Consider the following 72,089-nt stretch of genomic DNA (forward strand, 5'->3'; position numbering starts at 1 on the left):
ACAGATTAAATATCTGAGGTGGTGGGTTTGCTAGTTGACTTAATGTAGAGAATCGTTTTGCAATGTATACATGTGTCAAATCATCACGCTCTAAATATCTTACAATTTTATCCATCATTTATATCTAAATAAGGCTGAAAACAATTTACAAAACATATTTATACAAAGAAGCAAGATAAAACATCTATACCTAGGAAAAACAGACTTAGAATTGACAGACATGATTTAAACAGAAAACATATCTTAAAATAGCTATAATTACCATGCACACAATTCTTGTGTATTTACAGAAAAGAACAACATAACAAAGAGAGCATTGGGGATGTAAAAAAGAAACAAATGAAAATTCTAGAGAGAAAAGCAGAATACTGGACATTGAAATTTTTGTAGATTAGTAAAGTAGATTCTGCAACAGAAAAAAAAAAATCAGTGAGATCGAAGACAATAATACTGTGTCACTAAATTTTATGGCACTAAAATTTAAAGTGTATAAACATATAAAATCACAAAGTGAATAAAAAGGCAAAAAATATAAAGAGAGACTCATTCCTCTGTGGGGCAATATCAACTGGAACAAAACACATGTGCAGTTCTAAAAGTAATTAAAGGGGGCATAAAGTGTTGTGAAAAAACTATTCTTATAATGACACATATGAGTTTCAACCATGTAATCCCACACTTGGGAATATATTCCCCTGAAGTATGACAAAGTAAGATTTTATATGATTACTGAAGAATTGTTCATTGCATTAAAAAAATCTGAGTTTGTGGAGGAACTATGATATTTCTATTTTAGAAAAGAATATAATCTGAAAACAAACTAATCCTTTGCCATAGTCAAATTTCCAAAGGTATTGCTATGTAGAAGAAACAACTCACAAACATTGTAACATGATTTCAATGTTTTAATATAATTTTTATAAAGGATGTATGTGTATCCATGTTTATAAGATTAAATATGGAGAAAAATATGAAAGGATAAATGTCGATTATTATATCCTAGGTGGTTTTGATTGGAGTAGTAAAGAAGAGAAATGGGGTGAGCCAAAAAAATACTAAAATGTAAACTGAATACTTTATTTTACATTAGTTTAACATTACATGTGTAGTATGTTCAGTAGCGCTAAAAATTAGAAAAAATGTCCAGTGATAAGATTTGACTAAATTTATGCACACACAAAGGGCAGAATTATGTGGAAATAAGTAAATGCACATGTACTAATATACATGTACACACACCATGTGTATTATGTAAAATGTGTATGTGCTTACATGCAAATATATCTGCATGTAGGTATAAATATGTATGTCTCTCCACATTGCAACTCTGGAGTAATTTTACTTAAAACACCAATAAAATTAAATGTTACATATTTAAAAAATTGTCAATTTTATTTAATCCTTGAATAATGGTTTTTAACTGCACTGGTCAGTTTATATAGGGATTTTTTTTTTTAAATAACTATATAAATGTATTTTTTCCTCCTTTGGATTTTCTTAACATTTTTTACAGATAACTATTTTTTATAATAGAGTATGTTACATATAACATAAAATGTGTTGATTATATACGTTATTGGTAGTATTTTCAGTCAACAGCAGGCTATTAGTAGTTAAGTTTTGGTGGAGTTAAAAGTTATGCATGGATTTTTGACTGTGGGGGCAGGAGTGTTGGCGCTCTGATCTCAGCATTGTTCAAACATCAACTGTAAAATAACTCAAAACAATAGCACTATAGTAGTGAAGATGAAATGGTGTAAATTAGCAAATATAGTAATGCTTTGCAGATATTTTTCATATTTAGCACAATGCAAGTTATTTCTTTAAAAAGAAATTTTAGAATTGAATTCAGTAGGTGAGAGAACACAATATTTTAAATCAATTTTGCCAAATTTATGCAATACTGTCTACAATATTAATATGAGGCTATCCATTCATCTCATCATTGTGAATACTGAGTGTTAACATCATAATTCAAAAAATTACTACTTTAGGGATAGCAAAGTAGATGTTTCATGGCCTTAGTCTATAATTTTTAAAATGGTGTGGAGTTGTTAAAATGGCTACATTTAATTCTTTTAGCTTTTTGTCTCCATTTAACATTTGTGGTTCTCCTGGTGATTTTATGATCTATGTGGTCTTTGCTATTAAGCTACATTCTGTAATAGTTGCTCCTGCTCTCCCTGCCCTATAACACTCATAGTAATTTAGTATTGGTTTGTTCTTTTAATTTTGGATAAAGATTTTCATACAGTAGGTGAAAATTATGTAATGTCAAATCTGTTGCTTTTTCTGATTGTGATTTTTTTCTGTTGTTCATCTTAAAATATCCTTTATCTTAAATAAATTTTGCATCTATATGACATTTATCCCTGGATGATTTACATCACCACTGAGAATTCCTGAAAGCCAATTGGATATCAGCTATTTTTTGTAGGCTGCATAATAATGTGCATGTACTAACATTTAGTTGTGTGTGATTCATGATTCATTATGCTTAATAAAGCACACATTTATTTAAACATAATATAGTTGCAGAAATTGTATGCAACTTTGTATTGATCCAATGACTGATACTAAAAGAAAAAATATCTAAAATGTACGCTTATATTTATTTTGGCATCAGAAACTTTATAGTAAGCTTGGAGAATTTGCTATAGTGGTCTGACATTTTTTACCTTGTGCTCTTGGGATTTGAGTTTTCCATATTTTTTCTATAATTTCTTAGGATGTTATTAGTATATGGTAAGACTGCAAATTTTTCTCTGTTGGGTTTTAAAGTTTTTTTTAATAAATTATGTACATGTTTCTTAAACATTATTTCTATAAGGTGAAACATTTATTTTGTTTCATTATGGCAATAGCATTGATTGATATAATACTTTATTTTTTGCACTTTTTTCTTATTCAATGCAAATTCAGCACCTTTTCAATTTAGGGCAAATTTTCTTTTAATAACATATTACAATTGTTACTCATTTATTTCCTTATAACTTTATATTTCAGCTAAGGGATGTTAAAGTAAATATAGGGAAGGAGAAATATTAGAGGCAACAATGTAACCTATCTACCACAAAGATAAATATAATTTACCAAACTGAAGAAGAACATTCAGACAGGATAAAAATTCTGTGTGATCTTGATTTAAAAGAATGTTACCTCTCATTGCATGCCTTTGTCATTCTATAGTTTTTCTTCTGTTGACATGTAGAACCTTAGGAATAACCCCTTTCAAATTCAGTTTTCGAGCTTAATCTTGACAATGGGCAGAAATTGCTCTTTAGGCCAGTTCCAATTTGAGGAGCCTATACTTTCTTCTCCTTGCCACAATCTTGCTTTTTTTTCTTTTTTATTTCTTGACTTCCAAAAAAGTTAGCTATGGACTGTGCCTATCAACAGAAAAAACTCACAAACCATTGAAAGATAGTGTTGAATAAACATCATTAGCTGCGGTGATGCTTAATTTTTTCAGTGCTAGTTGCGTTGTTCTCTCCTTAACTTCTGTTACTTCTCTTGTCTTCCCCTTGTTTTCTTTAGTTGTCCCTGTGTTACAGGGCAACCACAATATAAAATGGGTTGCCTGACTGTGGGTCCTCACCCACGCACTTAAACTGCAGGCACCCACAAAAGGTTAACAAAAGGTTTATTTACAAGGGAAAGGGAAATGAGGAAATGAACAACTCAGGGAGAAAAAGTGGAAGATAAATTCTTCAATGCATCCTACCTGTTCTGCTGACCTGGAATCCCATATGACCTGCCGAGACCAAACCTGCCTGGCCAAGAGCATGAGCCAAAAGAGGGAGACCCCCCCTCAAATGGCTGGTTATAAACACAAGCCAGAGAAAAATGGCTGCTTAACTCTGCCCGGAGGTCCTCAGGACCTCCCTTTGGGAATCATGGGATTTGTAATTCCCAGTGTCTTGATGGAGTGGGGGTGGCATCCACAAAGCTTGCTGGCCTCCATGGCTATCACCTGCAGCCTTGAATGCAGGCGGTGCTTGGGAACATGGGCTCGTGGTACGCATGCCTGATGGCGGACACCTGGAGCAGGGTGCGGGTGTGCATAAATGGGCGCACCTGAGCCGGGAGGCTGAGGCTTTAAGGGCAGCAGAGGATTGTGTGTGGCAGAGGACGGTGTGGCAGAGAGACCAAGAGAGAACGCCAGAGAGAGTAAAGATTTGCCAGGGGCTGGGAGGCCTGCCAGCCTCCTGGGCCCCTGTCCTCACTGCCTGCTCTGAGCCTGGTTGCCTCACTACAACTGGTGTAGAAAGATCATTAAATGCCTGAAAAAGCCACGGAGGGCTCCAGGACTGTTCTTTACCCATCTGCCCACATCCACTGAGTCACTGCTCTGTGCCTTGCTGGTACTACAACTCTTTTCAGAAGTTAGAGATATGCCAGTTCACTTATACAAAGTACCTGCATTAGTATGTATTTTTGCTAACTGAAAGAAATCTGAAAGGGGCTTTCACTTATACAACAAAAGGGAAAGGCAGCTTTAGCATTTGTTTTGCAACAAGCCATTATCAAGAGTCAGTGTGTATGCCCAGCAGCAGCCAGTGACCACCACACTCCTTCCCTAGAACTGCTTTATATGAACTGTTTTTATTGTTATCATTCCTTCCTCTAATTTATGGAATGTGTGTTTAATTTTGATGTGTTGTTTGGTATAATTTGGTAAATTATTGGGGTTCTGGAACACTCGAAAATTTTTCCACATAAATTAATGATAATTGCTACTTCATTTTGTTTGACCTAGAACTACTGAAGTCTGGTGAAGTTGCAACAACTGTTTTAATAGCTCCTGTGTTGCAGCTGGCATGTTATAGCAAAAGTGTTGCAACTCCAATATTACAGGAGATATTTGTTCAGTGCAGTTTGGTGAACACAGGCCCATGAAACACTCGAGTCCTGTGTGCAAAGTAGTCCTGTGGGGAAGATGATTATTAAGCATCATACTCAGGTCCACCTTATGCAAGTGAGTTTAAGTCAATGTAATTGTGATTGGTGGGAAGTCTGTCAAGCTGTGATTGATCCAATTTCAATTTTGGGTGGTCTTGGCTTGTTAGCATGGTTTCATTTTCTTCTCTGTGGTGGGTGATTCTGACCATGTCTACACATACCTTGGCACCTGTGTGGGCTTGGGGCCAAATCCTCAACAGTGTCTGGACTCTGGTTGCTTCCCACGCAGAGTGGCTCCATTTATATTTTTCATTTTTATATTATTTGTTAACTTTATGCCATTTTGGCCGATAGGTTTCATAGGAAAGCTCTACTTTGGAATAGCAGGGAAAACCTGCTTATCATCTTTTTTTTATAAACTACATGATACAAAGACAAATATTCCATAGTGATAATATTCATTAGAAATGTAATATGAACCACAAATATAAGACACATGTCTTTTTGATATTTTAATAATCATATTGAAAGAAAGGAGACAAAACTAATTTTAATAGTTACCAGTCCTGGTATCCATATGTTCTTTATCTTTGCTATGTGTCTGTTATCTTTCTTGTTTGTTTATTTATTTATACAAGCACTGGGTACAGTCAGAAGCGTGGGAGGGTGAGCGAATTCACCAGAGCCAGAGCAGGGAGCAGAGCAGGCAGAAGGACCGAAGTACACCGCTGAGGGGAGCAGCGGGCGGCAGGAGAGGTCTCGCCATGTGGGACCCTCACCGGCGGTGGGGGATGGAACCAGCGCTGTAGAGGCTGCAGGCAGTTTCGCAACCCAGCGCTCAACTGCTGCGCCACCGGGGAGGCCCTGTTATCTTATTTAACCATAATCCTTCATCCTTGCCCTGTTTATTTAATTTTTGTAGAAAATTTTCACCCTTGCTCTGTTCCTGAAGATGAAAGTACAAAAAATGGCAATGATGGAGGTAGAAATGAAGAAGTGTTAAGCCACTGCTTTTACCACAGTAAAAAGCCCTAACATGGGTGTGACAGATCCAGTCAAGGCCAAACGTGGAACAGGTTTATGAACAGCTTGTGGAAACCATCACCTATTTCTCTGAAATCTTGCTGATAAAGACTTTGAATCTGTTTCGCTCCTCTGAACTCCCTATGTAATTCCAGCTACTCCCCAGTAGAATGACTTTAGAGCCTGAGGGCTCCCTTCTCCATTCCTTGCTCTAGGAATAACCTTGTCTACTGCTTACATCTTCATTTCAGGTGTCTTTCTTTTGTTCAGGTGTTAGAAGGGTAAAATAACTCAACTGGAAAAGGATCTTGGTTGGGTCTGGCTAGTTGGTGCTAATAAGCCAAACCTGAGACATTAAGTGTCAGTGGAAGGAAATCATAGTTAATCATGTACTGGTTAACCTGAGGACATGGCAGATGATTGTCACAAAGTGCATCTCCCCAACAGGGGAGAAACAGGGACTTGCATGGGGGAGTATAAGGGCAGGAAGGACACTGAGCAGGTTTTCTGATCCCATGCAGACCGGGTAAAGGAGGAGTCAGAGTCCTCAGTGGTTTTTGCAGATCTTTTATTGGGATTTACCCGGTAGACAACAGGCAGGGGTGCTGGGGGGCCGGGAGGCTGGCAGTCCTCCCAGCCCCCAGCAAATCTTCACTCTATCTGGGCTCTCCGGTCTTCTCTCAGCTTCTGCTTCTCTTGCTTCTCTCTCGGCTTCTCTTTCGGCTTCTTCTGCTGCTGGCGTCCCCATGAAGCCGCCCTTAAAAGTCCAGTCTCTCAGCCCAGGTGTACCCACTTCAGGTGCCCGCCATCAGGCATGCATTCAGGATCGCAGGGTTCCCTCATCTATACTAATGGCGGGAGGGCAGAAAAGCCTGATACCTTTTACCTTACCCTACAGGGAGTGTCAAGGAAGAGGAGAGGCAGAATGTCAAACTCAGTAGAATTTTAGAGAAATAGGCAGGTTTTTCCAGGAGCTGTATTCACATCCCATAATCTTCCAATTTTGTTCTTGACTGGATCTGGGGTCTGTCATAGTGCTGGAAGGTGTGCTTTGTACTATGATATGAGATTGTGGCTTAAGCTATACCTTTTTTCTACCTCCATCTTGGTTCTAGCCAGTTCAATCTGGTTCTCTGGTTTTGTTAGCAAGAAAAGATAAACAGAAGAGCAAAGATAAACAAGGCAAAGACAAGGAACTTATGGTTACCAGACTGGTGATAAATTGACCTCTAACAGCAATATATTTTACTAAATCCAAAATAGGATTTTCAAAATTCAACCAATAGAACACTCATTAATGAGATTTTTTCTTTTTTTGATACAAATTTTTCAATATCCAATTTGCATTTTACACTTACTACAATTATATCTATATGGACTCACCACATTTCAAGTACTCAGTAACCACACATGGCTAGAGGTCACGATATTGGACAGTGAAAGTCTATAGTTTTTTATTAGGCTTTTTTGTTAGGTTTTATGTCTAGTTTCATTGTAAATTGAGTAAGTATAAGATTTTGTCTATGTTGCTTACTGTGATCCCCAATGAACCAAGCACAGGGTTTGACCTAAAATAATAGTCATTCAAGAAAATTTTATAAAAATATTATTTAGTATAATGTCATATTTCTCTTTGTAATGAAATATAGTTGCATCTTTTTTCTTATTTTTCCTTTATTATCACTATTTTTTAAAAGATTTATTTATTTATGCATACAAGAACTGGGGTACAGGCCAGAGGTGCAGGGGTGAGAAGATTCACCAGAGACAGAGTGGGGAACAGAACAGGCAGATCGACTGAAATACACTGCTGAGGAGAGCAGCAGGCGAGTCAGGAGAGGTCTGCAGCACCATGTGGGTAGCTTCCTGGCCAGAGATCAAACTTGTGCTGCAGTGGCTGTGGAGCGCTTCATAGGTTGCGTCTTAACCCCTTGCACCACCAGGGAGGCCCTATTATCACTATCAATCACCCCCCAAATTATTAAATTTTTAAATAATTTGCCATTTTCCCCTGCTTAATATTGAGGAAAAAATGATTCATTTCATTGAAAGGTAAAACTAATTTTCATAAAAAGGACCTGTGATTGAATACCATTTAATTGCAAAATATAATACATTCTAAGTTATGGGTATTATACTGGAAATTTTCAGTTGCATCAAACATCAATAGGATTTTCTCAATTCGCATGCTTAAGAAAATATTTTTCTTCATATTGATACTATTACGTTCCTATTTTTACCCTTAAATTTCAGGGGCATTGGGCCTCCCAGGTGGCGCAGCGTTTGAGCGCTGGGCGCTGGGCTGAAAAGCTGCCTACAGCCTCTGCAGCACAGGTTCGATCCCCGGCCGCCAGTGAGGGTCCCACATAGCGCAACAGACCTCTCCTGTCTCGCCCGCTGCTCCCCTCAGCAATGTGTTTCGTCAGTCTGCCTGTTCTGTTCCCTGCTCTGGCTCTGGTGAATTCGCTCACCCTCTCGTGCTTCTGACTGTACCCAGTGCTTGTATAAATAAATAAATAAATCCTCAAATAAATAAATAAATAAATAAATAAATAAATAAATAAAATGAATTTCAGAGGCATTATGTTTTTTTTCTAAATTCTATATTCCATAGTGATTTTAATATAATCTAGGAAGTAGAAAATGAGATAATAATGTGCCTTATAATTGAATTAGTAACATGCCAAATAATTGAGACATTTACTATATGTATTGTTGACAATTATTTTATTGGAATAATTGTCTTAAATTTAATGCTACGGTGCTATATTCATCCTGTAAGAGCAGTTCTCAATTTAATAAGGATGTGCTCATTGAACAGACCGTTCTTTTAAATTTTCTGATAATATGAGTCAGGGACACTAATTTAAAAGTTCTAGCTTTTTATAAACTTATGCCCTGATTTTACCAACACTGAGCTGTCCTTAAAAAGCTCATATCACCTATCTGGATTATGAAAAATTAAATGATGCAGACCCTAGTATCAAAGACATTTTTTAATCAAGTTCTAGCATTTTGATGGAGACATAACAATGCAAATTATTACATTGTATTAGAGTTCTGAGGTGTAATAATAATAAAAAAAGGGGGCATAAGGCTAATTGTGCCAGGTGATGCATTTCATTTGGAAGGACAAAGCTTAATACTACACAAAATGATTTAACTGTATTGGAACATCAAAAATTCCCATCTAGGGCCTCATGAATTCCTTTATTAAACCCCTGTGAATGTGCCTTCAATAGCATGTGATGTTGTCAAACTGCAAATAATTAAATATTTAAATAATATTGTGCATTTTTATTAAAGGAAGTATTTAAAGTAAAAGTAACTTTGTATCTGACAATCTTCAGTAATGAAGGAAGATGAAAGCAGTGCATATTTTATCTTTGAGATGTTGATAGTAATTGCTGAACTTCTATAATAATGAAATATTGGATCCTGCAAAATATAAATAATACATTTTAAGTGGGTCAACATTTTAATGTGTTAATTACTTTCACAGGAATATTCTCCTTCAAAACTTCCTTACATGTTGAACATATAAAGTATTATAAACATGTGATGTAAAATTTTTTGTCATATATTCTGCAGTAAATGGGTTTCAGGAAAACCTCCCTAAAGTTTAAGATAAATAAGAGTTGAAAGTGTTATTTGTTTACATCAAAAGCAGTGTTTCATTTGTTAAGTTAATTAAGAAATTTATTAAATGAATACAGGAGATTATTAAATGAACACAGGAATTAGTTAAACAAATACAGAAATTAAGATGTATCTGTGTACTAGAATAATGTGAAACCAATAGACTTGCCTTTAAAAGAATATTTAAAGTTACTAACATTTTTCTGATATAACAAATAAAATGTAGTTTTTATAAAACAATGTGTATGTGGGTGAATTTAATGTGTATATATAGTACATATATAATTTTTGTAGAAAATGAGATAGAAGAGAAAGCAACAAATTAGCACCATGAAAGAATTATAACCAAGAGATAAAAAGCATCACATGAGTGGTGGGATAATGTGTTCTTATTTTCCTTAGTGTGCTCTTTAATTTTTTCATTATGAATATGTATGATGATTATAATAAGACAGTGATAATTGCAAGAAAATTATTCTTTAATGATTGTAAAGAAAAAAATATATTTATGAATTATTTAATATATACCATATGGATTATTGCTTATTTCAACAGAAGAATATTTTTTCTATCAGACACAAACATTAACCAATTATTATATCTCCTAGTAGTAGTAAAATATTGTATATTATAAATCATATCTTCTTTTTTTAAACATCAGTCTCAGGCATCCTTTTTTTTTTTTAAGATTTATTCATTTATACAAGAACCGGGGTACAGGCCAGATGCGCGAGAGGGTGAGAGGATTTATCAGAGACAGAGCAGGGAACAGAACAGGCAGACTGACGAAATAACTGCTGAGGGGAACAGTGGGTGAGACAGGAGAGTTCTGCTACTCCACGTGGGTATCTCCAAGGCCAGCCGGGATCGAACCCACACTGCAGAGGCTGCAGACATCCTCACAGTGCGACACTCAACCACTTGCGCCACCAGGGAGGCTCTATATATCATATCTTATAAATGTTATAATTCCCAGATCAGCTGCTCATCTTACAGACTTCTATTTACTTCCAATAAAGTAATCCCATTCTTTCTTCTACTTCTAACTTCTTTCTATATAATCTTCTCTTGTTAGTCCCATAAATGAGTATAGGATTTAAGTAGATTTTGAGTGTTTGCAGGAGACACTCATTCCATTAGAAGTCAGGAGTTTTGCATGATCATTTCTGGAAGCTGAGTGTTTCCACCCCCATAACTGTTGTCTAAAGGGTATTAAGTCACCTAAAATTTGAAGATCCCTCTCCAGGAGTGACCATCATGCAGTGGTGGTGAATGCAGGATGCCAGAAGGATGATAACCCCTCTGCCTAGAGTCAGGGCTTCTTTTAAGAACCCCTCCCCCTCCCCCATCTCAGATAGTTTGCAGTTGTCTGAAGCCTCTGTTCCTATTGCATTCAATTCCTCCCTCCTCTCTTCCAAATCCTTCTTTAGGTTCACTTCAGATATCTTCCCTGAGAAAATAGCCCATATACTTTTAGTATACACATCTCTGTGTCATAGACTGTTTTTCAGGGATTATATCAAACTAATTATACAAAATAGTTTCCAAGGAATATCCAGCAGGATTGCACAAGAAAAGTTGTATAAGAAGGGGAGCCCATTTTCATGTCCAACCCCAAATGGGAAAAATCTCTTCCCCTTGACCTCAAATTTAATATGGGAAAGACTCAATGCAAGTAGGACATTTTAGGATCAAGAGAGCTGTAGACTAAGCAGACAGATAGAAACCATTGCTGTGGAAAACAAGTAAAATAGTCAGCATAATGCAGAATATCTCACAAGGAAGCAAAGTGTCTGGGAATCAATTTATGTAGATTCTACCTAAATGAGTGGTAATGGCTCATAAAATTATTGTCATGAAGTTAAAGATCAGAGAATTGGGATAATTTAATTGAATTCAAAGAAATGTTTATTAAATTATTATATTTTTCTAGCACTGTTCTAGGTATTAGAGATAAAGTAGTAAAGTTTTTTAATCTGACTTATTACTGATGATAAGCATGAAGGAAGAAAAGAAAGGTAAAGAAAAGGATGGGTTATGCTGGGTGAAGTTTGAGATTTTAATAGGATAAGAAAGAAGGAGTAGGTGGAAGGAAAGAAGGAACTCACCCAATGATTTGGAGGCATAAGCCATCTTGCTATATGGGGAAAAGAAAGATGAATTTTAGAAAAGATTATAATAGAGATTTTATGAGGAGTAACAGAGGTTATCATTTCTCCAGTTCTTTATTGAGGAGAAATTCAGAGCTCCTTACTGTTCATTATTCACCCTCTTCTCAGTGTGGAAACCCCTCACTTGCTGCCTTGCATTGTGTCTAGCACTCTACCAGTTCTGTCTTACATTCCCGTGTTCTTCAAGCCTGATAAGATGAATTCTTTAAAAAAATTATCCTAAAAAAGAGAAAGTTGTGCTATGTCCTATAATAGAGAAGAACATGGAGGACACTGTTATGTGAAATTAACCAGACACAGAAAGAAAATGTTAGGTGGTGTGACTTATTTGTGGAATCTAACAATGTCAAAAGTAGAGAAATAGAGTGAAAATGGTGGTTGGCCAGGGCTGGTCAATGGGAAAAGGGGAATTATTTGGTCAGAGGGCACAAACTTTTACTTATAATATGAATAAGTTGTAACAATCCAATGGCCTATCTGTTAGCTGTAGCTCACGATCTACTGTATGCAAGAAATTTGCTAAAAAAGTAGACTGTAAAAGTTCTCATCACACACACACATTTACATTCACATAATAACTATGAAGGTGCTATTGTCAGCTCTGAAATTTGCCTTTCTTTTAATTGGCTGATGCCCACACACCTTCAGGCCCCATAGTTGATAAATGTGTTCATAGAGTCCAAGATTCCCTAAAATCCCATTTAATTAAATTACTCTATTAGGCAGGGGATCTGCAGGCTTCAGACAGCAAACATGAGTCTATATAACACAGCTTAACATAAGTTTTGGAAGTGCTGCAGAAAATAGGACTATCTAGATACTTGCAGCAAGTGGAATCTTGAGTAAAAGAGGGGAAACATGGTACGATGAAAGCCTAAATCCAAGATGACAGAATGAGAGCTGGTAACATGGATGTGCCAGTGCTAGGGATCCAAGGTTCCATGTGAAACTGTGGCAAAGTGTTGTTTGAAATAAGAGGAACACTGAAGAAGAGATGCAGTTACTGTCACTAGTGTGGTCAGAAATAGAGAAAGAGGCAAGAAATACTTTAGCTTCTCTCTTCCTGTCCTCCCTTTTACTCACCAGTATCTCTCTTGCAGGACCAGAACTGGAGCCTGGTGACAGGGAATTCACTGCCTGTGAGCATCAGCACAACTGCAGTACAGGGGGTGAAGGGAAGGGAGGGGACTTATATAAAACACTGAATGTAATTTTTGACAGAGGGGTGTTTTGGGAAGAGAAAGACTGTTTATGTTATTTACTTTAAGAATGTGGCCATGTTCCTAATTCATAGACTGTACCTATAAATATTTATTTAAAGGATCAATGATGTCTCTGTCCTCATATACATATTCATATTTTATTACACACACACATATATATATACACATACTTTATTTCCAGAATTTGAGCTATTCTCGACATAGCTTTTCTTTGTATTTCCTTTAAGATGTTTGTTCAGGGCCTCCCCGGTGGCACAGCGGTTGAGCGCTGGGTTGCGAAGCTGCCCTCAGCCTCTGCAGCGCCAGTTCGATCCGGCCACTGGAGGAGGGTCCCACATGGCGCGCAGACCTCTCCTGCCGCCCGCTGCTCCCCTCAGCAGTGTACTTCGGTCCTTCTGTCTACTCTGCTCCCCGCTCTGGCTCTGGTGAATTCTCTCACCCTCCCGCGCTTCTGACTACCCAGTGCTTGTATAAACAAACAAACAAACAAACAAATAAATAAATAAAACATGCCTCTTAAAAAAAAAAAGATGTTTGTTCAAAGCATGTTATATTGTACTAAATTCCACTGAACCCATTTTAGAGTTTCCTGTGTTATTTCAGAAACATATTTATCTATTGACATTCAAAATTCAGGTATCTAAATTGAATGAAAGCAGATAAGTACTGTTCTTCATATATGCCTTCCTAATTCAGGTTGGTTCTGCCTTTGCTTCTTACATCTCCACTATTTATTTGCCTTTCTAATGTATCCTTCACTATCTTACTACAGTTTTCATCTATTTCTCTGGGTGATTTTTGCTTCCATAGTGAATGCCATTCTTGACACTTTCTTTCATAAGACTCATGTTGGCTTGTGGCCCAGGAGACAGCAAGTTATACTTGGTTTTCTAATATACTTCAAAAGCTCTGAATTGCATTCTGACATCAAAGAGCCATAGAATGATAGAATGACAGTCTTAGATTGTACTTTCAGAAATCATCTGGTTTAATCCCTTTCCTTCTAAAAGGTTAATAACTGTAGTCTAGGTAGTACCTATTTTTTTCCCTTTTCATTTTACTCAAGCTGACATGGATGGCATTTCTACCGTCTTGCAAATTACCCTATTCCAATATTTAAATACTCACAGGGAACTATTTCTTTTTCTCCTTCTCTTAGGCATTTTTTCCTAGTATTTCCTCTTGTTCAAACATTGTGAAAAGTGTGAGGAACAGCTTATTGGTCCTGCTGTCACACAACAGTACTAAACTGTATATTAAAGATTATCATTACTGTATGAGAGGTTTTCATGGGTAAAGCAAGTAAAAAGTTGATAGTTTACAAACACAATTGCCCAAGTAAATATTTTTCATAAATACACTTAGCTTTATTTCCTCAAATTTCACTTAGTTTACAGGGCACAGTTTACCTTTATGCCAGCATCCTTAAAATTTCTGTGAATTTATCTTGTGATCTATTTCCTTAAGACAATTAAGGATCCAGGCAGAAGGAAGTTTGCTTTCTGTACACATATTCACTTTGATCCTCACTCTTTTATCACATATCAAGCTATTTTCTCATTTTGGATTGGAAAAATGACTTCATACCATGTAATTTCTCCTTTAGAATATGGCTTAGTGTAGAAAGTTTACGTGCTAAATCATCTAGATCTGAGAGGGATATGACATGGGTTAAGATTCTGCTCTCCAAGAGGCCAATAGGCCCCCAATTTCTGGTCCTGAGACCTCCAAGTCTTCTTGAATGTTTGCTGAGTGACTGCAATTTCTTCCTCCATAGTACTGCTCTGCCTCAAAAAAAGCACTGTCTCTTCCAATTTGCAGTCACCAAACTTACAACCAGAAATGGTTTAATGTTGACTAAAACACTGTTCTGTTAGCTACTCTGACTTTCAGATGGAGACTACTTACCACCAAGGTTTAAGATAATATCTCCACGTATATATTTTTATTTTCTTTGTTTTGTCTTTCGATAAAGTTATGCCTGGTTTAATAATCCTTTTGAAATCTAGCTAGTTCATCTTTACATATCATTATATCATTGTTTTCATTGCATTTAATCATAGTACCACAAAATGGGGGGTACAAAAATGTAGTTTTTCTTTCTATATAACTGAAATAATATTTATAAAACTATTAAGTCTTTATTTTCCCTAGCAAGAGGAAACTTAATTGAGTAATTTCCAATCAAACACTTATAGTTTAGATATTAAAGCCAATCTAGAGAGCAAGGTTTTCTTATTAACTTTTTCTTTGTGTTTTATCATGCAAAAACTGTTGTTTTGTTATGTTCCTTTATTTTCCAGCTATGAATAAATTTATTTAGCATGAATGCTGTGGACTTGGGGAAGCATTGCTTATTTCACATAATTTTCATTGTCCTCATTCCAAAGCTACTCTTTTCCCCCATTTTTGACTTTTTCCTCTCTTCAGCAATCCTAACCCCAATTTTCAAGGCTCAAACTAAGTCAGTCAAGTTTTATAGTCTGTGCTCTTAATATAACATTATACTGTTGGACACATTTCAGTGTACCTTTAAAACACATTGATGCCGGGCCTCCCCGGTGGTGCAGCGGTTGAGCGCTGGGTTGCGAAGCTGCCCCGCAGCCTCTGCAGCGCCGGTTCGATCCCTGGCTGCTCCCCGGCCACTGGAGGAGGGTCCTACATGGCGTGCAGACCTCTCCTGCCGCCCGCTGCTCCCCTCAGCAGTGTACTTCGGTCCTTCTGCCTGCTCTGCTTCCCGCTCTGGCTCTGGTGAATTCTCTCGCCCTCCCGCGCTTCTGACTGTACCCAGTGCTTGTATAAATAAATAAATAAATGTTTAAAAAAAAAAAAATAAAACACATTGATGCCCAAACTACTGTTTTTGTTTGTTTTTTAATGAAGAAAATCTAGCCAATGAAAAGTATTTTCTCTTCTGACAATAGAATGATTTTTATAAGTAAGTAGATCACTGAATTATCATGACAGATCATTTTTTCAGATTTTTTAATTTTAAAATGATTCTGAATTGTTTATATTATTTTTGACATCTGAGGTGCCAACATGATTTACAGTGTTACATAATCTTACCAATGCCTCTGATAAAGTTTTGAATTTTAGTGAAAGCTTGCATACCACTTTTATTTAGCCAATAAATATTTGAGAAAGATTGTACAAAAATTATACCACAGAAGATACAAACTAATTTTTTCCTAGCTCATTTGAGTTATTTTCTTCAATTAGATTGGTATCAGCAGCTTGTCCATGATACACAAGACCTTGTCGAGATTCTGCCTGATTTTGACCAGTGGATTTCCTCATAAACATTGCCTAAGAGAAGTGTGAGTGTATGTGTGTGTGTGTGTGTGTTTGTGTGTGTGTGTGTGTGTGTGTCCATCCCAACCCCCAATAGAATGAATAGCTTCTGCTTTTCCCTCTTAGTACTATCACATCATTGATGGAATCCCTCAGAATTATTTCAAATATATTTGCCAGTCTGACTGGGAAAGACTGTCTTCAGAGTCCACAAGAAAACAAGGACCTGAGTCTTATCATGACAATGGATTAAATACAGTCAACAAGCTAAAAGAGCAAGGATAAATTATCTCCTGTAACTTCCAGAATAGTACAGTTTCATGCTGACACCTTGAATTTAAACTGGTGAGAACTTTACCAGACTTCTGAAATACAAAAATTTAGGATGATATATTTGTCTTTTAAAGTTTGAACTATCTTAACATATTTGAAGAAGTATCATTATATCATATACTTATTTTTTCAAGCTAGTTATTGATATATTCTCCATAAAGATCTGTGCTCAATATAAAACATGGAGTCTTCCTTCAATGACATTGTCTAACTGGTAATATTAATGATTTAATAATTTACCTAGTCAACACATATCTCCTTTATTTGACTTCCCAAATGCAGATAATTTAATCACTACACATTAATCTCTTTAATTTAATGTGCACTTTCTCAAATTTAAGTAACTATAGATCTTTGTGAATATCAAAACCAAAAACCAAAATAAATACAACCCCTGATTTTTAATTTAACTTCTTTAAAAATAAAAATGCCCTTTAGACATGTACAATCTTAAACTAAATTAAAAAAATTATAATTATAACTTGACCAATAAAGAAAAACTTTAAGCTTAAAGAGAAATAAGACATAAGTAATAAACTTTAGATTCAAATGTTCTTTTCATAGCATGAATTTTTATAAAAGGAAATATGTAACTGTTAAAAGACCATACAGACTTATATATGCTTTAGGAAGAAGTAATAGCTAATATTTCTAACAAATATGTGGAGTATATACATTTTTTAAATGAATAAATATCTAAGTGAACATTTATATACTTACAAAACTAGTGATCAGTATGTTTTGATGGTACTTAGTTTTTATGATTTTATTTCTTTCTGCATTATTGGAACAATTTGCAATAAAATTACATACCTTTATAACAGAACAAAGAGAGTGGAAATCTACATACAATACGTGACAGAGTCAGGTACACTAATGCAGATGGGAGTCAAGTGTGTATACTGACTAGTTGAGTCATTTGGTGACTCTTAATGTGACAAGCATATCTGATATTTTCTAGAGGCACAAAGTCTTAGCTCATAAGAGACAGATAAATTAGAGTTCATTGGTAAAATCTACATGAAAATTTATTCACAGGAAATAGAGCAAGTAAAGATCATGGTGTGATCTCAATGACTAAAGTCAATGAGCTGTAGAGGTTTAATGATTCTACCATCACTGAAGGGATAGCCCTATCTCCTGCCAGGGCCGTTGACCAGACAGCTAATTCTACCCCATGACTATAACGACAAATTGTCCCAAGTGCTTTTAGATTCAAAACCACATTTCTTCTTCTTTCTCCATACAGACTACAATGACATTATTAAATCTTGGTTATTTAATAACTCACCCCAAGCCTGCAATGTACCTAATTACTGCCTACTTTCTCTACTTTCAATTTATAAACTATTTTTTAGGGGTGTGTGTGTGTGTGTGTGTGTGTGTGTGTGTGTGTGTGACAGTTATGGGTAGATAATGTCTTTTTTATTAACAAGTGACTCTATTAGTGACTTATTTTCTTGACTGGTGGATGTCCTTTATTGGAAATATTTTTATATCAAGTAAATATTAATGTTTAATTTATTTATTTTTAATTTGGCTTTTATCTTCCTTACAGAGTATTGAATTAATCAAAATTTTTAGTCATGAAATATTATTGTCATAAATATAGTAAATGTTACATTTTTATTATTTAATTATTTTCCTTTCCTTTCTTCTTCCACAATACTATTCTCTTCTATAATTCATGTGGGGAATCTTACAAATGCATTTAAAATATATCTTCAGATAACAATGTACTTGAAAATATATATTAATTTGCTTTACAATTTTATTTACATGAATCAATTTATGCTATTTTTTATATTTTAGTCTTTTATGTTTTTTACATATGATGGTAAATCACTACATAAATGCATATTTTATTATTAAGTCCCTTCGTGATGGAGGTTCAGTTTTCTCCAACTTTTGCCTCTCAGGCAAGCTAAGAACATATCTTCATGAACACATGAAGATAGTATTTTGGAGCTAGGCCTTGAAACACTTACTCAGTTTCATAGAAGGGAAATTCAGAAATCTCTCCAAAACAGTTATATTAACTTACACTATTAATAGCAATGAGCAAATGTTTCAGTTTTTCTACATTTTACTAGCACATGGTATCTGATATTGTAATTTCATCCAAGTGTACATGTAATTTGAAAATATCTTCATACACTTGTTAAATTTATGCTTTCTTTGGTTAAAGAGAAATGCTTCATTTTTTGTATAAAAATACATATTTTTTTATTTTATGGCTAGTGCTTTTAAGTAATCTTTAAGATTAAAGAAGTCTTTCAACCTCAAGATTACAAAGAAATTTGCTGATTTTTCTCAGAAAACATTTTAATTTTATATTTTATCTTATTAACAGCACTCAATTAATACATATATAAACTGTGAGACAAGACAGATCAGATCTCTAACTCTATACAACATAGTAGATTGTCTGTTCTATTGTAGTTTTCTCTTTATCAAAATGCCTGCATTTTTTATTTTAAGATTTATTTATTTATTTATTTATTTATTTATACAACAACTGGGTACAGTCAGAAGCGCAGGAGGGTGAGAGAATTCACCAAAGCCAGAGCGGAGAGTGGAGAGCAGAACAGGCAGAGTGACAAAGTACATGGCTGAGGGGAGCAGCGGGCGGCAGGAGAGGTCTGCGCGCCAAGTGGGACCCTCACCCGGTGGCCGGGGATCGAACTGGCACTGCAGAGGCTGCGGGCAGCTTCGCAACCAAGCGCTCAACCGCTGCGCCACCGGGGAGGCCCAAAATGCCTGCATTTTAAATTATGAACTCAGTATTTAAGAGACTAATAAACAATTTTGTAGTTTGTTTTGGGTAGAAGAAAATATCCACCATATATATCATAGCGTTGTTTGATATAAAACTAAAAGTAAATAGTAATTTGTTAAATTGTTATAAAAATGAAAAAATAATTGTATACTAATAAATTATATATAAAATCTGACACGTTAATGTGCATACCAGGAATTGTACATCTGAAAGAGTATAGTAGAATTCCTTCTTAGTAAATGATATCAATATATTATACTCTTATAGAAACATTTAAAGAAAAATAATTGATAGTTTTTATATTACTGTGCATAGAGTTCATTGTGAAAATAATATTTGTTCTTTTACAAACTAATAAAAATTTTTTTGGTCTGATGATTGGATAAGTTGGGTGATGAAATTAAGAGGTAAACTTGAGAGAGGCTGTGGATAGTGATAGGTAACAATTTAAAAGTGACATTTTCTTATTGCTCTGGCTAGGACTTCCAGTATTATATTGAAAAGGAGTGGTGAGAGTGGACATCCTTGTCTTGTTCCAGGTCTTAATGGAATTGCTTTCAGCTTTTCACCATTGAGAATGATACTGGCTGTTGGCTTGTCATAGATGGCCTTTATGATGTTGAGGTATGTTCCTTGTATCCCAAGAATTTCAAGGGCTTTTATCATGAATGGGTGTTGCACTTTGTCGAAAGCTTTCTCAGCATCTATTGATATTATCATATGGTTTTTATATTTCTTTTTGTTGATGTGTTGGATAACATTGATTGATTTTCGGATAAGACATCCAAGGAATCCAAATAGGAAAAGAAGAAATCAAACTATCACTATTTGCAGATGATATGATAATATACATAGAGAACCCCAAAAACTCCACAGAAAAACTGATTCAACTAATCAATCAGTTCAGTAAAGTGGCAGGATACAAAATCAACACGCAAAAGTCAGTAGCCTTCCTATACACAAACAATAAATCTGAAGAAGAAGAAATCAAAAAAACCATCCCTTTTATTATTGAAACAAAAAAAATCAAATATTTGGGAATAAATCTAACAAAAGAGGTAAAGGACCTACACAAAGAAAACTATAAAACACTGTTAAAAGAAATAGAAGAAGACACAAAGAAATGGAAAGACATCCCCTGCTCATGGATTGGAAGAATAAACATTATTAAAATGGCCATCCTACCAAAAGCAATATACAGATTCAATGCTATTCCAATCAAAATTTCAATGTCATTTTTCAAAGAAATAGAACAATTATTGATGAAATTCATATGGAATCACAAAAAACCCCGAATAGCCAAAGCTCTCCTGAAAAAAAAGAAGGGAATGGAGGCATCACACTCCCAGACTTCAAACTATACTACAAAGCCATAATAATCAAAACTGCATGGTATTGGAACAAGAACAGACATACAGACCAATGGAATCGAATAGAAAATCCAGAAATAAACCCACAGATTTATGGTCAACTAATCTTTGACAAAGGAGCAAAGACTATGCATTGGAGCAAAGAAAGTTTGTTCAATAAATGGTGCTGGGAAAACTGGGTGGCTACATGCAAAAGAATGAAGCTTGACCACTACCTCATACCATACACAAAAATCAACTCAAAATGGATTAAAGAACTAGACATACGACCTGAAACCATAAAATATATAGAAGGAAATATGGGTGAAACACTACGTGATTTGCACATCAAAGACATCTTTACAGACACATCACCCAAAGCAGTGATAGTGAAGGCAAAGATAAACAGCTGGGACTACATCAAATTAAAGAGCTTCTGCACAGCAAAAGAGACAATAACAAAAACAAAGAGAAACCCCACCAACTGGGAGAACATTTTTGCACCCAACACTAATGATAAAGGACTGATCACAAAAATCTGCAAAGAGCTGATGAGACTCAGCAACAACAAAGAAAATAATCCAGTCAAAAAATGGGCAGAAGAGCTAAAAAGAAACTTCTCTGAAGAGGAAATGCAAATGGCCAACAGGCATATGAAAAAATGTTCAACATCACTTGTAATCAGGGAAATGCAAATCAAAACTACCATGAGATACCATCTCACACCAGTGAGAACGGCACATATTAAAAAAACTAGCAACAACAAATGTTGGCGAGGGTGTGGAGAAAAAGGAACTCTTCTGCACTGTTGGTGGGAGTGCAAACTGGTCCAACCACTATGGAGAGCTGTGTGGAGATTTCTGGACCTACTAAACATAGAGCTTCCATATGATCCAGCAATTCCACTCCTAGGTATTTACCCAAAGGACACAGAAACATCAATTCCAAAGAACACCTGCACCCCTATGTTTATAGCAGCACTATTTACAATAGCTAAGCTTTGGAAACAGCCCAAATGCCCAAAAATAGATGACTGGATCAAGAAGATGTGGTACATATATACCATGGAATATTACTCAGCATTCAAAAAAGATAAACACATGCAATTTGCAGCAACATGGATGGCGTTGGAAGGGATCATGCTCAGCGAAATAAGCCAAAAAGAAAAAGCAAAATACCGGATGGTCTCACTCATAGCAGGAATCTAGAAAACTTAAATAAGGGACCAGGAAAATGAATATAAGAAAGTGAAAATCAAAATCAACAAAAAACTATGAACCAGAGACACTTTTTGGGGGTGGGGGGCGGGAGGGGAGGGATTGGGGTCAGAATGGGGCGTTTGCAATTGTATGGGGGAATATAAAAATAAAATTTATTATTTAAAAAAAAAATAAAAAATAAAAATAAAAATTTTAATTTTGAAAATAAAAAAAAAAATAAATAAAAGTTTTGATATAAATAAATAAATAAAAATAAAAAGTGACATTTTCTACTCTACAAATTGAAACCAAAGATTAATATGACTAAAAATTACAACAAAATTTGAGCATCAGAAGTTTCAGTATATATTTAGCCCATTATTGGACACTATTTCCTATTTCCCACACCCAAAATAGTATTATAATTTTTAAATCTCACTCATTTGGATGTGTAATATCTGTTTAGTTTGTTCAAATACATATATATATATATAGAGAGAGAGAGAGAGAGAGAAAGAGAGACATTTTAGAAAAATATTTATATATTTAGAGAAAGAAAATCATTTCTAAAAATTGTTTTGTCTTTTGGATATTCATCTAATTCAAATTTTATTTTATTTTATTTTTGCCTTGTGCAGAAATAAATAAACAAGGTGGGATTCTGGAATGACAGGTGATAACTAACAAGCCTGAATAAGGTCATGGTAACTCAAATAACATTACAATTATTTCTGATTGCATATGCGATTGCTTGTCTGTAGTGTGCATTTGCTTTTAAGCACTGTCTATAAAATGTGGGGAATCAATGGAAGAAGTTTGCTAAAGGTTCTCCAATTAGATCCTGTCTGTCTGAGGGCAGGTAAATGCTGGGCTCAACAGTGTGTGTGCAATATAGCTTGATAAGCATTCCAGAATTCAGAAGGATGTGAGCTTATTGATTATTCATTACTGAGAAGAGATACCTAGTCTTCTCTTACTTTTCCAAGCTTTTTGTGATATAATTTCTTTGCTTATTACTAATACAGATTATATACAGCAGTAGATAATTCTTCCTAGCCTTTCCTAACCAACAGCAGTTTTTGAGTTCCAGTGACAGAGATAAAAGGAGAGTTCAAAAGATAATATTCAGAGTTACTGTGAATTGAGAAAGAAATTAGTTTTTTTGGCCAGTTTGGATTTGCTATTTTGTACCACTTAGTGCAAAATGTTTGCTGTGGGCATTTAAACAAACGTCTGGAAAAATCATTAGAGAAAGATAGTTCAGGGATTCTGGATGAACAGAAGTAGTTTCCTGAGTAGCAAAACTGATTCTCAGGGAAAATGTACACAAACAAATAATAATTAATTATTCAAGAACAACTTTTCAATTTCTGTTGTTTGGCGATTAGTTTTAACTTTTAATATATCTAAACATATCAATTCCATGAAATAGTTTTGTTTTTAACAAAAAATAATAAATGCACAAATATGTGTGTATTCACTTATAGCATTATTGGCTTATAAATCAGTGGACATTGAAGCCACCAAATTACTTTTAATAATAGCATTCTTAGGTGACTAAATGGTCATCAAGTTTCTGCAAGATTCAGTATAAATTCTGTAAAGAATAGGTAACATTAATTTCACTACTGAATCAAAATTCATTTTTTTTTCTGGCTGAGTAGGACATATCATCTAAAAGCATTTAACACAGGGCCTCCCCGGTGGTGCAGCGGTAGAGCGCTGGGTTGCAAAGCTGCCCGCGGCCTCTACGGCGCCGGTTCAATCCCCGGCTGCTCCCCGGCCACTGGAGGAGGGTCCCACATGGCGCGCAGACCTCTCCTGCCGCCCGCTGCTCCCCTCAGCAGTGTACTTCGGTCCTTCTGCCTGCTCTGCTCCCCGCTCTGGCTCTGGTGAATTCTCTCACCCTCCCGTGCTTCTGACTGTACCCAGTGCATGTATAAACAAAACAAACAAATAAATAAATAAATAAAACATGCCTCTATTAAAAAAAAAAAAAAAAAAAGCATTTAACACACCCCAGAAACTCTATGATAATAGAGGAATTAGCATTATTTCAAAATCACTTTTAGAGTTTTAATGAAAGCAAACATTATCTTCTCAATCAAAATACTTAACTTGAAACTTTGTCAATATTTAACCACACTTAGGGCCTTAGAAAGCAAGTTCTACAATTTCACATTGAAATAGAAATACTTAAATGATAAAGATAAAAATTACTTAGATGTTTTCTGCATTCCAATAATTTCTAACACTTTCAGCTTTAGATATAATTGATAAGTCATTTTAACACCTCTTTGGGTAAAAACAATATGTTTAAATACAAAGGTAAGAAGATACTTCATATTTCCATGAAATTGCAGTGAATTTTACCACTCTACTTACATTTAAAAGATCTTAATAGTCACTCTCCACATTTCTAAAGAAAGCATGTAACTTGACAATTAAGTCGTTTTGTCCGAATCATCAACCAATCAAAATTTTAGAATGTGCTACACGTGCTGTTTTAAATTATTAGGATAATTCATCAACTTAATCCCAGGATTTTCTAAATCTACCCTTCATACTATATTATAAAGAAACAGCTTTATTGATACATAGTACATACTCTTAACAAACAAATGTCAAACTGAAAAAAAAATAAAAGTTCTTTTCTTATTGATTTAATATTTAATATAATTCACATTCCAATGCAATTTTACAAAATAAATTTTAATGATAGATGGATCATTGTATGTAGCTTTATTTTTGTTAATTCAAAATTTAGATGATTGCAAATATACTATCATTTTATCATTAAATTTTTTAATTATATTTTTACTTGAAATTTTATTTCATTGAATTACCTTTATTCCATATTTTCACCTTATACCTTTAAGAAGAAGACTATTTACATTGTATTTTACCTATAGTATGCTTGTAAAGAAAACTATGTATTAATTTATAAGCTTCCTGCACACCACTTCCAAATACCATTACCAAGAGTACTCTGTCAAGAGATTATTGCAGCATAGAGATTTTAAATTATTTTTCTAAAATATTCCAGTTCATCTGTCTTAAAGAAAAAGGTAGAAAATAACCACATATATCCTGCATTTGTTATGTACCATTCAGTAGTTTTTATTACAGATCAAGTCACTGGCATTGAAGAACATTAACTGATTTTGTAAAGATCCCACAAATGATTAGTATTCACACTAAAAATCTTTATATAGTTGTCAATTTTTTTCATGGAGACATGCCTTTGGGAAATAAGGAGAGTGTAGTATTTTAAAGAGTATTGTGAGCTTACTAGGATGTATGCATCAATTCTGATATATTAACATATTAAATGTGGATTGTGATCCAGAAACTTTTGGGAACAGGGGTTGGGTGTGCCCTTTAGCTTTTATTTTGTTTTTATTTTCTATTTTATTGATTTGTAACTTATTGCCTACAGTAAAAAAAAGCTATTAAAATTATTGAAAGAAATATTTATCATACATATCCTATCATTAGGTTGATACAGCTCTGAAGATAAATATTGTAGTTGAAATATTAAAAAGAAGCAGTACAAAAGAACTTATCCAAAACACACATGGCAAAGATAAAAATATTTGATTTGGAAATAGTCACTTTCAGATCTCCTGTGCTATGTCACTGACATCTAATTGCTCAGGGCTGACTGCCTCATTTGTGAACAGCCCAGCACAAATGTATTGCTGCTGTTCATTATACTTTTCTGTGAATTAATTTTTATTTGGATGGGCCTTCACTCCATTAAACTTGCAAGGAAAATGTTGGATTTTTTTTAACTGTTGGATTTTTACACTGGACTTTTCTTTCATGCACTTGGAGATTAATGTAGATATAAAAGGCAAACCCTTATGATGCTGTCTAGCCTATGTCTAAAGAGACATATTTTCATTAAATGAAAGTTAAAATTTGTATTTATAATGTATAATAACATTAGCCTATTGGATAACTGAACATAGGTGGACTATTTGGAATGAATAGTTATTAACTCAAAGAGATCTCTTAACAAATGTGTAAAATATAAATATGATTCATGATAAGAAGGGCTGGTTGACCTTTGTGGATTCATTAAAAATCTTACATTCCAAAGTTAATGGACAGATTCTAAGAAAGTTAAATCATTTTTATTTCTCCATTCCCCCATATAAAAAGCTTAGAAGGGCCTCCCTGGTGACTCAGGGGGTTAAGATGCAGCACAGTGAAGCTATGCACAGCCACTGCAGCATGAGTTGCCAGGGAGCTAACCCACATGGCGCAGCAAACCTATTCTGTCTTTCCCACTGCTCCCCTCAGCAGTGTATTTCAGTAGATCTATGTTTTCGCTGCCCACTCTGTCTCTGGTGAAACCTCTCCCCCCACCATCTCTGGCCTGCACCCCGGTTCATTTTTTTAAGATTTATTTATGCATACAATAGCTGGGGTGCAGGCCAGAGATGCGGTAGGTGAGAGTATCACCAGAGACAGAGTGGTGAGCAGAATAGGCAGATTGACTGAAATACACTGCTGAGGGGAGCAGCGGGCGAGTCTTGAGAGGTCTGCTGCACCATGTGGGTCACCTCCCTAGCCTGGCTGGGGCTGCAGTGGCTGCCGACAGCTTCACAATGTTTGTGCCACTAGGGTGGCCCAAAACAATTATCTTTTCTTTCTTACCAAAATGAAGACCTTTTTGCTTGCTTATTGTTATTGAATAAAAGTCATGACAATAGATATTGCTGCTTTTTCAGAATCTTAGATGGAAAATATTTATTATTTTACCTATAATTATAATGTTAGATTGCTTGATCAGGACAAAGTCATTTACCTTCTATTTCTAATTTGGTGATATTTGAATTTTCTTTTTATGACTTGGTGTTGAATTGTTTTGAAATTATTTCTCTGCATCTATTAAAACACTTTAATCCATACAAATTATTTCTGTGTCTATTAAGATAATTTTGTGAGAATTTAAAATCATTTGTTTTATTTTATGTCATTTATATATTAATTTGCATTAATTTCAGATGCCATATGAATCTTTAATTTCTCAGATGTGTCCCTTCATTCTGATTTGTTATATTGATTATACTTTGCTGAACTCAGATGAAATTTTATTAATGATTTCTTTATCATTGTTTTTAAAGGATAGTGTCATATTGTCTTTAGGTGGAATGCATTTATCTGGTGGTGATAAGTTAGGTAATTCTAACCTGAGAAAATCTATATCTGTATTTGAGCAATATGATTATAATGTGCCTTGATGTAGTTTCCTTAAATTTGGAGAATGTTGAGCATCTTGGATCTGTGGGTTTATAGTTTCCATTGAAATTTGAAAAATTTCAGCTACTCTTTCAAAATTTTGAAAATCCCCACTTCCCCCAGAGGCCTTGCACACAAGTTGTGCTTAGTCCTCTGTTAAATACACCAGCAGATTCTTTGCATCTCTCCAGAATTTTTTCTCTTTGCAGTGCTCCACTTTACAGTTCTCTTCCTGCAAACTCACTACACTTTAACTTCCCCAGATTCTCCGCTTCATTTCCAGAATGCCCAGAAAAAAACCCTTCTTTCTGTGTCATGGTCTTGAAACTCTCCAAGGCAGAATTCTTGTATAGGCTACATAAAAAGCCCCCATCTCACACTTATCATTCTCTTCCACAGTCTAACCTATCTTACAAACTGTTGTTTCATATATTTTGTCAATGTTGTGGCTGTCAGCATGTACAATGCATGTCTGGGTAATGACGTCTGTATCTAACACATGATGTTGTTTACTCTTTGCCCCTATGTTTTTCTACTTTTCTTTTTCCTGTTTGCCACCCTTTTTAGAGGAATAATTTCATATCTTATTTTATCATCAATTTTGGCTTATTATTTTTTTTCCTTTATATCTTTTTTCTGTTGTTATTTAGTGATGTGTTTAGCAATGTACTATTTGCCACCTCTAGTCATTTGTGTCATGGAGTTCATTGAATTTACTTCTTTATATAGCTAAACCCCACAGGTTATTTTTAAAACTATTTACTGACAGTTTATATTCAACATATCACACATCTGTGTTTAGCCACATATTTAGCCACATTCCTTTGGCCTCTGTATTCTTCTGTAGACCCAGATTTTTATCTGCCTTTACTCTCCTTTGGCTCGATGAATTTCTTTTAATATTTTCAAATTAATGTCCGCAGACCAAGAAAATTCTTAGCTTTTTCATTGTTTGAAAATATATACCTTTTTTTTCATTTGAGGTAACATTGGTTCAATACACCATATATGACTTAGGGGAACCGGTTTACACTTTCTCAGATGTATGTCACCACATCACCACCACCAAAGCACCCATAATCCTTTACTCTAGACCACTGGGCCCCTTCCCCCCTTGTGTATCAACTGCCATTCTCCCTCATGCTCCAGTGGCCTCAATCTTAAAATGATCTGTCATTGCTCATAGAATCTAAAATTGTAATTATATTTCCTCAGTTTTACAAATGCTTTCTGCACGCACAGTTAATATGTTGGAGGGAAATTCTTATTTTTCTGTCTTTGTGATTCATCTTTTCTCAAGTTATTTAAGACATTCTCTTATCACAAATTTTCAACAAGTTATGAAATGTTGTTTTTGCTCCATGATGTGATATTTTATGGGTATTTGTCTTCAGTTTCTTGCGATTGTGAATCTGTGACTTTAGAATTTTCCCAGGATTCTGAAAAATTTGATCATTACTTCTTCAAATATTTTCTAATCCCCTTTATCTTCTTGGTACTTCTGACACATGTCTGTTAGCCGACTTAATATTTTTTTACAGATCAGTGAGGTTTTATATTTATTCTGTCAGCATTTTGTTGGTTTTTTTTTTTTTTTTTTAAGATTTATTTATTCGTGCATACAGGAACCGGGGTATAGGCCAGATGTGTGGGAGGGTGAGAGGATTCACCGGACACAGAGTGGGGAGCAGAACAGGCTGACTGACTGAAACACACTGCTGAGGGGAGCAGCGGGCCAGACAGGAGAGGTCTGCTTCACCATGTGGGACTCTCGCTGGCCAGCCAGCATCAAATCCACACTGCAGAAGCTGGGAACAGTTTCACAGTGCTGTGCTCAACCACCTGTGCCACCAGGGAGACCCATGTCAACATGTTGATCTCTTTGTGTTAGATCTGTAAAATCACTGATCTTGTGAATTTTTTCCAATGAATATTAATGCTCATATATATTTCAATCTCTGGAAGTTCCAATTGGCTATTTTATGTGTTTCATTTATATTCGTGTTAAGTTAATCTCTTACACAAAATTGTTAATTGCGTTGAATATATTTACAATAGATTTAAAATTTATTTTTATCAGAGATTCAAAAAAAAATATTTTTATCGACTGGATAACATTTACATTTAGTGTTTCTCTCCTGGTTTGAAGTCATATTTTGCTTTTTATCTCTTTTTAAAAACTATGTACTGACAACTTGGTCATTTTGTTTTCCCCAGATTTTTGTGTACTGATTTTGTTATCTTTTTTCTTTTCTTTAAAAGATGTGCAATATTTTTTTATGGAAAGCAATTAACTTCCAGTTCATTCACTTTCACCTGCTCGTGATTAGTCACAAGTGAAAACTATTTCCACTTTAACAGGGCAATTTTAGAGGCATTTTTTTGGTAGGCAATTTTTTTTGAGGTTTTTCAAATATTTAATTCTATTCATTATATATATTACATAATGGGAAATTTGTCAATGACTACTTTATAAAGGAAATTATCAAGATGTGCTACATACCATAATTTAAGCAGGTTGAGCTATGAATCAGATTGAGGCATTTGAAGCCCATCTCATGGAAACAAAAAGTAGAATGCAGGAATTCACAGTGATTTTTTGTCCAATATAAAGTTTTGATACATATCATGAGAGCAGACTGAGCTATGTGTTCTCTTATGCAGATTAATTTGTCTTTCCTTGTATTTAATAGCAACTTGAATTACTTACTCTATCTTTATAATAAGTCTCAGTATCTGGTAGACAAGTCCTTTACATTTTACCTCTTTTTCAGGCTTGTCTTGGCTATTTTGGTGTCTGCTTCTCCATACACATTTAATGATCAGTTTATTAAATTTCTCAGAAAATTCTATTGGAATTTTGATCAGAATTATATTGAATTTATAGCTCTTTTTGGCAAGGATTGATATATTTTTGGTATTGAATCTTATCACTAAATCTGTGCCTCTCCCACTTGATTCAACCTTATAAACTTTTTAAAAAATATTTTTACTGTTTTCCTTCATAAATATCTTACAAATATATTTCACTTAACATATTTCTAGGTACACCATATTTTTCCTTGCTATCACAATAAGTATTTTAAAATTACATTTCTAATTATTTGATGTCTGATTATAGTGACATCTTTTTTCATGCCATAGCATATACATTGTTGTTAATATCCACGGAGATCATCTTTGTTTACCTATATGTTTTTCAACTTCTTTTCCCTCCATTTCTTTTTTACACTTTGGTACTTCTATCTGGAGTCATTTCTAATGCACATTTTTTTTTAAAAGATTTGTTTTATTTATTCATTTATACAAGCACTGGGTATAGTCAGAAGCGCGGGAGGGTGAGCGAATTCACCAGAGCCAGAGTGGGGAGCAGAACAGGCAGACCGGCGAAGTACACTGCTGAGGGGAGCAGCGGGCAGCAGGAGAGGTCTGTCGCTCCATGCGGGACCCTCCTCCGGTGGCCGGGGAGCAGCCGGGTATCAAACAGTCGCTGCAGAGGCCGCGGGCAGCTTCGCAACCCAGCGCTCAACCACTGCGCCACTGGGGAGGCCCTCTAATGCACAGTCTTTTCAAGCTTCTATATTGAAAATCCGTGAGAAGTAAATTCTCTGTTTTTTTCTGAAAATACTATTCTTTCTCCATTGTTCTTGAAAGTTTTTCTGGGAAAAATATTTTTTCAACTATCATTCCACTGATGCTGGCAATAATTTGTTGTTTTTTGTAAGTCACTTTTTTCCCCTACTGGATGATTTTAAGTCCTTTCTCCATACTTAGTATTCTTCAATTTCATCTCAGGTTATTTTATGTAGGTAAGACCTTCACGTTTCTGTGAATTCACATCTCCTATTACCTCTGAGAACTCATAAGCACTATTTCATTGAATTGACTCCCAATAGTCTCTCTACTTTCATTTGCCATGACTCTTAAATGTATGTTAAATGTTCTTTTATTATCCACATCCCCTTACTTCCTATATTCACAATAATTTCTTCAGATCTTTCTTTGTGTCTATATAATTGTCTGCTTAACCCATGCACCAAGTTAATTTCAAATACTAGATTTTAGAATTTTATATCATTAAAAATGTTTTTATATTTTCCTGGTCATATTTAATGCTTTTTATTTCTTGAAAGATTTTGAAAATTATATTTTATTTCTTTAAACACAAAGTAAGAAATTGTAACTTAAAAATTTGTATTTATTGATTTTTTTGCTGACTTTTAATCTTGATGACTTATTTTCTTTTTTTTTTTGGTATATGTATTTTGGATTTTGTTTGTTTGTTTTCACATTTTATTTAAATTTTATTTTTTATATTCCCCATACAATTACAACCCCCTTATTTTGACCCCAAGCCCTCCTTTCCCCACCCCCAACCCACCATAGAGTGTCTCTGGTTCATAGTTGTTTGTCGATTTTGATATTTTCTTTCTTACAGTTATTCTTTTTCCTGGTCCCTTATTTAAGTTTTCTAGATTCCTGCTATGAGTGAGACCATCCGGTATTTTTCTTTTACTTTCTGGCTTATTTCACTTAGCATGATCCCTTCCAGCTTCATCCATGTTGCTGCAAATTGCATATGTTTATCTTTTTTGAATGCTGAGTAATATTCCATGGTGTATATGTACCACATCTTCTTGATCCAGTCATCTATTTTTGGGCATTTGGGTTGTTTCCAAAGCTTAGCTATTGTAAACAGTGCTGCTATAAACATAGGGGTGCAGGTGCTCTTTGGAATGGATGTTTCTGTGTCCTTTGGGTAAATACCTAGGAGTGGAATTGCTGGATCATATGGAAGCTCTATGTTTAGTAGGTCCAGAAATCTCCACACAGCTCTCCATAGTGGTTGGACCAGTTTGCACTCCCACCAACAGTGCAGGAGAGTTCCATTTTCTCCACAACCTCGCCAACATTTCTTGTTGCTAGTTTTTTCAATATGTGTTGCTAGGCAATTTTAACATTATTAAAGTCTCTGCACAATTACTCTCTGTCTCTCTTTTTTTTAAACTGTGGTTATTTATTTATTATTTATTTTAAACTTTCAGTAATATTTTTTTTAATTGAGGTAATATTGGGGAGTTTGAGGAAGACTCTTTGCTCTGATTTCTTGGAATGTAAATGTTTCCAAAGTCTGATGTACTCCATCAATTTCAAATTATTTTTCCACTTTTTTCCCTGACTTTCTAAAGTGTCTTCAATATATTTACATATAATTTTTAATATTAATTTTTATTCATAAGCAAATTCCTGAAATACTTTATATGTTAATTATTCTATCTCTTGTTCTCTGCCCCATAATTTCTAGCTACATATGCCTCTTCAAACCCATTTTTTCCTCTCAATATTCATTTGCTTTGCTTGGATTATTCCTTGCCTATAAGCAGAAACTTGGGGTGGTAAAAGAACTTCCATGTATTGTTTCTCTATTTGATACAATGTCTGTAAACATTGTTTAGTGTTTTTTATCCATTTTGTTGTTGCTTACAATGGGGAAATTAGACACAGTGTATCTGTCATAAACAGACTGTTCTATTTGTGACTTTGCAGGGCTTGAAAATTACCAAAATATGGGGCAAATGATTATACTTTTATATTATTATATATATAATTATATATAAATTTATATATCTTATTTAATAAATGATTACACTTTTAAATACTTTTATATACTTTTAGGTGTCCCAGAAATTATCACTCTTAGCTTTATTTTAATTCACATGCAAAAAAATTAATCCTACTCTCCATTTTCCAGTTTCTAAGTTAAATAATGCTTGAACATTTTAGAATTATGTATATTATCAAAAGTTATTTGAGTTCCCAGAAAACATGTTGGAAAAATGACACTTGGAAGCATGTATTTGTCATAGTTCTGGTTGGAAGAACAGCGAGATATATAATGTAGGAATTATTTATGAAAGTAGTAAGTCTTAGGACATTGTAAATCAGCAAAATGAACAAACAAGTTTCGTAGCATAGTTTTACAATATACATTATCTATCTATATTTATATTTATGTAATCTTTATAATTTGTGCACATATATACATATATTAACTACCTTACTAAAAGTAGGCACTAAACTTCCATCGATTGAACAATGACTTCAAAATGAATGTGAGCATTGTGAGGTAATAAGGATGCAGTAACACAAGACACCTTTTTTAAAAAACTATTCAGATACTGTGATATGCTATTCATAGGCATTATTGAATTATGTAAATAAACCTTCAAATTAAGTGGTATTAACCACTTTTTTCAACTGGAGAAATGGCATATTTGGTTGGATGCCTTGCCTAAGATACAAAGATTTGAATATAGGAGTCCTGGGCTATGATTTGAATGACTACACCATTTTGTCTCCATATGCCAAAGATATGACACAGATTGAGATTTCATTTTTTCAGTTTTTGGACTACCCATATATTTTCCAGATTGCTTCACAGACCATCATTTGTGAACATCATTGAGGTCAGGGTATTTCCAACTCATATTTCATTCAAATAAAGGAAGCTGTAACATAAGTACTGCTTCACTTAGAAGTTTTGTGCCACTTTTATACTTTAGTATGGTTCTATTCACCAGATTTTTATCAGAGTCCTTGATCTATTTTGAGCCCATGCTTTCAAATGTGGCCAACTCAGTCATATAACACTCAGTTCATGCTCAGTTTATTCTATTGTATCAATTTCTGTCCCCTCTTATTAAAATCATTTCAATTTTCTTTTGTCTGCTAAAGAAGTCTTCTAGCAGTAGTTTGAAAATTAATAAATTTTGAAAGTCATCATCATGTTCTTAATTTTTCATCTTCTCTCACTAAGTAACTACAAGTTCAGATCCTGAGGCAGTATGCTGCTGAGGATCATTATTTCAAATTTCAGCAATGTTTTCCTATCATGAAATAACTAGGTTCATTTAAAAAGTATTTCTCAGAAAAAGTACTGATTTGGGGCTTTAAGAGCCATTATTTTTGGATTTTTATAGGATTTAGATCAAAGATATTTAGTTATCATTTTTGATATGATCGATATTAATGAAATCTATGGTGATGAAAATTGACCTTTCATTTTAACATTTCAATGTAATTTAGTGGATAAATTTCTTTTGAGGTTGCACATAGAATCTTTTTTTGGAACATCATAATACTTCCTATGTTCACTAAAATGGCAGCTGATGGATTTTAAAAAAGAGATAAATTTTTTTTTGCTGCAATGATGATCCATGATTGCTGTGCTATAGCATAATTCCACATTATTCTATCTAATTGTAACAATTAAAACATCTCTGGGTTTGGACTGGATTTCATGATATTTATATTCCATTCTAACCTCTTTTGATATGGTGCTATGATTTAATATGTTGTTTTATTGCCAATAAGTTTTACTGTGTACAATATGAGGGTGACATTGCTTATGAAGCCATCCCTGATTCCTCATGGAAAACTAGTTTGTTTTCTTGGTAATGATTCAAACTAATTTATAGGAGTAGATAAAGGAGTCATTTCCTATACCTTCATATTTATGTTTTGTTTTTGCTTAGTGTATCACTTAAAAAGTTCTTTTCTCGATACATACTAGTTAAAAAAAAAAACACTTCAAAACAAAACAATTTGTAACTAAGTTGGGAAATTCAGATAAAAATCAATTGTATCATGTTAACCAATTTATATTGACTTTGTAGAGTTTTTTTTAAAAATTCTGGTGTAATTAATAAAGAGCAAATTTGATGTCTAATTTTTTCGAACAATGGCAACAACAATAGTATTGTTAAAAACTTGAAAAAAATTCTAAATATCATGAGCTGTATTGTCTTGTATATACATATAATGAATTTAATGCTCAGCAGACGACTGCTATTCTGTTTATCACTTTGCAGTGAAAATAGAAAACTGAATACTACAGAAGTTATGTTATTTGTCAAAATTCACACAGATCAAAGAAAGAAAGCAAATACTTCATCTTGGAATACTACCCAGTTTAAAAAGATTAAATTTTACCATTTGTAATAAAAATAATGAAACTTGAGGAAATTAAATAAATGAATAAATAAATAAATAAATAAATAAGATGGAAAAAGGCAAATAACATGTTATCTCTCAGGTGAAAGATAAAGCAACAAAGGGAATGAGTAAACAAAACAAAACCCTTATATTCTAACAGATAGTGGTTACCAGAGTTGAAAGGAGTAAGAAGTGGGTAAAACACGTGAAAGTGATCAATTGTTGAAGGTGTATGGTGACACACTTATGGTGGAGATCATAATTTAGCGTATACAGATGTCTAATTATAATGCTGTACACCTGTGAAGTTGTATAATGGTTATGTGTAAGTCAATGTTCTTCAAAAACAAAAAAAAAATCACCAAAACCAATCAAGAGAGCTTTAACTCCACTGGGCTACAATTCAATGACAACAGCTAAGTATTAGAAAATAAATGGTGAGAATTTCATAGTTATTTAAACGCCATAGTTGAATAAAATCAATAAAATAAATAAAATTTGATACATTTATATATCACAATATAATTATCATTTTAACTGGCTTAATCTCCATCATGTCACATAATTATTATTATTTCCACCCATTGTTTTAACTAAATTTTTAATTACATTTTTGCTTAGCTTGCAGTTGCCTTTTGGTTAAGTTTCATTTATGCAAATGATTTAAAAAATAATCAAATTAACACATTTTTTAAATCCAGATTTTAAAACAAACAACTACTTTTAAAAACTTCTAATGGAAGGAGGAGTTGGAAAAATAGCTTCAAAGGAGGTGTCCTGCTCTACTCTCAGGAAGGTAATCTAAAGTAGTCCAGAGGGCCTTCCAAGTGGCACAGTGGGTTGAGCACAGTGCTGTGAAGCTGTCTGTAGCCTCTGCAGCGCCGGTTCGATTCCCTGCCGACCAGGGAGATACCCACATGGCACTGCAGACCTCTCCTGTCTTACACGCTGCTCCCTTCAGCAGTGTTTTCAGTCTGTCTGCCTGTTTTGCTCCCTGCTCTGTCTTTGGTGAATTCTCTCACCCTCCCCCGCCTCTGACCTGTACCCCAGTCCTTGTATAAATAAATTAATCTTTAAATAAACAAATAAAGTAGTCCAGAGGGACCCTGGACCCAGAAGATCATTGACTTGGGCAAAACCAGAGGACCTCTTGGATATCTGAGACCAGTGCTGACCGTGACAAAAGAGACACAGAGGAAATTCAGCTCTACACAATGGAAGATGAGTAGCAACAGCATTTAAAGAATGTGACAGGGGTGTAACCAGCAGAGCAAACTTAGATTCCCTTGATTGGATGGTGGACCGGAGGTTGGGAGAGCTGACTAGTGTGGAGGCTCACCTCTAACTGAGAGGGATAAATGCAGGGGTTCTGTGGTTAGCCAGGCAGGCAGGATCCCCACTGAAAAGGATAGAGTGCACCACCACTCTGTCAGGACTCCAACTGGTCCTGTGAGCTGCACAGGAAAACACTGCGCAGAGACTATTGAGATTTGGTTCTTGAAGCTGCTATCAGCAATAACAGAGCAACCATCATCACACACTACATCATCACACAGTGACTGAACCCCTTCTGGCCACTTCCCCATTCCTGACTTAGCAGCTGCAGATCAGTTCTCCCCAACATACATTGTCAAAAAAACACACTGAAATGTCAAGCAAGGAAAAGCTAAACAAATCAAACCCCCACAGTGCCATCTGCTGGAAAATTGAGATTTCTGCACCATTAGGAGACTACATCGAGGGGAAAAAAAAGCAAAAATTGAAAAATTCTATGCATGGTGTTGTAAATCCTCAAGGGAATATTTCACCTCAGAGAGAGAACATATCTCCAGACTTCAGTCACAAAGACATGGAAGATCATTAATTCCTATCAGTTACAGAGTAATAATGGTCATGATAAGGAAATTCAAAGTAATGGAAGAAAACCCAAAAAAAGATGATAAAAAATAGACAAGAAAACCCAGAAAAGCAAGTGACAGTCCTAAGAAATAAAATCAATAAGTATAAATGTAGAAATTAAAGTTTCAAATGTCAAAATAATAGAGATGCATCATGTAAAAGATCAATAGAAAGGATAAAATATTTGGGAGAAAGCTATGAAAGTAGAATAGACCAAATGGAAGACTGAATCAGTGATACTGAAGATAGTTATGCACAAAGAATTCAGGTGGAAGAAGAAAGAGAAATATGATGGGGAAAATGAAGAGGCACTTTGAATTATCTGACTCCATGTGGAAAGGCAATATGAGTAGAAGACAAGAATGTCCAGTTTCACCATTAATATTCAACAGAGTATTGGAATTCTTAGCTAGAATAATTAGGTGAGAGAAAGATATAAAATAAGTCCTTATAAAAGAAGTAAACCTATCATTATTTGCAAATGGCATGAGCATATACACAGAACACCCTAAAGAATCCACTAAGGGGCCTCCCCAGTGGCGCAGCAGTTGAGCACTGGGTTGCGAAGCTGCCCGCAGCCTCTGCAGCGCCAGTTCGATCCCTGGCTGCTCCCCAGCCACCGGAGGAGGGTCCCACATGGCGAGCAGACCTCTCCTGCCACCTGCTGCTTCCCTTAGCAGTGTACTTCAGTCTGCCTGCTCTGCTCCCTGCTCTGGCTCTGGTGAATTCTCTCACCCTCCCATGCTTCTGACTGTACCCAGTGCTTGTATAAATAAATAAATAAATAAATAAATAAATAAATAAATAAATAAATAAATAAATCTTTAAAAAAAAAAATCCACTAAGATACTAATTGAGCCAATTAAGCAGTTCAACAAAGTGACATATTACAAAATCAACATACAAAAATCAGTTGCATTCTTATATGTAATCAGTGATTTAGAAGAGGAAGAAATTTAGAAAACTGCCCCATTCACAATCAGTCAAAAATAATCAAATACCTAGCAGTAGACTTAAAAAGGTGATGTGAAAGACCTATGCAAAGTGAACTATGAGACATTTAAAAAGAAATAGAAGAAAACAAAAGAAATGGAGAGATTCCTTTCTCATAGACTAGAAGAATTAACATTGTTAAATTTGGCACTATGCCAAAGCAGAACAGATTTAATGCAATCCCATAAAAGTTTCCTTGAATCCTTTCAAACATTAGAAATCAAGAAACAGTAAATATATAGACCTTTCTTTGCTGGAGACTGTGTGAACCCAGCAGAAGGCTCACCGAGGAGACAGAGGTAAGCTGGGAGGCTTGCCCATGCCGGGCGCCTTCTAGCCTGCAGTCCCAGCCCAGAGGGGAGCAGCACCCACCTCTGGGGCAGACCGGGCGTGCAGGGGAGCACGTTCCCACATTGCCATTTTGCACCAGGGACCTTTCTTTGCTGGAGACTGTGTGAACCCAGCAGAAGGCTCACCAAGGAGACAGAGGTAAGCTGGGAAGCTTGCCCATGCCAGGCGCCTTCTAGCCTGCAGTTCCAGCCCAGAGGAGAGCAGCACCCACTGTGGGGCAGACTGGGCGTGCAGGGGAGCGCGTCCCCTGCACCGGCATTTTGCAGCAGGGACCTTTCTTGCTGGAGACTGTGTGAACCCAGCAGAAGGCTCACCGAGGAGACAGAGGTAAGCTGGGAGGCTTGCCCATGCCAGGCACCTTCTAGCCTGCAGTCCCAGCCCAGAGGGGAGCAGCACCCACCGCTGGGGCAGACCGGGCGTGCAGGGGAGCGCGTCCCCTGCACCGGCATTTGCAGCAGGGACCTTTCTTGCTGGAGACTGTGTGAACCCAGCAGAAGGCTCACCAAGGAGACAGAGGTAAGCTGGGAGGCTTGCCCATGCCGGGCGCCTTCTAGCCTGCAGTTCCAGCCCAGAGGGTAGCAGCACCCACCACTGGGGCAGACCGGGTGTGCAGGGGAGCACGTTCCCCGCATCGCCATTTTGCAACAGGGACCTTTCTTTGCTGGAGACTTGTGAACCCAGCAGAAGTTCCCCAGAGGAGCCAGTGGTGAGCTGGGAAGGTCGCCCAAGATGCCGGCCAGTACCAGCAACACAGTGTCACAAGGAATACGGCAAATTAGAAAACAGGCAGTAGGGAGTAGAAAAACCACATGCAACCCAGCAACTCCTCAGCAAAAAAGCACACCGCAAAAAGAAAACCATCTACCAGATTGCAACGACAGTAACTTGGAAGAACTTCTGAGCCTTCCAGATAGAGAATTTAAAATTGCTGTGATTAAAAAACTGACAGAAGTCATAAAGGAAAACAATGATAAGGGGAAAATAATTAATGACCAGAAGAATGAAATTGAGTCCCTAAAGAGGGAAGTAAAAGAAATGCAGGAGATCAAAGAATTAATGGAGACGCTAAAGAACTCTGGGAAAAGCAATGAAAGCAGAATAGATGAAATGGAAGAACGAATAAGTACTCTTGAAGACACAGAAATAAAAAGAACTAAAACAGAAAAGGAAGGAGAAGTACGAAGGAAAAAGACCGAAGAAAGACTTCGGGAACTATCTGACTCCATGAGGAAAGGAAATATAAGAGTTATAGGAATACCAGAAGGAGAGGAGAGAGATGTAGGAACAGAGAAAATATTCATGGATATAATTGAAGAGAACTTCCCAAACGCGAAGAAGGAGCTGAAAATTGATATACAAGAAGCAAGAAGAACACCAAACTTCCATGACGAAAGGAAAAATACAGCAAGACACATAATAGTAAAGCTCCCAAGAATCCAAGACAAGGAAAAAATAATGAAACTAACAAGAGGGAAGAAACAGATAACATTCAAAGGGAAACCAATCAGACTGACATCAGACTTCTCTGAAGAAACACTACGGGCAAGGAGAGAGTGGAGGGACATAGTCAACAGACTCCAAGAAAACAGATGCCAACCAAGAATACTCTATCCCGCAAAGCTCTCCTTCCTCTTTGAAGAAAGAATAAGGACCTTCCCAGACAAACAGAAACTCCGGAATTTTATTACGACTAAACCCCCACTCCAAAAAATACTACAAGGAGTCCTAAAGCCAGAACCTCAGAGGGACAAATAACAACAAAAGACGGCCAAAAAAAGTTATTAAAAGAATAAATAAATAAAATCAAAGGAAAGACAAACACAATGGCAAATACAGATGCTAACATATCAATACTAACTCTAAATGTAAATGGACTAAACTCTTCAATAAAAAGACACAGAGTTGCAGGCTGGATTAAGAAACAAAACCCAACCTTTTGCTGTCTCCAGGAAACACATTTAGCTGCAAAAGATAAAAATAGACTCAAAGTTAAAGGATGGAAAACAATTCTACAAGCAAATGGACCAAAAAAGAAGGCAGGAACAGCTATACTCATATCAGATAAAACAGATTTCAAACTTAAAAAGATAAAAAGAGACCCCAGTGGTCATTACATTATGATCAAGGGGACAATACTTCAAGAAGAAATAACACTCATTAACATATATTCACCAAACGAAGGAGCGCCAAAATATATCAGACAACTATTGGCATCTCTGAAAACAGACATCAGAGAAAACACATACGTAGTGGGAGACTTCAACACACCACTATCAACAATGGATAGATCAACAAGACAAAAAATAAGTAAAGACACTAAAGCTCTAAATAAGGATGTAGAGTGCTTGGGCTTAACAGACATATATAGAACACTAAACCCAAAAAAATCTGAGTATACATTTTTCTCAAGCTCACACGGATCATTCTCTAGGATCGATCATATACTGGGGCACAAGACAAACATCAACAGATACACCAAGATTGAAATTATACCAACCATCTTTTCTGACCATGAAGGCATCAAACTAGAAATAAACCATAAAAAGAAGGCAAGTTACTCTCCTACCTCGTGGAGATTGAAACCCACACTACTGGAAGTCCACTGGACTAACGAGGAGATCAAAGAAGAAATTAAAAAATTCTTAGAATTGAATGACAAGGAGGACACCAATTTCCTAAATGTATGGGATGCAGCAAAAGCAGTAATAAGAGGAAAATATATAGCAATAGATGCTCACATCAAGAAACAAGAAAGAACTCAAAGAAACAACCTAATCTCGAAGCTCAAAGATCTAGAAAAAGAACAACAAAAAAACCCCAAAACCAGTAGAAGAAAAGAAATAATAAAAACCAAAGCAGAAATAAATGAAATTGAAACTAAAAAAACAATCCAAAAGATCAATGAAACCAAGAGCTGGTTCTTCGAAAAAATAAATAAAATAGATAAACCCCTAGCCAGGCTCACAAGGGCAAAAAGGGAGAAAGCACAAATAAATAGGATAATAAAAGAAAGAGGAGAAATCACAACGGACACAGCAGAAATCAAAAGAATAATTAATAACTACTATGAACAGTTATATGGAAACAAGTTCAACAATCTAGAGGAGATGGACAAATTCCTACAACTCTACAATCACCCAAAGCTAGATAAAGAAGAAATAGAACACCTAAACAGACCAATTACAAGCAGCGAAATTGAAATGGTAATCAAAAATCTCCCCAAAAACAAAAGCCCAGGACCTGATGGATTTACAAATTAATTCTACCAAACATTCAGAGACAAATTGGTGCCTATCCTTCACAAACTCTTCCAAAAATTTGAGAAGGAAGGTATAATACCTAACACGTTCTATGAAGCCAACATTACACTAATACCAAAACCGAACAAGGACAACACAAAAAAAGAAAACTATAGGCCAATCTCCCTAATGAACACTGATGCAAAAATCCTCAATAAAATTTTAGCTATCAGAATCCAACAGTGTATCGATAATGTAATTAACCACGACCAAGTAGGATTCATTCCAGGGACACAAGGATGGTTCAACATCCAAAAATCAATCAATGTTATCCAACACATCAACAAAAAGAAATATAAAAACCATATGATAATATCAATAGATGCTGAGAAAGCTTTCGACAAAGTGTAACACCCATTCATGATAAAAGCCCTTGAAATTCTTGGGATACAAGGAACATACCTCAACATCATAAAGGCCATATACGACAAGCCAACAGCCAGTATCATTCTCAATGGTGAAAAGCTGAAAGCATTTCCATTAAGATCTGGAACAAGACAAGGATGTCCATTCTCACCACTGCTTTTCAATATAATACTGGAAGTCCTAGCCAGAGCAATAAGACAAGAGAAAGACATCCAAGGAATCCAAATAGGAAAAGAAGAAGTCAAACTATCACTATTTGCAGATGATATGATAATATACATAGAGAACCCCAAAAACTCCATAGAAAAACTAATTGAACTCATCAATCAGTTCAGCAAAGTGGCAGGATACAAAATCAACATGCAAAAGTCAGAAGCCTTCCTATACACTAACAATAAATCTGAAGAAGAAGAAATGAAAAAAACATCCCCTTTATTATCGAAACAAAAAAAATCAAATACTTGGGAATGAATCTAACAAAAGAGGTAGAGGATCTTTACAAAGAAAACTATAAAACACTGTTAAAAGAAATAGAAGAAAATACAAAGAAATGGAAAGACATCCCCTGCTCATGGATTGGAAGAACAAACATTATTAAAATGGCCATCCTACCAAAAGCAATATACCAATTCAATGCTATTCCAATAAAAATTTCAATGTTATTCTTCAAAGAAATAGAATATTGATGAAATTCATATGGAATCACCAAAAACCCCGAATAGCCAAAGCTTTCCTGAAAAAAAAAAGAAGGGAATGGAGGCATCACACTCCCAGATTTCAGGCTATACTACAAAGCCATAATCATCAAAACTGCATGGTATTGGAACAAGAACAGACACACAGACCAATGGAATCGAATAGAAAATCCAGAAATAAACCCACAGATTTATGGTCAACTAATATTTGACAAAGGAGCAAAGAATATGCATTGGAGCAAAGAAAGTCTGTTCAATAAATGGTGCTGGGAAAACTGGGTCGCTACATGCAAAAGAATGAAGCTTGACTACTACCTCACACCATACACAAAAACCAACTCAAAATGGATTAATGGATTAAAGAACTAGACATAAAACTTGAAACCATAAAATACATAGAAGGAAATATAGGCGAAACACTACGTGATTTGCACATCAAAGACATCTTTACAGACACATCACCCAAAGCAGTGATAGCGAAGGCGAAGATAAACAGCTGGGACTACATCAAATTAAAGAGCTTCTGCACAGCAAAAGAGACAATAACAAAAACAAAGAGAAACCCCACCAACTGGGAGAACATTTTTGCACCCAACACTAATGATAAAGGACTGATCACAAAAATCTGCAAAGAGCTGATGAGACTCAACAACAACAAAGAAAATAATCCAGTCAAAAAATGGGCAGAAGAGCTAAAAAGAAACTTCTCTGAAGAGGAAATGCAAATGGCCAACAGGCATATGAAAAAATGTTCAACATCACTTGTAATCAGGGAAATGCAAATCAAAACTACCATGAGATACCATCTTACACCAGTGAGAATGGCACATATTAAAAAAACTAGCAACAACAAATGTTGGCGAGGGTGTGGAGAAAAAGGAACTCTTCTGCACTGTTGGTGGGAGTGCAAACTGGTCCAACCACTATGGAGAGCTGTGTGGAGATTTCTGGACCTACTAAACATAGAGCTTCCATATGATCCAGCAATTCCACTCCTAGGTATTTACCCAAAGGACACAGAAACATCCATTCCAAAGAACACCTGCACCCCTATGTTTATAGCAGCACTATTTACAATAGCTAAGCTTTGGAAACAGCCCAAATGCCCAAAAATAGATGACTGGATCAAGAAGATGTGGTACATATACACCATGGAATATTACTCAGCATTCAAAAAAGATAAACACATGCAATTTGCAGCAACATGGATGGCGCTGGAAGGGATCATGCTCAGCGAAATAAGCCAGAAAGAAAAAGAAAAATACCGGATGGTCTCACTCATAGCAGGAATCTAGAAAACTTAAATAAGTGACCAGGAAAATGAATAACTATAAGAAAGTGAAAATCAAAATCAACAAATCTCTATGAACCAGAGACACTTTTGGGGGGTGGGTGGAGGGAGGGGAGGGATTGGGGTCAAAATGGGGGGGTTGAAATTGTATGGGGAATATAAAAATAAAATTTATTATAAAAAAAAAGAAATAGTAAATATTAACCTTAAAAACTGGTGTTTTTCTTTCTTAATGGAGCAAACTTTAGTGGCAGGAAACTGCTTACTGCTAACTACGTGTTGCTATTTTTCTACCCTCTATATTCATTCTTTTACAAATTAAAATCTTGTTCCAACTACTTGAACCAAGTTAATAGTAGGTACACTGTGATGGAAACATTAACTTTGACATTATAAACTACAGGTATAAACTACTTAGAAACATGTTTTTCTTAGCGGAGCAAACACTGTGTATTTCTAATATTCATAATTATATACAGAGCTTTCTAACTTTTTCTATAATAACACCAATTAATATTTTGTTTCTGCTGCAGAAATTGCAACAAACTTGGTTAATTTAAACAGAAAAGAAATTTGTTGTAGGCGTATAGGATTGTTCACAGAATAAAAGAAGTATAGCTGAATAAGTAAGATCAAGATAGTGACTCTGGGAAGCTTGAAAACTAGGTCTAGTGGGTAAATTCTTCATAGGGTTTTCAGAGGGCTAAGTCATGTTCAAAATTTTCAGTTGTTAAAAATACAATTTCCAGGAACCGTGTTTGATTCTTGTATTTGGATCATTTGCCCATTACTTGACCATGAAAAGCAATGTTGTATTTTGCTTGTTATTCCCCATGAGGATGTATGTACAGGGTTCCTCAAAGAGAATCCTAGCTGCTGTATTCTGGATATTGAATGGAAAAAACAGCAAATATCTACTAGAGTAGACTAGAATCACTTATCATTGTGAATCATCACAATCATACAAGTAAATAATTTCCAATTCAAAAGAATATGATTTAGTTTAGTTTTAAATATTTTTTTTTTTTTTTTTGGTAAGAAGATATTTTTGTATTTTTGGTCCTTAAAATCCCAATGATAGTCATTATCAGCCATTTAGATTTAGCTAGATATAATCCAAAATTCATTACTCACCTGTTTTTTCTTGCTTCACTTCCTCTATGACAAGGTATTTTCTCTAAATCATTTAACTTTCACTATAGCACATTTTCAAGTATTTTCCTAAGATTGGTTTGTGGGTGACAGTCTAAATCTTTGAACTCTAAGAGTAGTACAGTAGTTTGAGGATAGAATTGGGTTGCAGTACTATTTTCTTAGTAGTTTGCACCTAGTATAATCTTAGGGCTTCCAGTGTTGTAGATGAAGAATCTAATTTCAACTGGTTTCTTCTTTATAATTTTTTTATAATTTTATTCTGAGTAGATCATGAAATTTTCTACATGCAAATTCACTTTTACTTATACTTGTACCCATCAAAATGATCTGCTAAATGGTAAAGATTATACATGATCAAGTTGTCAAAAAAATGAAACATCTCGGGCCATCCTGGTGGCACAGGGGTTAAAGACACAGAGTTATCAAGCTATCACGAGACACTGCAGCGGTAGATCTGCCTGTTCTGCTCCCCACTCTCTCTGGTGAATTCTCTCACCTCCTTCACCTCTGGATTATACCCCAGTTCTTCTATGTATAAATTAATAAATCTTTTTTAAAAAATGAAAGATCTCCAGAAAAACAATGACATTACTGTTCATTCTCAGATGACACCTACAGCAGTGCTGCATAGTGGGGAGCACATTCAAGCATTGCTGAATTTGAAATAACACACTTTTAGATCAAGTTATTGTACCTCCAAATCCTAATAGATTATTCATTTTTAAAACTTTCCTTTACTGGGCCTCACTGGTGGCACAAGGTGTCAAGCACAGCACTGTGAAGGTATCCGCAGCCTCTGCAGAACAAGTTCAATCCTTGGCCAGCCAGGGAGCTACCCACATGGCACAGCAGACCTCTCCTGTCTCACCCGCTACTCCCTTCAGCAGTGTATTTCAGTCAGTGTGCCTGTTCTGTTCCCCACTCTGTCTCTAGAGAATCCTCTCACCCCCACATCTCTGGCCTGTACCCCAGTTCTTATATGCATAAATAAATAAAATCTTTTTAAAAAATTAAATAAATGAAACTTCACTAATTGAAGTTCAGCTTTTCTTCAAAAATTAATTATGTCTTAGCATTTAAACATATGAAGTGCACTAAATAATCAGATGTCTTCCTGCTTCTCTTTGGCATAGGCTAAGACTGTTTCCTTCCAATTCTCACACATTACATGTATATTTATATATACCAGTCTCAAATTTTCTCTCAAATTTTATATTATTTCAACAACAAAAACTGAATATTAATGAGGTACCAAGATTTATGTTACACTTGTGTTTGCTGTCCTCCAAGACTACGAATGTCAGCTAAGAAAACACATTAACATATTGTGCTCAATAAGGACCATTAAAATTCAGCATTCCCATTTATTTCTGTTTTCTAGATGTCACTGAATATATAGAGTTAAAGGCTGCATTTCTCAAATCCCTTTCTATCTAGGTGCCTGATTCTTGATATAGGTTTTGCCAAAGGAATTTATTCTAACAAAGTTGAAAGAAGACTCAGATTGTTCTGTCTGTTCCAATGTCATCAGTTCCTATGTCCTATGCCGCCAAAGCAGGGCTGGATATAGGAGTTAAGATGCTGTTTCCAAGTTCCAGAGACTGGTCAAAAGCTGCATGATTTTGTGGTAGTTCTGGTGTCTACTTGTCTACTGTATTTGAAGAAGTAGCAATTTCTCTCTTGCTAGTTTATATCAACACTGACATTGAAACTGAATACTTTTTCTACACCAGCTATTTGGTAATAATACTTAAGTACTATTACTAAATTGTTCCTTGTTGGGGCACTTTCTGTTTGTTGACCTGAATCCTAAAGGACACATATAGATAATGACAACAATGTGTGTGTGTGTGTGTGTGTGTGTGTGTGTATGTCTCTCTGTGTCTTTAGAGAGGGAACAAAACTGGAATTAAGTCTTCCATTTACTAAACCCTTTCCATTTAAATTACTGAGCTTTAATTTCTTCAACCTACAATGTTTATGAAATGTTCATTATGCTATATTATTGCAAATATAAAAAACTGTGGAATATATGTAAAATACATGCCTCAAAATACAGCAGTAAATAAATTGCACAGGCCAAATGGCAGTAGTAAGTGCCATAATAAGAAAATTGAAATTATGCAATTCTTTAATTAGCTCCTTTATGGTCTTCATAAAACTTATTTTTGTTGTTTTGTGTATTTTGTTCAATCTCCCAGTATATAGAAGATGGATACACTGAAAAAACACCTAAAAAAGCAAATGTGTGATTTTCAAGAGTTTCAGAATATTACGATACATATATATAAACTAAACAAAATAAGTGGGGAAATATATTCAGGGAAGTTAATAGAATTTGGTACATTTGTGGAAAAAGGTTTGTATGTCTAAAGAATAAAACATATTCAACTTAGATACAATAATTAAAATGAATATGAACTGAATTCACTGAAATCAGAATAGGTTTAGGAGTATGTTTTCATTTCAGTAAGAGAAGCTAATCAAGGCATAGGTGGTATTCTGAGTAAATTAAGTGAATTAGCTTAAATATTCTTTTTGTATAAATGTATTTCTAGTTTGAAATTTTTCAAGATTTTATTTTAACAATTTTATCTATTAAAACATTTCCTTCCAGTTGTGTAATCTAAATGTTCCTTCATTTTATCTGCAGTTTGAAAGAAAATCTGCATAAATTGAATTTCTTTGAATTGAATTAATGTAAATACACTATCAAAATGATTTACTTGTTCTTTTAAATATGTCTTTAGTAGACATTAAATGAAAATAAGATAACTTCAAAATTCATTTGATTGAGAAGTACATATGAATTCCCTAAATTAAACTGATTATTTTAAGGTGATTTTGAACAAAGCAATTTTGAAAACATTAAGCTCTTAAAGTATAACCAAAAAATATTAGAATAAAAGAGAATGTACAATTAATTTTAAGTGATCTTATTCTCCCAATAAATACTATCAAACTTTGGAATTTTGACAATTATTTCAAGTTGTAGACACTCAATCTTTGATCTATCATTTTATTCACAGATTAAGATTTATAAAGTTTGAAAATCTTTAGTATAATAATTCTATTATTTCTATTAAAGTGTCATTTTTGGTTCTACATTCATACATGTCATAACTTTCAAAAACTTTGATATTCAGTTAATCTCAAATTTCAGCATTTTCTTGAATGTTTCCAACTGTTCATGTTATACTCAAATTCTATAAAATATCTGTTGATCAGTACTTATAATTAATGAATCCTTTAACATTTTATACTTTGAAAAGTGAAGCATCAGAATAAATGCCTAATGTTATAACTAATATTATACTACAGAAATTTATATGGTAGAGAATATAGGAATCAACTTTAGTGGAAAAAAATTGATGAACCTTGGAGCTCAGTTGCAGGTATGTATAACAGAAGCAGATGTGTGTGTGTGTGTGTGTGTGTATGGTGAATGAACCAAATTGGCAGATACCTTTAAAAATAGTTTTGTCTTATTTTTTTAGTTAATCCAACAACTGTTTGGTTTTAACCTACCTTAATTATAAACTAGCAAAAATTTTGTATCCTAATATCTTCATGCATATTCTCTTTGAGGATTCTATAGCAATAGATACTGCTTCACTACACCATTCAGTTTATCATTTAATCACTTTTAACTATTTACTTTTAAGTTATACAAATCTTTAATTCAAATTGGTCAAGTAGAAAGCATGGAAAAGAGCCAATTAATGCCAAGGCAGTGAGTTCACTGGTTTTAATTTTTGTCTCATATTGTTCATATTTGAAGTTGGCAACACAAAAATACCAATAGGTACAGCCAAAAAAAAAATCTCAGAAAAAATCCCACTATTATTTTAAGTAGGACTGTGACAGAAATCTTTTAGGTAAGAACTACTACATTTTTTTTCTTGAGCCTTAAACCAATGGAAAGTGAGCTTTATGTACCACATTAGGATTTGAACCCTACTAGCTTAACCTATTTACAGAGTTTTTATCTTTCAGGTTTGCAACAGTTTCCACATAGAGTTGATGTTGATGTAAGGGTTCCAGCCCATTCCTACCCAGAATGGCAGCCACTCCTAGTGTTCATTAAAACACGCAGCAAGAGACTTTTAATATTCCATGACTTAGGGACAAAGGTACTAATCAGCAGGAAATATCTACAGAAGAAGAGACCTTCTGCCCCAAATCCCTTTAAGACGAAGGGTTTAAACAACCCAAATGCCCAAAAATAGATGACTGGATGAAGAAGATGTGGTATATATACACAATGGAATAATACTCAGCAATCAAAAAGGATAAACTCATGCCATTCACAGTGACATGATGAACCTGGAAGGGATCATGCTTAGCAAGACAGATAAAATAATCATTGATTTGGAAAATAAAGCAATAGTTATTTTAAAACAGAAAAACAAAAAACATACAGGTGTTTTGTGAACAAATTATGGAGACCTGTGGGACTATAATGAAAGATACGACATTTGTACAATGAAAGAGAAAGAGGCAAGAACTAGAAATGAGATTCAAGGAAAAAAATGACTGAAATGCCCCAAATCTGGCAAAAGATATAAACTTATAGATGAAACCCAGAGAAATGTTTGGGTAACAAAAGGAGTCTCATACTAACACAAGTTATAATTAATATTATGAAAATAAACACAAGGAAAATATATTTAAAGTAGGTGGAGAAACACTTAGCACAAAGGGAAAAACAATAAAAATGAAAGGAAATTTCTCATTTGAAAACATGGAAACTAGAATGATGTGTCACAGTACTTTTAAGAAAGACTGCAACTCAGAATCCTGTGTCCAGGAAACATGTCCTACAGGAATGAAGAAGAAATCAAGACATGCCAGATATCCAAGAAAGTAGTGTATTAAGAGAAGACCAATGCTAATATACTGGCTAAAGGAAGTTCTTTAACCAGAAAGGAAATAATAAAGGAAGGAAACTATAAACAATACAAAGGAAGATATACCATGCTAAGCAAAAATACAGGTAATGAATGGAGTTCTCTTCAGTTCTCCAGCTTACACTTGAAGGTTGAAGAAATAGTTATAATTGTATAAAATATATGTAAAACCAATAGAAAACACACATTAAAAATATTGAGATATCACTACCACCTACCAGAATGACTAAAATTAAAACAGAAAATGTAATAACAACAAATGTTTAAAAGGAATCAGGTAAATTGGGTTATTTATACAGCTTTGGTGGGAATGGAAACGTAACTATAAAACCATTCAGAAAAGCATATACTATTTTCTTTAGAAACTAACCATCCAATTCAAGGTGCAGGGAACTTGTAGGGAAGTTCAATAGAAATAAATCACACACAAAAATATAGAGGAATGTTCATAGAAGCTTTATTTGCAATAGTCCAAAGAGGAAACAACACAGGTATCTTTCAATGTGTGAATTAAACTGTTGTGCATCTATATACCCTTGACTAATTCTTACCAGCTGAAAGGAACAAATTAATGATACACACAATAATTTTATGACCCTTCAGTGATTTATTCTTAATGAAAAAGATATAATCCCCAAAAGTTACATACCTTATCCTTCCATTTATATAAAATTACTGACATAAAAGTATAAAAATGGAAACAATTAGTGCCAAAGGACTAAGGGTGGCCTGGGGGAGACAAAAGTGGGTATGACTATAAAAGGGCAACCTGAGGGCCTCTCTGGTGGTGCAACCTATGAAGCTTCTGCAGCCAGTGCAGCACAAGTTCAATCCCTGGCCAGGGAGCTACCCACATGGTGCAGCAGACCTCTCCTGACTCGCCTGCTGCTCTCCTCAGCAGTGTATTTCAGTCAATTTGCCTGTTCTGTTCCCTATTCTGTCTCTGGTGAATCCTCCCCCCCACACCTCTGGCCTGTATCCCAGTTCTGGTATGAATAAATGAAAATCTTTACAAAAAAAGAAAAAACACAACCTGAGGAACTCTTTTGGTGATGTAAATGCTCTGAATGTGGACTGTATCAATATAAAGATATTATATCTTACAATAGTTTTAGAAGCCTTTAGCATTTTTTAAAAGATGTATTTATTTATGCATACAAGAACTGGGGTACAGGTCAGAGGTGCGGGGGGTAAGAGGATTCACCAGAGACAGAGTGGGAAACAGAATAGGCAGAAGGACGGAAATACACTGCTGAGGGGAGCAGCAGGTGAAGCAGGAGAGGTCCGCTGTGCCATGTGGGTAGCTCCCTGGCCGGCCGGGGATTGAACTCATGCTGCAGAAGCTGTGGATAGCTTCATAGTGCTGTGCTTAACCCCCTGCAGCCAGGGAGGCCCAAAGCCTTTAGCATTTTTGGGAAACTGGGATGAGCTTTTGTGGAATCTGTCAATATTTCTCACAACTGCTTGTAATGCCGTAATTATCTCTACATAACAAATTCAATTTTAAAATACATTGAATAACAAAGGGAAAATAATTACTATTTCAGAATAATGAATTATAAACAGGTGATTAAATTAAACATACAATTTTAATGAGTTGCTTTGACTATTGAGACCAGGAATTCAGTCCAATTCTCATTTTCAGAAAAAATAATTGCTATAAAACACGAATATAATTCTTGTATTTCCTTTTATCTGTTTTCCACCCTTTATAATAGAACATAGAAATCAGTGATGAGGGCATTACAAGAATCATAACTTGACTTGTCTAAAGTATATAAAATGTAGACTAAGCATTAATCAGTAGAAGAGGTCATTGTTTGGAAATATTATTACAGGTACTTTGCAAGAGGGTATAGAAATGTGTCAAATGTCATAGTCATGGTGATGGTTTTGAAATGGGTCAACTTGATTCCAAAATCCATTCCTTGTATGTTTTTATTTAGGGGTGCACACATGGAAAATCCTTTCTGGATTTGTAGGACAGAAGACGTGATAACTATTTTATAATGTACCCAATATGTGCATTATACACATGTGCTCAAACCCATTTGCCCAGTGTGCATTTGCTTATTCAAGTGAAGCAACAATGGGTCTGTAATTCCTCTATGTTACTTAGATCCTCTTTCAGTTTTTTTAACTAGTGGATCCACAGACTAGGCAATCAATTTCCTGATTGCCCTGTGTATTTCAAGCTTCACTACCTGAAACGATAGCTTTAGAAATACTATTTAACCCCCCACAATTGTATAACACAATTCTCTGTAACAAATCCCTATTAGTCTCCTACTGGTTTCTGAGTAAACCCTTTCTGATGCATTTATGGTGTGTCAATAGCAATTTTAAGTAATTATAACTTTTCTTTAAATTTGATGTAAAGCATTTGAGTAAAAATATGATGTCATTCATTGAGATATATAGCATTACTTTACTAATATAAATAATATGCTGAGATATACTGAGATAAGTTAAATATATTGAGAAGCTATAAAATATGCATGCAGTTGGAAATATCTTGTCATAAAATTTTAATTTAGAAATCATTCCATAGTTTTACTATTCATATATGCAAGACTTCATATTAAAGTTTGAACTAAATTTGTGAAAAGAATAATTTAATACTTCCAGATTATAACAAGCTGTTATGTGTTAAATATATATAAGCCATTCCAATATTATAAAGATACTAACTCTATATATTTGAAACACATTGATAGTCAAACTCAAAAATAGTAATTTCTGAAAAGCTGACAGTCATCACTTCAAAGGAAGACTTAACTGTTTCATAAGAATGAAAATAGACATTGACTCTCCTTAACATTCTTTTACCCTGCTCTGAGTAACCATATAAAAATTTGAATCATAAATTATCTGATCATCACAAACAATTCATAGCTTAAACTTGGAGAAAATAAAGCTTGAATTTATAAGAGTTCAAAATATTTGGCTCATCAATAATGCTGTTCTCTCTAGAGTAACACTATGACATTATCTCTGCAGATGATGTGGAGGCTTTGATGTTTTGTAATCTTCATGTGAAATTTGTGCTGATATTCAAATAACCTACAACAAATCATACATAGCAAAATGACAACTTTACTTGCAATAGCATCTTTGTGAGCAAATGGATTTGTTCTTTGGGCTCTCTTCATTGCATGGTCAGAAGTAGGTTCACAAATTGATTACCTTTTGAGTAATACTTGATTGAACAAAGGAACAATCATTGTTTTGTTTCAAGCTTCCTGGAAGGTCTAACACATGATTAATCCATACTTGACCAAACGATTCTGAGTATGGACCACAATATGTGGGAATACGTAATGTGCTCTGATATAATATTTTTCCCCTTCTTTCCCTCTATAATGCCATAACCACCTCTTTGTCCACTTTCAAAACTTTCTTCACTTTCCATTTCTTCACTTTAAATCATATCTCTCTTATAAGACAATAAAATATTTGATGGTGGGTTCTTACATTGTCATCTTTGACTTTAAAAATCAGTAAGGTGGTAAGTGGTATGTATTTAAAGTTATTTCTGCAATAATAGAATGACATTTACTATTAAATTTATGTACTATTAAATTTATGTACATTCTGAATATATCTCTATATATCTAATATATACATATATTAAATATATCTAATATAGCTAACATAATTCTATATATACTTATATTTAATAGACTATCAGATATAGTCTCCTACTAAAGAATTATAGATGATTTTAATGTTAACAGAAATAATACGTATGCAACCCAACATACAATATTAGATTCAATATTCAATTTGCCTTTATGTATTCGACATTCACCTATGTCAGTTATTTTTTTAAGGTAGTCTTACGATTTTACTTATTTATTAGTATTATATTATTGTTTATTTAGGTAATGCTGGTTTACAACACTGCATGTAATTCAGATGCCCAAGTACACACCTCTTCACATATATATTACAAAACAAACCCTAGAAATCTGACTGTAGAATTGACCGAAAAGAGAGCATGAGGCACGGGAGAGGACAAAGCGGTAGGGGCATAACACACTAGGATGGAGGTGACATATTTAGTTTTTTAGAGCACTGTTTTTATGAATTTCAGGATACACTTTCCAATGGAGCATACTGAAGTACAAAATTACAAGTAAGATATCCTTATTTAATAGTTTTAATAATTTTTATTCTATTATTGTTTTAATGAAATAATAAATGTCATGTATGATTCAAAGATACAGGCTCACACCTCTTCAGATAGTAAGATATTCTTACACAAATCTCTCTATGGAAAGTCTTACATAGGTGAAAAATATTAGACATATACCTATAATAGCAGTAATGTAACTATATGAAAATGTTAATATTTGAGAGCTCTTTAGACTAACTTCTTTATAGTTATTCATTCATTTTGGTAATTTTTTTTCTTTCTGTGTGATGTCCTCTGGGTAATTCCTGGCTCAGTAAGAAACCAGAGCTCACCTAGGGGTAGCATCATAGACTGAGCTCTAGGAATTAAGAACATCTTATGATACATGCTTTATGCCACATATAGATAGAAATTGGTCATGGAATGTAATACTATATCTGAAAAATTATGTCATAGCATTTTTCTTTCTTCTTCTCTAGCTTGAAAACAAAAAAGGTAGTCACTACTATGACATACTGTTAAAAAAAAAAAAACTTCTCTATGAAAACTTTTCAAGAAGCAAATGCTAAAAACAATACCCAGAAATGGTTAGGTTACAATTTCACCATTAATAAAAATGATACGCTTATGAAATCTTAGGATCATGAATTTACTAACCTCATATAAATCCTCCTGAAGATTACATATTATCATAAAATTTAAATTTTGGAATCAGGTGCTATCTATTTAACCAAAGTGATATTATTTACAATTTATGTATTTACTACACTGCTTAATGGAACAAGTTGCTTAATATCTATTTTTTTATTTGTAGAATTACTCTAGAATACTAGATATTTCTCAGAACAATTAAGCAATCTCCATTCATAACTATATTCATTTGATTAACTTTAATCCATAACTATATTCATTTTTTGATGATAGAACCTATTTTGTTTTACACATAAAAAAAACAAGCTGTTATGTGTTATCTGACCAAAATTTTATCTGACCAAAATTATATGCAGAGAACAAAGTGTGTTGAATTCTGTTAATTGAGTGTAGAAACAACAGTGATGTCAAAATAACTGATGTACAAATTCTCAGATTAGGGTTCTCATTTCCTGCTTTTAACTGCCAAAAAATTTTTAATGAATGATTCATATACTTACATGCTATATCTTTCTCTTGGAAATCATGTTTCTCATTAATATTTTATATACCCTGAGATACCTGGAATCAGGAAACATGTTCAAACTTTCTAAACAGATATTTTATGAATTCATTTCACAAGGTATCCATAATTTTTACTGCACCTATCAGTGTTCTTAACAATCTGTGTATCTGCGTATTTTGTATCCAATTTTAAAACTCTGGAGTAAAAAAAGCAGCAAATAAAAATGATTACATAATGAAGTAAGAAGTGCATCACTGAAAAGGAATAGAAAATAAGGTAGACTTGGGAGTGCTGCTTTGAGCAATGCTACCTAGCTTTATATCCCCAGGGAATAAGAGCAAAATACAGAACAGACTACAAAAGAATTATCAAGAATTTAGGGAAGAGTAGTTATTATTAAATGTTTATTTTTCACCAATTATTCTTATGTCAGTGATATAAATATCTCTACACACTAACATTAAGTGCTGAAGCCACAAAGGTAATTACTGTGTCTTTCACACCAAAAAAGACAGACAGAAAAAAAAGTTAGTAAAGTCCATATATTGTTGACAGATCGAGATTAGGTAATTATTTAAATTATCAATTTTACATATAAGCATTAGTAGTATGCAGTTCAAATGTACATTTCTAATGCTCTCTTTACATGCATGATAATTGATAATTTATATTTTAAAAAATTTTTCTAAAAAATGAATTTTAATCATACATTACCATTAAGAAATAATATTGTTCATGTCATAACTCATGATGGTTATATGATGCTATATTTCCAAGAAAGGTAGAAATTTATAATGGTACAAAGTCACTAAATTTCTAAATATTCACAGGTGCAATTTTCAGCACATAACAGCACATTTTTCCCAATGTACAACTGTATATATTTTTGAGAATATAGACTTATATTACTTAGCTCAAATAAAATCATTTCTTTTTATAGTTTTATAGAAATATACTTAATAGCATAGAGTTCTTTCCAAGAAAAAAGTATCTTATGCTAGTCAAGCATATTCTTTTAGAAGACTGTGGAACAGCTGGAAAAATGTGAAAAAAATCAAACCATTTGAAAATATTTTAATGAGAATGATAATTTTGGTGCCCCCCTGAAGAATACTAAAAAGAAATTGTTTTTGCTTCTGCCTTCTGATTCTCTGATAAGTAACTACTAGTTTGACCTCTCTTTTTGCCCAGTCCTCTGCTCCCTTCCCATGGATAAAGGAGTTACTAATAAGAAAGTCTTCGCTTATAGATAGCAATTTTCATTTTGTTCAAAAGTATTACTATATTCCACAACATATGTCCAAAAGTACTAAAAAACCTAGAAGACTCAAGGAACTCTTACAACTTTTCCACCTTTCCACTCTTGCCACAAACACACATATTTCAAGTAAAATGTGTGTATCAGATTTATGTAGTAGATCCCACTGAAGTGATACTATATGTGGAAGGATATATGTGAGATTAATGACCTTAAAATGGTAAGCTTTATCCCTGTCTTCTCATAGTTCTTTATTTATATCCTAAATAGCCAAGTGACTGAATGCCCAAAATAGCTGTTTTCCTGAGAAATTATCAAGGGAGCTCTATGAATCACAATAGATTATGATAAAACAATGTGTAATTCCACCTACTTATTTGTCCTTTTATATTTCATTTTTCTTTTCAGCTTCAACTGCCAATTTCATGTTTAATTATCTTGTTTTTCAGGTCCTTGTTTCTTCCATCTCTAATATGCACGTAATCTGAAGATTTTAATGTTGTTTCTCTTTGGTTACATAATTTTTTTCAAATATTCTCTTTTCATTTCTTAGGTAAAAATGACAAAGTAATAATATGATTTAAATGCATTAATAGAATGAATTGTTTGAGTAGACCATAATATCAAGGTCATCTTAGGGTTCTGTCCTGAGCTATTCTTTACATGAGCAATTGAGGATATCAGTGGCAACTATGACAAAACATATTAAATATATACATTTTAGTAACTACATTCACTAAAATTTATTTAAAAATCTGGAAAGTAAACTTTCTATTATCATCTGAAAATTTCTTGTTGACTCTTGAGAAATATAATTCTTTATATATGTGCAAGCACAAGAGAGCCACACATATTTTTCTAAGAAAATTAATAAAACATTGAAAGAAAATGAGAAGTGAAACTTGAAACCATAGATTTGTGTTTTAATTTTATCATTTACCAGCTGTGATTTAATTTAATAATATCCACTATCTATTAATATAGATTTTGCTCAACTATAGAAATGAATTGATAAGAACTTTTTCTACCCATATTCATAAAGGCCATGTATGTTAGTGAATGTATATTCACTCATTAGTGGTATAAAATTATTCTTTGTCAAAATATGAAAACTTAGGGAATACAGTCAGTATCTAGATAGACCTAACAGGAGGATACGTTTTTGAAATCCCATTGAAGGAAAATAACAGGGTAGATTGTAACTTACCTCCTATATAGGAAAGTTTAGTTTGGCAGCTGGTTAACAGAATTTGTATTAGGTCTTTATGATGGCCAAGTTGTTAGGCTTCTAATTATGTTCTACATGGTAGAATAATAATTTATGTATATACCTTTCTAATCATCTTAGTTTGCCTTGACCATTGATTATATTTTTACACTGTTTTGAGACGTGTAAATTTTTTTTCAATGACTTTACTGATTTGTTTCATAAATTTTTGAAAAGAAGTAATAATGATGGTCAACTCGTCAAATGTGATAGAATAAAACATAGTACTCATTGTAAACACTTTCAATAGCTTCTTAAATTCTTACATTTTTACTCTACAACAGGGTTAGTTAGAGGAAGTTTATATTGATTCCAGGATTACTGTCTGAAATCCTAGCGAGAGAGTAGAACAACATCAGGATCTATGTTCAGGAAACTAAGTTACAAATCAATCCTTGTGTACTTTTTTGTTTTCCTCAAACCTTTCAAAGTCTCTGCCTCGAAGTAAAGTGGGTTGGAAATTTCTATGCTCACATACCTATTCCGGTCAGTTAGCACATACTACTGATAATGAAGAACTACAGCATTGCTGAGCTAATTTGAAACCTCAAATTTCAAATTACTGATTGATTATGAAAACAAATTTTAAAATATCTTTTTATATTGTATAATTCTCATACTTTCTTTATAATGTGGCTACTTGTTAAGATCAAGGTGGCCTCTTGCATATATGTATCAAATAGTTGAGATTTAAATTTATTGTACACTTAGAAGCTTATTGATATTCTCATTAGCTAAGCCTACAGAGAAAATTGTAGCAGATACAGTAACACAATAAACAAACTTCATTATGACCCAAAAATGAAATTATATGTGTATAACATATAATTTATATATGTTAACATATAAATTGTAAATTATTGCAAAATCAATTCTGTCTCAGATTTTAAGAAATGAATAAAGATTTTTTTGGCATCATCAAACTCTACTTGTGACACTGAAGTATATTTTTCTATAGGGCTGACACTGAACAGAAAGTATTAGAATTTGATTTGCTAGGGAGCTAGGGAGAAGAATTGGCCAGCTAGGGAGAAGAATTTTTAGTTTGAAAGGGTTTGACTTGTATTATTCAATTCACAATAGCTTTTTACTTTGTATCAATTATTCTATCTCTGTTATCTGTTAATAAACACTCCAAATCTCATTGATTTATTCTTCTATTCTTGTTTATTTAAACATAAAAGAGGGAAAACATTCCTTTAAAATGAATTATAAATTATAAAATTTATAAATTGTATATATATAAAATGTAAAATCATCTCTAAATACATGAAGAGGAACAGTGATGTGATTACCTGATATATTGGGGCATTAGGACAGGTCATAAAAGCATTTTACTTATAATTAATCTTCTGGGACAAACAAATCTAAAAACCAGGTAAATTCAATTCTATTTATAGTTCCCAAATGATCTCTAACATTATAACCTTTTCCTGAAATGTGCAAGGAAGAGCATCATGCTACCAACTGTTCTATTATCCCAAACTTTTACAAATGTAGCAAGTTGCTACAATCTAACAAATGGAAAATGCTAAACACATCCTAAGGTCTAAGATATAAAGTATCTTAAAGAATTGAAGCCATGGATTCTTCTGCAGTGTGTCCCCTGGATGTTATAAACACTGCAGAAAAACAGACCCAAAATCCATGAAACTTTCCTATCAAAGTGCCCAAAACATCATGACTTGTTTAAAACTGAGTTTCCAGGAATCCAAGGAAGAAAGCAATGTGCAGAGCACCACAGAGTCTTTTGATGTCTATGTTTTTCTCTGCTGGCTCCTGGATGAGAAAGGACAAAAAAAAAAAAAAAAAAAAAAAAAAGATGAATAAAGGGGAAGAAATGGAAAAACTGAGGAAAAATAACAAATAATTTTAATGCTAACAATTTCTGGCATTTTTTTCCTCATTCTCTTTAGCTACACTTGCAATGATAATCTTGGAAGAAACTGTGACATGGACCCAGTCTGAATACAAGGAAATCTTTGCATATTATTTATCTTTAAACAACAAATGTCTGTGAGATTTGGTTGGAAGGCAGCACAATGGAGATATAGCAATAATATCTCAATGGTCTGTGAGGCCACTGAAACGTCATCTAACCTTTCTGGGCCTCGCTTATGACACTGATAAAACAATAATAGAAAAGGTACAAATACACAAAGCTACCCAAATTGTTGTAAAGGTGCCTGTGAAAATAAACATCTTGAAAACCTAAAATGCCATCCAAACATGACATGCAATTATTATTTTCCTTTGCTTGTAGCAAAAATCAGAATTGAAACATCAGGATGTTAACTATAAATTTAGGTGGCTAAAGCAAGAAACTTTATTGCATTTTAAATTCAGAAAAGACCTAGAGAAGGAAAGGACACTATCAAAGGAAAGGATAAAAGCTGTTTTGCTTAAGCAGAGAAAACAGGTTAAATAATAATGAGATATTCTACCCAAATGTAGAAGTAATTTGGGTTCTGGGGAATGATTCATTCAGGATGAAAGAAAAGAAAAACATATTTAATAATAAACTATAAAATTGGAGGTTGAAGTTACAAAATGTTCTAACCGCTGGAAATAAAGAGAACTGTGCTCAACACTGAATACTAAAATGAGAAGTTAGAATTTTCAGAAAAAAAAAATGTCCTTGGAAAGAATAATGTCACGATATATTAATACACATTCATATAAAAAAAGGTTTTCTTTCTTTGTGAAAATAAGCCAAAAAATTGAATGTTCTTGGAGTAACAAGGTATGTTTTTTTGGGAGACCTGAATAGACATTTTGAGACTCAGCTGGAGTACACCAGAGAAACACAACTATGACATATTTAAGCATGACTGGATGAAGGCTGTTGATGAAAAGGGCAAATAACATTAAGGCATATTTATTGCACTCTAACATTACATTACAATTGTACAGACAATACAATAATTGTCAGGTTTTTGTCTGAAAACATTATACACAAAGCAGGTTTATAGGATAACTAAGATGGGCAATAAGTGGTATCAAGTATTACATAATTTATAATTTTTTCCTAATTGAGACATACTTGACATATAATATATAAATACAAGCTATAAAATGGGTTGATTTGATGCATTTATATATGGCAATCTCATCACCATAGCTGTAGCATTAGCTAACACCTCCAAACATCACATAATTACCATTTCACTTTTTGTGGTGAGAACATTTAAAATCTATTTGCTTAGTAATACACAAATGAGTGATATAGTATTGTTAACTAAAATCACCACATTATGAACCAGATCATAAAGGCAAAGATACATAGTATCTCTGGATACTTTCCTGCAAGAGAAGAAATGTGTCTCTTCAGCAACATCAGGCACTAATGGGGAGGCGGGGTCCTCCCTCATGTGTTTTTTTCTGTGTTTGTGTGTGTGTATGTGTGTGTGTGTAGTATGGTGTAGGCTGGGTCCCCACTCATCTGATTTGTGTGTGTGTGTGTGTGTGTGTGTGTGTGTATAGTGTATAGAGGGGCAGGGATGAGAGGATTCACCAGAGACAGAGTGGGGAGCAGAACAGGCTGATCTACTGAAATACACTGCAAAGGCGAGCAGCACGGGAGACATTAGAGGCCTGCTGCATCATATATGGGTTGACTCCCTGGAGAGGGATCTAACTCATGCTATAACAGTGATGGTGCCGATACTTAATCTGTAGGGCATTAGGAAGGCCTCCTCACCTGTTTTCTCTTCCACAAAGGGACAAATCACCTGAAGAGAAATTCGTGCTTGGCCCTTAGCATTTCCTTCTTGGGGAACTGCTACACACAAAATCAAGCTGTCCTTATTCACTACACTGGCTCCAAACTTGTAGTATATGCTACAACAGAGTTTTGGAATGTCTCTGGAAATCTGAATTTCTATAAAGTCCCTTAGGTCTGTGGGTGACCACCTATGGAAATGTTTCCCAAGGGCTCTCAGACCCTGGCTGAGAGACATTGGAACCATGTAATAAGTGATTACAGGGACAACCTTCTATCTGCCAATTACCAAGATTTTCTGGAGGCTGTGATGTCTCCCAGGCCCTTTGTTATATGGTTCTGGATCCCACGACTCCCACATAAAAAGACACTTTTGTTTGTGGGTGAAAGCTGAATGTATGTTGTTGAGGGAGAGGACACAAAAGAATGGGAACTTACGCTGCTATGATGTTGACATCATCTCCTATAATGTATTTCTTTTTAATATTGAGAAGGAAAAGTGAAAGCTTTTAGTTTATGATCTCTCTGCTGTTATAGTGGGGAGGGGAAGAGATACAGACCCTACTGAAAGAGAGAGAAGGCTGTTGATTTATCTAATCTCTTTTAAATATACAAATAATGGATCTCCTGGCAAACAAACCCAATAATTTTTGTCAGTTACAGAGACCTCATCTTATGTAAGGATTTCATAAAATGTGCCTAATTGTATAGCATTGTTATGGCAAGTATGCCTGGACTAGATGCATGATTGGGGTTTGGTTCCCTGGAGAACATCCATAAATCACGTAATTTATTGATTAGGAAACAAAGATGTCTGGTGATTAAGGTGGTCCCTTCTCTGTAAGTACAATAACTCACAACTTAGAAATTTAATATATCAACCTGACTTAGAGAACTTCTGTTTCAGGAAGGATGTGGTGCAACACTGTGATATCAGTCCCACATCTCACCTAGCATTTTCTGTTGTCTCTTGAATGATTCTATCTTTGAACTTATTAGTAAAGCTTTATATTGCATATAGCTCTGGCTTGCTAACACTCCGTTATTACAGACTGGTTCTGTGAGAGGATTATTTTTCACACACATAAATTATAATTGTATAAGACACTTGACCAGAAAAAGGAGGGGGTAGATAAAAAAATAACTTGTTATTTGGGTGTCTGCTTAATGATCTTTGTTATGAGACAGTGAAGATTTTGAGACATATACAGGAAATAAGTCTTATCATTGGAAATTAGAGAAAATGACTTAATTCTGGAGGAAATACTAGATGGATTAATGAGGAACACAAGATAAACTTTAAAAAAAAATTATATTCACTGACCGTTGCTCTCAGTTTGGCAAGATTCTTTTCTCTAGCAATACATTCAGATTTTTTTCAGAGGTGTGATAATCATCCTTGATTAATTAGAATGTTTTGAATTTTAGACCATGAGTTTCCTTCAAATAAGGAAAATTTTCTCAAAATGTTTTTAATCTTTTGATCCATCGTCATTTGTTTCCTTTTTGTACATCCTATTTTCCCCACCAAATCTATAACTTTGTTATCTTCAAAATTTTCTATGGTTTTATACCTTTGTGCTATTATTTGACTAATTTCACATAATATTTTAGACCAATAAAATTAAAGTTCAATACTTGTGTCCTTCAGTTTACACAGGAAATGGTCTAATTTGAAAATGTTTAGCTCTAGACTATACACGTGTGCATATTGCAAATGAGTATTGTAATCTGTATGTATTTCTCTGCTGTAGAGAAATGACTTGCATTTTTATCATTCTTTAAAGAATTTCCTTTCTGGGCCTCCCTGGTGGAGCAAGAGGTTAAGCACAGCGTTGTGAAGCTGTCTGCAGCCTCTGCAGTGTTCGATCCCAACCGGCTGGGGAAATACCCACATGGCAGATGGCATGCAGACCTCTCCTATCTCACCCGCTGCTCCCCTCAGCAGTGTATTTCAGTAGATCAGTCTGTTCTGTTCCCCACTCTGTGTCTGGTGGATCCTCTCATTCTCCACACCTCTGGCTTGTACCCAGTTCTTGTATGCATAAATAAATAAATCTTAAAAAAAAATTTCCTTTCTACCATTAAATTTTCTGACTGGCATACATAGGTTCCTCTGAAAGTTATTTTTGTTGTTGTTGGTTCACTGTGACTCATTTAAGGTGGTATATTATTCTAAAAGGAAGGAATTTTGTTTTGGAGGACAAATGTTACTGAAATTTATGTGGAAAGACAAAAGATCCCAAAAACCAAACCAATTTTGAGAAAACAGGGATGAATGGCAGAATTACAGTCCCAGAATTTGAACTATTCTATAAAGCCATAATAATCAAAAAACAGTAGGATGCTGGAACAAAAACAGATACCCAGGTCAATGTAATAGAACTGAGAGTCCAGAAATAAACACACACCTGTATTTACATTCAATCTATCACAAAAGAACTGAGAATATATACTGGAATATGGCCAGCTTCTTCGATAAATGGTGTGAAAATTATAAAGCTGCATGCTAAAGTCTGAAACTAAACTTCCATCTCACAACATGCACAAAAATGTATTCAAAATGGATAAAGGATTTGGATATAAAACCTGAAACCATAAAAGACAAGGAAGAAAACATAGCAACACACTACATGACATTGGCTTTAGAGATGTCTTTTTGGATTCTTCTCTAACAACAAGGAAAAAGAAAGAAAATTTAAGCAACTGGACTACATCTCAGTAAAAGTCTTCTTCACAGTGAAGGAAACTGTCACTAAAACAAAGTAGCACCCAACTGACTAGGAGAAAATGTTTGCAAACCATATAACCCACCCAAGATCTACACATACCACATACAACTCAATAAAAAGAAGACAAATAACCAAGCCAAAAAATGGCAAGAAGAGGTAAATAGACAATTCTCCAAAGACAACCAACAGGCTCATTAAATCATATTCATCACTTATCATCAAGGAAATGCAAATCAAAACCACAATAAAATACCACCTCACACCTGTTAGGATGTTCCATATTAAAAGACCAGAAACAACACATTCTGACCAATGTATAGAGAAAAAGAAATCAATTTATGATATTGGTGGGAAGTAGAATGAAAAACAGTATAGAGGATACTCAAAATATTAAAAATGGATCTACCATATAACCCAGCAATTCCACTGCTAGGTATCTATCTGAAGAATCCTAAAATACTGATTTCAAGTGAAAGATTCACTCCTATAGCCATTACAGCATTAGTTGCAATAACTAAACTATGGAAACTACGTAAATGTCTATATACACACAAGCAGATCAGGAAGATGTGGTATATATACAAAAAGGAATACTACCTCAGCTATCAAAAATGATAAACTGTTTTCATTTGGAACAACATAGCTGGAAGGAGGGGATTATGTCAAGCAAAATAAGTCAGAAGTAGAAACATAAATACGGGATGATGTCACATGTGGAATACAGAGATATCAAACATAGGGTCAGTAAAGCAAAATTAACAACAAATCTTTGCAAGCTGACTATAGAACAGAAGCTGTAAGTGGGGGAGTGAGAAAAGGGTGGGCAAAAACAAAGTGGGGAGATAATACAACATAAATAATGGGGTTGGTTTGGGTGTTTGGGTGTTTTGGTGGTTGGTTCAGTGTAGTAACACCAGGAGGGGGAGATCCGAAGCCCTTAAAACACACCATGAAGCAAACCAAATTTACTTGAATAATAAAAATTAAAATATATTAAAAATAAAATATTTGCAACCATGTTACGAAAAACATTATAAAATATGATTCACAATTAGAAAATAAAATAAAATTTCAGTTATATTAATAGCACTGTGAGTCTGAACACAATGGCACAGACAAAATTAAAGGTGAAAATTTTAGACTACAAATAAATCAAAGAAAATTTTGATGATACCAAGAGAATACTTTTAAGTGTCTTGTGGACTGTTTTTAATTTACTAAGTTAATGTCATGCCTAAAGATAGCATTTCAAATCTGTTCCTACAGGCACATTATTAAGGACAATACACTAAAACATGAAGAGATTCCAGATTGCTTCTACAAAGTAAAACAAGATCCAAACCTAATCCTGCGAGGATATTTATGCTCTTGTAAATTTTTGATGCTGTGAAAAATATTTGAAAACAATATTATTTAAAATGGTTTTGCAGGCCTCCCTAGTGGTGTAGGGATTAAGTCTCAGTGCTATCTCAAGGTACTGCTGGCCACTGCGGCATGAGTTGGATCCCTAGCCAGGGAGCTAACACACATGGCACAGCAGACCTCTTCTGCCTCGCCTACTGCTCCCCTCAGCAGTTTATTTCAGTATATCTGCCTGTTCTGTTCCCCACTCTGTCTCTGATGAATCCTCTCATTCCCCACCCCCCACACATCTAGCCTCCACCCTAGTTCTTGTATGCACAAATAAATAAAATAACTCTAAAAATAAAATGGTGTTGACAGATACATTAGCTGTATCCTACTGTAACTGGTGGCTGAAGCCAAAGACTGTTTACAGGTGGAGCCCTCAGGAGGGGTTGCTAGTTAGAATAGCCAGAGGCAAAATACAAAGTCTGGGTGGAAGTGGAAACTCTGATAAGAAATACAAGGGACTGCAGAAGCAGCCCACAAGATTGAGCTTTTGAGATTTCAGCGTTTTCAGATCTTCAGAGATTACAGGGTCAGCAGTTTCTGTCCCCACCATGCCAGTCTTCCAGAAGGCTGTTGTGGGCCTCTGAAGGACTTGGAGAGGCTTCCAGCAGCCCACCTCAGAGAGAAAAAGTTTGGAGGCTTTGCAAATAGCCGAGTGACTGAAACTGTTTCTGGCTTTGCTGCTGTTATAGCCAGGCACACGGAAGGGAAAGACCCGGAGCAGGCACCTCGCTGAGCTACATGAGTGTGTCCATTTATTGTTGGCTGCTGCAGCTGCTGTTTTGAGTGTCGCTTGTCTGGTGCTGTGCTGGGGCATCTCGGCAGCTCTGGTGAGCATCTCCTGTTGTGATTCCTGCTGTCTTTATGAGTTGGATCCTGGCCCATAGTCTGGCTGCCACGTGCTCCAGACCCTCAGTTGCAGGAAGACACCATTGTGGGAGCGATTGTTTTTAGGACTTTAAAACAATGGACACTGCTTTGAGGGAGGTAAACTACCATTTGTGGCCTCAGTAACTGTTATCCCTGGTTTGTTCAATAAATCCCATTATTGTTGTTCTCTGAACCTGAGTAGACTTGCAGTTGTGCTTGTGGTTGAAGAACTCAGATGTTAACTGGAAAACTATTTGGGCAGTGTCCTTGGCCAGTTTTAGGGCCCCTAGTTGCCCTGTATCATTCTCAAATTATTGATGATACCATACAACATAAAATTTAATGCAGGTCACAAATTAACTTGAAATTTTGTGATAGTTTATTTTGGACAAAACTAGTACAATCCTTTAATCTTTGGGAAATGCTGTTAAATATCAAATCCACATTTTTCTTATAGAAAAAAATTCCATTTTTCCTTCTTGACAGTGGGAAATTATATTTATAATATTCCTTTGTCATAAAAGTCAAAATTTCGCATTTGTCTATCTAGCAAACTCTTATTTTGAATGTGTAATAAAAATGATTTTAGTTGTGTTTTTCATGTCTGTACTGTAATTGTGACATGTATGCTGTAATAACCTATTTGCTTCAGTGAGACTCCCTTGTCACTGATAATTTAATATAGATAAAAAAACCTTTTCTTTCCCTCCTAAGTTCTTTTACTTGGTCAAATAATAAAATCGACACAAAATAGATTAACAGGAATAAAAATCAAAGGTTAATTTCTTATCCAAGGAAGTCTCATGAATATGTGACCTGGGAAATGAACTGAGCAGTTTATATATTTTTTAGAAAAATATATAAATAAATTTGTGAAGCACTGATGAGACAATAAAAGTTTTCAGCTGGAGTTTTAAACTAGCAAGAGACTAAGCAGATTTTGTTTACACTCAGCTTTGGCCCAGAACCCCCCATAACTGATGAAAAGAAGTCTCTTTAGTTCTTAGTAGGGGGTGTTATCTTTCACATAGGAAACTAAAAGAAGTGAGTCAAAGTATCCATTGGTTAGACTGTTTCTCAAGGAACTTTAACTCAAAATAATCAATATTCCACTTTGGCTTATATTGGAACAAAATGCTCTGTGACCCAACAAATCAACAACTAAAACCATGGCTTATATGCTAAGAAATGGTATCAAATATAATTCTTAAACACTGTATTAGGATTTATGTTACTAATCTTGCTTATAGTTTTAGGAGTTTTTAGTTTAAGGTGCTTTAGAACCACTGGACAGTTACTCCAGACTGATGGAATTGGAACCTCTGAAGATGGTGCTCAGGCTCTTGTATTTTTAATAATTTGTTCAGGTGAATGCCTTTTCTTTATTTAATATATTTGAAAGTTCTTGCTTTATTTGATGTTCTAAGATCACCATTCGTGATTACAACCAGGAGTCACTCAAAAACTTAGTGTGAATTTTTCACCACTGAGGAGGCTGATGCAAATATTTCAGCATTATGTTATTCCAGAATTAGAGTTATCTATACTGAGATACTCAAATATTGACAGGTAACTGCTACTGTGCTATGAAAGCTAAAACAATGAGTGATACAATGTGCTTTGATTTAACAAGAGAAATAAGCCATAAAAAAAGGACTAAAGAGACTAAATAGAATATCAAACATTATGTGCCATGAGTTCTTTCAAGTGTCATTTAGAAAGAAATTATTTTTGACTCGGTTGATCTGGGAAGTATTCATGGTGAAAATTTCATAGAGTTAACCATCAATGATGAAATTTCAATGGATGAAGTCAAAGGAGGACCATAATGTTTGGTTTATAATTCAGAAGTTTTATCGAAAGGTTAGTTGCAATTTTGACATATTTTGGGTGGTCAAATTATAAAATATTTAGAATACATGTTTGAAAAACAGGAAGGTCTTTGTAGGCTTTTGAGATTAATAACATTAAAAATAAAATTAACAGTGTTGCTGCCAATGAATGTGAATGGTGACTGGAAATAGATATTACAGATATTGAGAATGTTATAAAAGTAAATTTGATCTGAAACAAGGAAAAAGGTATAAAAATAAAGATGAATAAACAAATCAATATATTTTTGTGACACATGAGTATTTTATCACAGATTTTAGGTAAGGTTAAAAAAAGAGAATCTAAAATTTACCTGAATTTTGAAGTTATGTTATCCAGAATGGGGTTAAGTGAGTGGATTGGAATCTTTGGTTGTTGACTGAGTAGCAAAGTCTGATTAAGAAATTCAAGGGTGCTTGGTTTATTATTCAAATAGTGCTTATTCAGAAATTATGTGATGCAGTTAAGGAGGCAGTTTAGGGTAGATGGAGATGTGCAGTGATACAATGTCACATAAAGTCTGGCTTGGCCTAATTATGAGTGGGGTTGGGTATTCGGGAGAGAAACTCTTAACTGTTGTTACCTGACAAGATTAACTGTCTAAGGAATGGGGCACATCTGAGAATGCAGCAGCTAAAACTCCTATTAACAAGGGGATATGTTGCAGAATAAAGCAGATCTAATGGAACTATCAGACACATCTTACTACAGTAGAAGATCAGTTTTCAGACATACTCACTTTAATGTTCTATTTATCATTGAAGTAGATATGTCTAGTGTGTTATTGAAAATTCAGAAAGTAATTGGAAAGTAATTAGAGCTACAATTAGTGATTAATTCACTCATTTTTCATTTAAAACAGTATCACAGATCAAAGTAGTACTGAGGCAGAAGCTTAATAGGAGAAGGCTGATGTTAGGAAAGTTATTTAAAAATGTTGATTTATGATAGTCTCTTGCAGACTCCATTCAAAGTATGTCAAATTTATTGTTAAACCATTATTTTGGGTAACATACCCATACTTATTTTTGGTTTTGATGTGAGAAGTTTTGCTGTGCATAAGGGAAACAACAGAGCTCTGAAAATATAACCAAGAAAATTTGGAGGCACTTAAACATAAAAATAAAATAAAAAATCAATGTGAACTGAACTCTAGAATAATTCCTTAGATATTTTGGCACTGTTAATAAGGTCTTCTTGGTTCATTGCAAAGTAGTGTATATTAATACCTAGAGGGTCCTTATAAATTATTATCCAAACAATGAGGACAAACTTGAGCTATAAATAATTACCCTGGAACAGAATGTGTTACTGGAGCTGCCCTGGAAAAGTCTAGGATTTAGGAAGAACCGATTTATCACCTTAGTCCTCTTAGCATGAATCAGTATCTTCAGCCTTGGGTAAGTACCTTATAATGATGATTAATAATATTGAACTTTAATTTAAAATATTTAACTTGGTAAAGACAGAGAAGATACTATAAAGTTATCAACCAACAGAAAAGCTTTTTAAATTCTGCTTTGCTGTCTATGAAGTTGTTTTTTCCATTTCCTACAGTTAAAATTATTTTGACATGTAAATGTTTTCTGCCCAAGGATTGATTACATCTATGTAAATATCTGCATGAGAATATTCGGTCAGCTCCATTCACTGTGGCAAGTTACTGCCTTGAAAAAAAGAGTCATGAGTGGAAAACACTGAATCCTAAATATATTTTGCATAAGCACTTATCTTATTTGAGAGAAAATGTTAAATATGAAGTCAACCTTAAATATCTTTCAAAATTATATCTCTTTAAACTCTTTATAAGTCTATTATCTAAATTAGACCTTGATTATAGAGTCAAAATCAGCTGCTGGTTAATTATGTATATTATTTCATGATGTTAAATACAATCTTTTCTAATTTAGATAATTATAGAGTTGTTATAGAATTTTAAAACTGTAGTTTTTACCCATTGTAAAACAGAAATTTCTAGGGGAAAACTGCATAAAATCAACAATCAGATACCCACATTAAAAAAAAAGATAATATTATATATGTGTACATTTAATCACTCTTTTTATACTTATTTTTTCTAAAAGTCCAATTCACAAGTGGGACAAGTCCTTCAGTTCCCATTACCTATCTCCATGGAGACCACTAACTATACTTTTAGAATTCATTTCCCACTTGCATAGCTCAGCATAGTTAAAATAGGGACTTCAGATTGTATCGACACCATTTACAAACTAGAAATTAAAATTATGGAAAAGCCCTTTGTTCTAAGGAATCACTGAGTAAAGAGCTAATGAAAACCACTGAATTATATTAGTATGATATTCATACCGACACCATTTACAAACTAGAAATTAAAATTATGGAAAAGCCCTTTGTTCTAAGGAATCACTGAGTAAAGAGCTAATGAAAACCACTGAATTATATTAGTATGATATTCATACCGTCACCATTCAGTTTTGAATCCATTTTATAATAGGAAGTCATCAATTAAAACACCTGTAAATTAAAAGGCATACATTTTAGAAGAAAAACAGTAATTTTTACTTAAAATATTCCAGAAAAAATACATTTGGTGTATTTTCAAAAGTAGGTTTTTGTAAGAAAACTGACACATAGGAATTGAACAATCCAAGTATTTGTTTTTTAATGAAATATGATTGATTATGGTTTACTATGGTTAGATGATTCTTTGCTTTTGTTTTAATAATCTCAGTAACACATAATTTAAAACAGGAGAAAATGTTCACAAATATCGGTGTTTAGCGTTACTTCATTTTCTTTTGTTTTCAATCTGAATAGAGGTTACATATTTATTGATTCTTTTCAAAGGATCAGCTTTTGTTTCTATTAAGTTTTCTTTTGATTTTTCTGGTGGTTTATTTCCTTTATTTATATATTTTGTATTTTATACTTGGCGAGCAAAGGGATGAGGAGTTCCAATGGGCTACCATAGAGAACTATGTGTTCCTGGTGGTGGGAGTAGTGTGGTCCAATTGAAGAGTGTGATCATGTGCTTCTGAATCATATATGCTGCTGTAAACCAATGCTACCTCAACAACAAAAAAGTGTTCTCCCAATTTAAAGCTTTCCACTTTATCTTTTTATTATAGGCTTTCATTAGAAAAAAAATTACTCATTTTGATAAGGTATATCAATTTTTCATTTTATAGATTATTCTAATGGTGTGAAGTATAAATTCATGCCTAGAATTACAATTGCTTCTTAGTTTTTTTTCTAAATGTTACATAGTTTTGCATTTTACATGTAAGTCCTTGGTGAGGTTTTTGTTAGTTTTGCTTGAAGTGGCTGTCTTTCCTCTATTTAATGTTTTTGCTTTTGTCTGAAATCAGTTGAGTATAATTCTATGGGCATAATTCTGAATTCTTTATTCTATTCCATTGCTCTTTGCCAATATCACACCACCTTGATATCTTAGCTATACAGCGAATCTCATTATTAAGAGGAGTAACTCCATCCAATTTATTAATCTTTAAACATGTCTTTATTCAATTTACTTTATATTTTCATGTAAAATTTATCTTGTCCATA

This window comes from Talpa occidentalis, unplaced genomic scaffold, assembly GCF_014898055.3.
Source record: "Talpa occidentalis isolate TD23 unplaced genomic scaffold, MPIMG_talOcc4v2.1 talOcc4.6, whole genome shotgun sequence".
Taxonomy (NCBI): Eukaryota; Metazoa; Chordata; class Mammalia; order Eulipotyphla; family Talpidae; genus Talpa; species Talpa occidentalis.